We start from the raw sequence: 72,089 nt of genomic DNA on the forward strand, positions 1-72,089 counted from the left end.
AGATATCTGCACGTTCCAACTGTAAGCAAAATAACAATGACTTCGGTTTCGTTCAACACACACACCCTTGCACTAACACAAAATAGAATTCTTACACTGCTAACGTTCTTTTTTTAGCTGTGCCAGCTATGGGGACAAAAACTTCAATACCCAAGTCATTATCCAAAAGACGAAGCAGTATTATCAAAATCGAAACTCCTGCATATGAGAGAATGAAGCCAGTGAAATGCCGATGGGATGGATAAAAATACCGCATCATACCTTTTATCCTCGTTTAGCCCAGTGGAATCCTTTTCTAAAACGGGGGACCTAATGCATATATTCGAGTAGTTTTTATTTTTTTATATGTTGTTAGAACCGGTGCCCACATTTTAAATCCAAGTTAAATAAAAGCAATTTGAACTTTTCTTCAGAGAGAGTTGAAAGTCATCGAAATATTACGAACTTTAGAACGAATATTATTTGAAACGAAACCGGTTGTAATTTAATCATACTTATGGAAAATTTTGTGGAAAACTCAAATAATTTATTTACTCTTAACTGATACGTCAAAATTTATGTTAAAATTTCCCAAAATATGCCCATTATTTTCCAGAAATAGTTGGTGAGCAATCGGAGGTATAGCATACACAGGGTATTCTATTTTAGCCGAAACTTAAATGACAGCATCAAACTATTCCATTTTCATGGAGCAAATAATCAAATTATGAGGTTTTTCGGAGATTGCGAGTACGCGAGTGCTGAATTTTGCTAATGCATAAATTTATCTACTGCCAATTTTTTTTATTCGTCTTTAGGACAGGTGCCAAATAAAAACTCCAATTTCGCGACTCCAAAAGATTTTTGCGACCCCCAAGAAGGAAGGGCTAAAAACTGCGAAATTTTCGCACTACTATTTTATATTAGCTTTTTTCTCCCAAACTATGAGGTTTTTGGGGTAACCAGCCATGACAACTGTGAACAAATTTTCCACGAAGTGAGGCCTAAAACAGCTCTGGCTATGTTTTAGATATATATTAAAAAGTTCTTCAGAAATAAGAAACTTTTTGCACTAAGTTAATTTTTTTCGATATAGCCATGTTTTAAGCCAGTTACTGGCCATAGTAGTAACCCGTCATACAATCTATAATAAATCATGTGGTTTGAACTCCCATTACCTTTAATTGAAGGGCATAGTTATACCTGTGGGCTAAATAATTATCTCGGGGAGGACTAAATACCGAAAACGTGATTTAGATAGAAATTTAGGCGAACGCCATGCATGCGTATGCATGGCGTTCGCCTAAATTTACAAATTTTAAAATTAAAATAAATACGCATGCATGACGTTCTTATGCAATTATATTCCTCGCATTTGAAATCTTATTTCTCGCATTTAAACAAATCAACTGACACATTTAACAATACCAACGACACTTCTGCGAAATGAATATATTTATTCAAAATGAATATTTTATGCATTTTTAAAATGTATGATGCCCTGGCAGTCATCGGTGATTTACATCGACGCCACCCCTGAAGAAGGCTGAGAATAAACGAATCATAATAAGAAAAGAACGAATGGATTTTTTTAACAGTTCAAAAGTAATATCCGATATTAAATAATGATTTTATCGTAAGAAATGCTACGATATTGCCTACTGAGAGATTACCAGGGTACATAATAGGGTGGTTTCCTATTATTTTTTTATTGCCTTAATCGAAAGATTATTACTCCTGGAGTACGTATTTCACGCTTTTAGATTTTTAAATGACAATATCTATTTTTCGCGATTAAATGAAAAGTGAAAATTTTCAAGCGCGCGAAACGCGACGCTCAAGTATGAATGCCGGGAAATATCTCCGTACGTCGTATTTCTGGTTCCCCCTCCGCCCGGTGAGGTGACCTTGAGGCGAGGCTTAGCGCTGATACGTCGCAGGCTGCCAGCGGGTAGCTGAGTACCTTGCTGAATGGTAGCGCTTGGCTTAAAAAAGGTTTATTAATACCTTATCAAACGAAGAAAACTTTCCGACCTTAGCCAGTTTTAGTAGGTGATTATTAAGACATGTTTCCCTGAGCTCTGTGCCTCATGCATGCATTGGTAACCTCAGACGATGTATAACTCCTATCCTCTCGTGTAGAAACTAGGTCCCTGTGACGTCACGTGGAGTGGAATCGCATGGGCGCCAATCTGGCCTTTTTCAAATGAGGATAAAATTTGACCCTTGCCATTCGTCTATACCGGTATTTCAAAAACCAAATAATTTGTGTATTATGAATACACTAATGGTGGGTAACGAATCGCAATCAATGCCTTTCGTTTTCTTTGATGAAGGAAACTACCCTATTGATTCTGCCGGAGGACCGTCGTCTAGTGTTTTTCGAGACGAGAAACTCGTCTCGCCTCGAAAATGAGACGAGACCGTTGGGTAGAATTCGAGACGAGACCATTTTTTGACGAGACCACGTACACGAGACTCTCGAAATACAGATATATGTTCTTAATTAGTAATTTGTATACATTTATCCCTAAAACTATGTCCTTCTGTTAAGACGAAGTAAATTTTGCGCTTACCTTAAGTAACTATTAAATTTTAATTATATTTCAATAACAACTTATCGATAAATTATCTAACTATAAAAAAGAAATTTTGCCGAAAAGACAGTTTCTGAATGCTTGAGCGTGATTTCTTGAACCAAGTAATAGTTAGCATAGCCAAGGATATAGTTAATAACGATGGGAGTGTTAATGACTGACTAATTTTCCTTGTTTCCTGTGATAATCCTTCGAAAATTTAACCAGCAAAAACTGAACTGTTTTCCAAATTGGGAATTTTCAGTGCTTACTTCTACGACAAAAATATCTTGGATTATGGTCGCAGGTGTTTAAAGTATCGCCCAGCGGCACTTGCAGTCCTGCCTATACTTTGCATGCTAGGAGTAAATAAATGATGGCACCATTTCGAATTGCGCAGAGCACATCACCTCGGCGGAAAGACGAATGACAATTGAAATAACTATGCAACTCTTTCTGGGTTATATATCTTCCGAGGTTAGTGAGGATATTTAGCTTAATTTCGCTAAATGCGGATATATATTTACAATAAAAAGGATAACTACAATTGGCTTTCATTTGATTTAAATTCCTTTCATTTGCCTTTATTTTGCTGACCAAAATTTCGTTTAATCAAAAAGTCCATTAATTCATCATATAACCGGCATTTATTCATCAGCCACTCGTTCTAAATCAATTCATTATATTTTCTCCATAAACACCTGCTAGCGGCAAGTAATCTTATTTCAACAGCATTCAGTCCATTCTAAAAGTGGCCAGAAACCTCTCGAATATCTATTTGCAGACTTGCGAAATTCCCGAGAGAAAAAAAAATCAATCGCCCCACCAGGATTCGATCCCGGATCCCTCAATTTGCGATTGAGTTCTTTAGCTTGAACGGCTGAAGTACTCGGCCAGAAATCCAGAGATCAGGGATCCCGAATGACGCCTATGCCGGCTTGCTGGTAGTGGAAGTGAATTAAAGGGACGGAAAATAGGCTGTTTTTGCAAAATTTTCTCATTAAATTCCAATAAACAGAATTGAAAATTTCCAAAAGATGCTGCTGGTCTCCGATTACAATGTCGATATTCTTCATCGCTGTCATCATTTTCCGAGAGCAGATGAAGCCGTGTGACATCTGCGCTCAGATTAACTGGAACGTAAGCTTTTAACGGAGCAATATCGTAAGTAAAATGATAAACTGAGATAGCCCAAAACCGAGTTAATTCATCCGATAAAACGCGATTGCTGTAATATCTCGATTTTTGGAGAATATTATCCGAGCAAATTCAATTATCCTCGTCGGTGAAACAGGCCCCATGTATCGTAAATTGTATAACAGCACAGCGCTGCACTTTGATGTATATCAGCATCAACATTGCCCGTTTTTGTTATGATTTTGTTATGCTTCATCACCCTTCCTGTAGCCTTTCATCCAGTAGTACATGGCACTTCTATTTATATTCAACTTTCGCGATATTTCCGTTGCTATTAAGCCTGCCTTTATTAAGCCGACTACTTCACCGATTAGTTCACTTCTCACCCGGTAACAACGCCATTTCAAATCAAGATAAAAGAATATCCCTCTCGATCCAAAGAAAAACGCGTTCTGGCAAAGTGCTCGACAGTACTTCTAGCAAAGCAAAAACTTCTTCAAATTCAACCGCATTTAAATACGTGGCCCATCGAATCTGCTCGTTGACTGTCTTCTTTACCGCTAGAGAGCTTACCATGACCTGTAGTGATTTATGTCGTTTCGTTGAGACAAGCGAAGGAAAATTCAGAGGAACGCTTCCGATCGCACATGATGTCAAATGCGCCTCTATTCGACAAAGTTCATTGCGAGTCATGCTCTGGGTTGAGGGAGACTCGGTGATTGGTCGCGCACTTGGGACGACGAAGAAAGGAGATGGTTTGCTTTGTTTGAATTTTCCTCACCGACCAAAGAATAACAACCCACTGGGAAGGAAACCCAATTAGCCGCGGATAGAGGAGCGACGCGACGCTGCGTGGGGGTTGGAATATTTTCTTCTCGGACGCGCACTCAATTTTGGCATTTTGTAGCTTAACGGTTGCAGACAGTGGCGCAGCGAGGGGCAGTTTTGGGGGATAAAACTCCCCCAGAGCTCAGAGAAATTTTTAAGTCTAATCCATTTTACTTAATGGATTAGTATTACTTATAGAATAGTGTTAGGATTAAGCAAATATCTCTCATAAAGTGGTAAAACTAGTTACTTTGAACAATTAATCTTAAAATTTTTTGGAAGAGGGCCCCCGCAACTCCCACTTACCCTGGTGGGTATGCAATACCCCCACACCCGTAAGTATTAGTTGCGCCTATGCCTTGATTCCTAGCTGCGCCCCTGATTGCAGGTATGTCAAAATAGGGTAGTTTCCTTCATCAAAGAAAACAAAAGGCATTGATGGCGATTCGTTACCCACCATTAGTGTATTCATAATACACAAATTATTTGGTTTTTGAAATACCGGTTTAGACGAATGGCAAGGGTCAAATTTTAACCTCATTTGAAAAAGGCCAGATTGGCGCCCATGCGATTCCACTCCACGTGACGTCACAGGGACCTAGTTTCTACACGAGAGGATAGGAGTTATGCATCGTCAGAGGCTACCAATGCATGCATGAGGCACAGAGCTCAGGGAAACATGTCTTAATAATCACCTATTAAAACTGGCTAAGGTCGGAAAGTTTTCTTCGCTTGATAAGGTATTAATAAACCTTTTTTAAGCCATGCGCTACCAGACAGGAAGGTACTCAGCTACCTGTTAGCATCCTGCGTCCTATCAGCGCTCAGAGCCTCGATCAAGGTCACCTACCAGGCGGGAGGGGGAACCAGAAATACGTCCAACGGAGAGATTTCCTTACCCGTCGCGTTTTCGCGCGCTTGAAATTTTTCACTTTTCATTTGATCGCGAAAAATAGATATCGTCATTTAAAAATCTAAAAGCGTGAAATACGTACTCCAGGAGTAATAATCTTTCGATTTAGGCAATAAAAAAATAATAGGAAACCACCCTATTCACGAAATTTTTGCCCACTAGTGCAGTAACTCGGAAATATCTATTATACATGACCATAAAATATAATTTTTTCATTTTTGACCCTCTCCTCCTAAATGGCATTTGAGCGAGGGTCAGAGGTTCACCTAGAGGTCTCAAAATTTTCAGGCCTAATTTTCAATCAGTCCCACAACTTTTTTCATTGGGACAAATGGATTTGAAAAAATTTATTTTTCTGATCCACCCTATGGTGTACCCATAGCTTGTTTTGGATCTTTTTTCATCACTTCTTTGGTAACAAATGGAACAACTGCCGTAGTGCCCTTGCATTAAATCATTTTCTAACCTCGTCTTAATATTTACCTTAATATTTTATATTCCTCTTCATATTTGTCCATAGGTGGATTTAGGGGGCATCTGGGCATATTCTAAGCATCTGGGGGGCATGTGCCCCCCTCAAGATACAAGATTTATACAAGAAATTACAAGATACAAGATTACAAGAAATATACAAGATTTGTAATACAAATATTGATAAATTTTATATTTTAATGTAAAAGTTATAAAAATTCACTTATTAATAAATTTGTTATTAAAATTAAGAGTATATTTCTTAGAGTAATTGCTGCATGTATTTTTTAATCCCACATATGAGAAGATCATTTGCCTGTCACACCCTGGTGCCCCACAGAAAAAAATCTTGATCCGCCCTTATATTTGTCTTCTTAATATTTATCATTACAGTCAAGTCATCAGTGATTCCAGAGATGACTGGACGCCTGTCCACTGCCATTGGAAATGAAACTTCTCTTTCAAAATGTCTGATTTTCAGATGTTGCATTTAAAAAGGACCTTGAAAACCATGCCCATTGGCTGAAAAAAAACCTGATGCTGCGTCTAAGTAGCATTCCCCAGTTTGAAAGAAGATTCAATTCTCGTGGTGGCTTTCAGTGTTTAAATCTGCATTCGGATGGGGAGTATAAAAATGTTGAACATCCATATTCAGTGATTGAATTTGAATTCGGTCGGACACCTTCAGAAATATTTTTGAAGTACCATAGCGGAGATTCGGGATATCCACTCTCTACCACACTCTCACAGAGGTGGCCACACCACTTGCAATTCCACCACCACTTGCAGGCCTCAGATGAGTTTATGATGATATATGAATGAGGGATAAGTGACACCCCTTGAGCATCATTTCTGATCCACGAATTTGGTGAATTAGTGTAACCATTTTGTGAGCAAGAAAAATATATGTTATTGATAGCCTCCAATTTTCTAATAAGGTGAACCTGAAGTGTACAGAACTAGTAAGCAAAAGACCCAGTAGGATCATGTTCCAAATTTTTTTTCACTTTTTTTAATATGTCCGAGATATTTGTGAAGTACAAAAGGGGAGATTCAGGATATCGTCTCTCTACCACACTCTCACAGAGGTGGTCACAGAGTTTAAAGTTCCTTGAATTTGAACAGGAGGAACTTTAAATTTTGTTTACACAACTCTCAATTGGAGATGAAATTCCTTTTATGCGATTATCAGTAATTTTGATTGGATGAATATTGTCATAGCAAAAATCCTTCCTCCCTAGCCTAATTTGATATTTTTTAATTATTCCTGTCAACCCCTCAATTGGACCCTTATAGGGTGCATGTATTTCCTTAGTGTTTCTCGTACAGAGAAAACACATCAGTAGGGTACTGAGAGCGATTGCTGCCTCATTTGATGAGGAATTTAAGTATGAAAAATCACAAAAACTTGTGCTTCTGAAAGCTAAGGAGCCCACCCTACTGATCTATCATCATCCATGAAACTTACTGATTTAAACATCGTACCCCCACTTTAATACCTGCTTCTATTTAATCCCATGCTTCCTCCATATTTCCGATACAGAGACATGAAGAGGTATAGCAGACATCACATGGCAACCACCAATGTTTAGACATGACTGTGAAAAGTACACAAGTGAAATGCCATAATAATAGTATGGGAAAGTTTCTGTGGGCTTTTGACTTCATTCCACAAAGCAACCACTGTGAATGCTTGTTCCACATCATTCAGTACTCTCTGGATAATAAGAGGAAAAACACTTATAAAATCTAATACTTCAACAATTTATTTCCCTCATACATAACAAAGACAATGAAAAACTGTGATTATATTTTATTTTAGTAAATTTTAAACTCACAACTTCATGTGCTAAGCACTCAAAAAATCATGTTAAATGCTTTATTTAATGAAGGCAACATGCAAAGACATTTTATGCCCTAAATCAATTTCAAACTATGTTGACTTTATTTTTATTCCAAGAAATATTTATACACAAGGAATTATTAGGTAAAAAATTTCTATTATCCACCAATACTTGAGAATTGCTTTCGGAAGTGAAGACGATAAGCAATGAGTTTTGGCTGTCTCATGATCCATGAATCTGACTGAAACGTCAGCAACACCTTAGGTGTTATATGAAGGCATGTGAATTGTCATACAAACATAAATAGGATACTACACGGCTTTGCTATACCAACGTCTTCAACACAAATATGATGTATACAGAAGCCAAATGAAATGGAATGGATTGGCATCTTTCATTTTCCTATGTCAGGCAATATTTCTCATTAAACCAAGGGAAACTGGAAAAACTATCCTAGTTATCAATTCTATTGTATTTACATCAATAGTTTTTGGTGTTCTACAAAGTGATGTCATCAGACATGGTGTAAGAATAGAAAAAGTCATTAATCAGGGCGGTAAATGCAAGCTTTTCCAATTACCACAGCATCACACATAGTAAAATGCATGAAAACAAAAAAATATTCACAGTGATCATTTCCGTAAGTAAGAGGATTCTTGCAACTGTGCCCTGATGCAAATTCATTAATTTTAAATTATTAAGTAACTCACTCTTTTCTTTTTAATTTTGCACCTCACACCAGTTTTTTTCTTTCCTAACTGATTTCAGGAATATTGAAGATGAATGTGACTAGAATGTTAAACCAGCATCTTTGTAAGTGGTGAAGATCTTCTCAATGGAATTTACATAGGCAGCAGTTCTCAAATCCAGTCCAAGGTTGAATTTCATCGCTGTTTTCATGATGGCCTAGAACAAAAATATATTATTTAATCATTCTGATGTATTAATATGCTGAAAATTTATTGAATCCACAGAAAGCACAAATTACCCTCGCAGAACGTTCCATCGTGTAGTCCAGTCCAGAATGCACTATGTCCTTCTCAGAAGCACCAGATATACGCTTCTGGAAAGCCTCTGAAGGGGTGACGGGAATCCTACCACCAACTCTTCCAAAACGTCTTTCTAATGACTCCTGGACAGATTCTGTGATAAAAAGAAATCAGAATCATCAGAACTTCACAAAACTATAAACAAAGGGGGGGAATATACCAAAATTAGTAAGGCCTAGATATCATTACTCTTTTGAATTTGACATGGTTATAAATGCAAATTTAAATTTTGATAAGGAACTACATACGTAGTTAGAATTACTACCATGGTTAGAGTTTTTTAAATATTTATTTCCATATCACTGAAAACAGCTCATATTGGGCTTTAACATCAGGGCTCATTGAACATTCGTACAATTGCACGTACAACCATGCCCTGGAAAGGGGCATCCTACCCAGGCGGGACTAGCACCTGTGACCTCTCGTTTGGCGGGCGAGGACTTAACCCTCACACCACCAAGTATAAAACGAATATAAAATGTTCATAACTGTCAGTACACAAAAATACACCTTAGGATGCTTTTTGTGCAACAGTTATAATGCAGAATTTAGTATTATTAAATAATGGATCTTTTTATACCTATTATTCCCAGTTGAAGCAGTTGTGCCCCCATTCTAAAGAGAAAGCAACTGATTGTTGAAAAAACAATAGTGTCAAGGCTTGGTCCCATAAGCTAGCCAAATTTACATTGCTGCTTAGTGAGCAGTGGGCTTCAAACGTAAATGTAGATCTACAGTGAGTCACCACTTGGATCTAGAGAAAACCATCTCAAATTTTAATGAGAGATATGTTTAGCTCGAAATGCTTTTGAAAACAGAGAGCAGAATGTGGTGGATTTGGGAGCAGTGCTGAGGAGAAGTGCCATTTCATAGACATTTTGAAAGGTAGAGTCATCTGCCCTGTAATCACTTGCATGGTCACTTCACATTTTACACGATTTTTATTGAATTTAGTTATTTAGAGCATGCAATGCTTTAACCATGGCACATAATAAGGTGACAGTGGCACAAACACAGACTTGATCAAATGCCTGTAAAATGGAAAAGGTTTCTCACCATTGACACAACCTTTCGAGAGAAATGTAATACTTCCACGTAATGTACTACATATATGTATTCAAATGTACCATGCAGGTTGCATTGTCGCTTGATGAGCGATGAGTTATATGGATTATAAGGTTATGGACATGGGCACACCCAGCAAGTGGCAACCAGAAGCATAAGTAAATTTAGTTCAAAACGAAAGTATTTTTTTATTCCCTAGAAAGTATTTGTATAAAACATGTAATAAAAATAAACATACTTTTTCAAGCAAATAATTTTGAAAAGTAACAAAGTGCCCCTATAATTTTATTGAAATTTAAGATTCCTTAATCTTTTCTGAGTTACAACTTGAACGACCACGGCTTGCCCCATCTAGTATTGATCCTGGGTAAGTCCTTGGTTGTGGAGTCTCGAATGCTGCAGTGGACTCCTGCACACAGGTTTTTCAACTGAAGCAATGTAAAACTATAACCGAGGTAACAAATAGCATACAAGACCAGTTGTGCGTCTGACTCACTCATTTATTAAGTTTACTCAAGTATTACTATGCTTTCCCCATGGCAAGATTCACCTTTAAAGTCTTACAAGGAAGCACATTGAAAAAGGCCTGCCTCATCTAAATTGTAAATGCCTTTTGGTACATATCCTCCAGTATGTTGACGTAAAGAATGTTCCTTCCAATGTGCAACAGTGTGGGGATCAACACTGTTAGACTTATCACAAACTGATACTGTAGTGAAACCATTAAGCCAGTTACCATAAAGTTAAGCCAGAATTAATTAAACCAGTAAGCATCATAAGGTTAAGGCTACAATGAACTACCTATTTATCTCAGAGTGCCATACATATCATCTAAATTTAGCTGAAAAATACTGTGAAAAATTTTTAGTATTGAAAGCAGAAATTTTAATAACTGTCCAAAGTCCTGGCATATGTCAGAAACACCGTGTGATAGGATAAAAAATAATACTGCAAAAATTTTTTCTTAAGCTCTTATGCTCAAAATAGGGATGCGTCTCTTAATGCATTCATATGGTGTATCAAGATCTGGCGTATTAACTGGATGCGTTTTCACAAGATTTCATCGGAGTGAGTTGGTTCATGGGATTTCATCAGGGTGGGTTGGTTGGTTTTTTTTCTAGGCGCAAAATGTTCTTTCTTATGGTGAAATGGTTTAATTCATTTTTCAGTTCAGTGAGCAATTTGAGGATTTGGAAGGAAATGTAAAGTCTAAATCACACAATCATATTTTCCATCCCTCTGACTGATTGCTTTGGCAATAGACTTTCCAGATACCAAAACATTGATGGCTTAACACATTATTCTCTCAATCACATGGTCATTCTGATGCCTCCTTTTCGATTGCTTTTTCTGTAATGCTCACTGATTACACCTGTCATTCTATCAAAAGCCAAACATGGCACTACAATCACTGTTACTGGTGGTTTGTTCTGATTGGCTGAAAGACCTTGGTAGCAATGGTTTCAGCGATAGAAAAAGGGCCTCACCGAGTGATGGAATAAGAGATGGTCTTCCCATCCCTAGAGTCATCACAGAAGATGATCACTTCCAGCAGACATTGTCCCCTACAATTTGAGCTATTGCTCACAAGGGATGGAAAAAAATGATTGTGCAATTCAGGCTTAAGTAATGACACAACAGTGTTAAACCCCTGTTACTGAATATTGCACTAATTAACTTTAATTATGTAGCCAAAATGCCATAAATCATCATAACAGTCTGACATTGCAGCAAAATACTGCATATCATACTGTGTCTGCTATTGTAATTCAATTCCTCTGTACAGGAGAAGACAGGGGCGCAGCTAGGAATTAAGGATGGGGGGGGTTTAGGTGCAACTATTACCGGGGTGTGTGAAGGTATGGCATACCCTCCAGGATAAATGGTAGGTGCGAGATTAATAAATTGTGGAATTTTAAGATAAACGGTTAAAATGGTGAGTTTTACAGATTTCTGAGGGATATTTTATTAATACTTACACTATTCTATTAGTAATATCAATCCAATTAAGTACAATGGATTAAACTTAAAAATTTCTCTCAGCTCTGGGGGGGGGGGAGGTTTAACCCCCAAACCCCCCCCCTCACTGCACCACTGGGAGAAGTTACCAAGAAATGAGATCTAGCACAAGCAAAAAATCTAGCTTGATGTGAACGCATTTCAAATGTTTTGACCTAGCATGAATGTGATAAACAAAGATATTCAGAGGAGAGAAGAGACATAATATAAACATGATCATTAATGCTCAAGTACAAATGAAAGACAACTTACCTAACAGGTGGTAGTTGGATTCCCTTTCATACTTAAAAGTAAGACGTCCATAGGATACATGGTTCAGGTTTTTCAGCCACTCAAAAAATGAAACGGTGACACCACCAGCATTTACATAGAGATCAGGGATAACCAGAATATTTTTATCAATCAGAATCTTATCGGCAGCTGGAGTGATTGGTCCATTAGCAGCTTCTGAAATTATCTGAAGAACAAATTATCCTATAGAAAAATATAGATAGTTACATATGCAAAAGTTTATGCAAACCCTTAACCAGTGAAGTGCAATTCTTGTTACACAACCAGTGACATGAGGTCTAGGAGACCGCAATAAATCAAATATTCATAAAATGTTGCAATGTCATTTTTATTGTTTTGTTTAATTTTTCTTTAAATGCTTAACTATTAAAAAACTTATATTTAAATGTTTACAATCCTATTACGAACCAATTTTTCAGTAAAAATTGTTATTTGAAACAGGACCAAAAAACTGATGTCAAAAACACTTGAGCTATAATCACCATATTTATGAATCAATATTTTGCCAGATTTAAAAATAAAGCCTTAAATGTTAAAGTTGGAATGCTAACAAGAATGAAACCATGCAATTTATCCCGCTTGTTCCTTTTCTTGACACATTCTGCGGGTGATCAAAATTACATTTTTTCACAAAAGCGTACACACAGGCATTGGAAAAATAAGAAAGAGGTTTTCCATGTTTTTGTACAGTCAACATATTCTCCGCACCTCAAACCTTTTGACTTTTTCAGCCTCTTCCAATGGTAGATTGAGAATTTACACAATAATTAATCCTATCTGTCTTGGGAGTCTAAGATTTAACATTCTCCTTCTCATATGGAGTCTAACAAGATCTGCAGCTATCTATTCAATGAAGTTAAATCACGTAATATCTCTTATCTTTAGCAGAAAAGAGTCGACAAAGGAAATATTTAATATTCTGAAAAATACTGCCCCAGGCAACCTCCTGGATGTGTATCTACAGCACATTTTGTCTAAAGTACCTATCTACGCCACCTTTAGTTGCTTTGTAAAATGCAATTACCCCTGGTTTCCCTGACTCTATGTCATCACTCACCCTGTAGTGATAAATGAAATTAAGCAAACAGCATAATATAATTTGGGGAATTGGATATTTAAGTCTTGCTGGCCGAGAATCCGTAAAGTGAAGAGCCTATTACGTGCTCTTTGGATGACGCAAAATCATTAGGCCCTTTTATTTTTTATGACTGTACCAACGTACATCAGCCCCTTCATTTAATTTTTCTACCAGTTTAATAGATTTGAACCAAATTATCCGCTTTGATATCCCTGTTGAACCCCATTATTGGCTCAGAGAGACGAAGAACTGACTGGGATGGTTTTGATAGGTTTTTGTCTTTGTCTGACAGACGTATCCCACCTGTGTCCTTTCCAGCGGACAAATACTTGCATGTGTTAAACAGATAAATGTTATCGGCATTAGTCAAATGCAAAATGTTTAAACCATACTTGGAGGTCTTGTTAGGAATATACATTTTGAAACGGCATCTGTAAGGCACCTGAAGGAAATTAACATTTCATCAATGCAAGTTATCATTCCCAACGAATAGCAGCACTAGGATTTTTTTACATAAGAGCAAAATAAGTCAGAAATGGGAGCTACAGAGTCAGTTTTACACGGGGAAAACTCAAATCGAGCTCATTTTCATAATCTATATTCTCATATTCTGGCAGTTTTCAGAGGCCCTGAAGCCATTTTCGGCACCAGTTTTCATACAAATCTATTCCCGTGATGGCATTACAATCGCTATGAGTGTGGGAATTCGTGAGAGGACGAAATATATGTAATATGGCATGTAACAGGTGTTATGCAGGGCCATGACATAGAAAGAAACAGAAAAATATGGCATATCCTAATTTATTTCGAAATGCTCCACCACCTAAAATTTTCTTTCCAATACACTAGCCGAAAGGAATTTAAAAACGCCACCGGAAAAAATTTTTTCTTTGTGGCCCTCTCAAAAATATTTAATAAAAATGTGTGTTCGAAATTTTCAAATCAATGCCATTTCTCCTTGTCTCACAGAAAATTCTTGAAAGCAAATGGACATCTGCTCTGTTAAAACAAAGATTTCAAATGCCGCACACCACATAAAAAAATATGCCTTCCAGTCCGAGATATCTAAAAAAAGAGTGAAAATTGTATTTTCGAGTTATCTGGCCCTGGTGTCCCTCTAGCGGACTGAAGGTGTATGGAGGTGAGTCCTATTTGGTCCCAAATCGTATGCCCTTAGTACGGGAAAAATCCCGGAGGGGGAATTTTCACCCTCTTTTTCAGCTTATGCCCTTTGTCCCCAATTACCCACAATGGTGAAGCACAAGTGCATGAGAATTAGATTCCCGTTACTAAACTATTCTACCTCCAGACCACGTTAAAAATAACTACTTTGAATAATAAAACTCAGCCACAGTATAAATTTGCATTAATTGGGAACTATCAAAATTAATGTAACGAAAATATTTGAGTTAGTTATGGGCTAATTTCAAATTTTTATCACAAAAAACTTGATAACATTTAAGAAAAGATGTTTAAAATTTAATACTGGGTCTATGAAGATGCCAAAATTAAATTTCTTGAAGTTGGCAGAAACAATAGTTTACCTTGGCTTGGATTCGGTCAGCATTGTCCTTAGTGATGACTTTCTCAATGGCAGCAGGCACCAGAATGTCACACGGCTCATAGAGTAAACACTCTCCCGCATATGGCTCAGCTCCTGGGTACCCTACAATCGTTCCATTTTCCTTGTGGTACTCCTCCAGTTCCTGTCGAGACAACAATCCAAACAAGTTAGAAATAAGATCGTTCTCAAACTGCTTTAGCCATCGATTGTGATAGAGATTGAAAAATAAACCCACATAGTAAAAAATATCTACAATAGGTCTACAAAATATCTCATACATCTTTTAACAATATCCAGTAATAACTTGCAGACATCTTGTAGACATATTGTAGATTTCTGAATGTCTGCTTCTCCTATATCTTCATGATATCTTGAGCAGATACTTACTTTTCAGCAAATAATTAAGATCAATATGAATCGAAAAAGAGTAATGAGTTTCTAGCAGTAAAACGAAATGTGTGCCTCTTTTCACCAGTTTTTGAACAGTTCAATAACGCTAACGCCAGGTTTTCATCCACCCTTTATCACAGGCTGATCCTCTTTTCTGAATCCCTTGCCTGTTAAATGTAGGCATTCTTGAAAAGGATAAGACCACACTTGCCCAATTCGTAACTTTTATAGGACTCAGTAAAAAGTATATAAAGCTCTTGCAGCGCATTTAAAACGATTCAGTGAATTACGTAGTTGTTGAAACTAATGGATTCTTAGATGATAGCCATCAGGACAAAATTAACATTGAAGAGCAAATGCACTTAAGTTTCCCAAATAACAAAGAATGAATTTAATTCCACTCCCACTTCATTCAATCTTCATCATCTCCAGGAAACAATTTCCATTACCTAAAATTCCTATTTGCAAAGGTAGGCATATGACACACAGCTGACAAAATGAAACACAGCAGGATAAATCATTACTTGATGAGTATCCAGCTATTCATAATGGCAACAAATATCATACACAACAAAGTAAGATTAGCAATTTAGAGTGGGTTCAAAGTTACAGGAAATATTTGCACTCACACTTGGTGCAATGAAAAGAATGAAAGACTTATCAAGGACCTGATATCCAGTCTAAAAAAAGTATCAATCAAGAAGCAATCAAAGAGTTAAGGAATAAAGATGTATGGAAAGTATATGTTGAAATAATCAATAATGCAAGCTGAAATTCTCCTCCTATGACTGTTGTCTGCAGTAGAAGTGCCAACATCACAATGTTAAAGCCAAAATATAAAGGTAATAGAAGAGCAATAAAATTACACAATACATAAATTTGGAAGAAATCACACTGTTTTCTCTTGAAAGTAATGAAAACTCTATTATAATGACGCTGATGCAAACATAAGCTGTCATATCTGCTTTGTGTAGAACCTTAATGCACATCATCCAACACAGCAAGGGTGAAAAGGATTTAAACTACAGTATATACCTTAGGGTCAATTCCATTCTTATTGTAGATTGAACCATCATACTCCACCACTCCAATGCAAACTGCTCCAGCACGTACGAAGTACCTCATGGTATGAAGACCAACATTACCAAAGCCCTGGAATGAACATTACACAGCATATTAATAATGGCTTGACTGTTGAAGTCTAAGACAAGATACTTACACCTCTACAAAATTAAAAATTAATTTTTGAAGAATAATATAGACATATGTTCTTTGAAACTTAGAACCAGAAAAAAAGGCCTCAATATGCTTCAGCTTAACTTTCACAGGGCAATTAACATCAGCTAAGTCATCCATAAAATGATCCATCAAAACATGAGTGATGGTGGAAGTGCAATCTTACAGCCACTATATTTATAGGGAAAAGTACAAATTTTATTGTTTTGAAACTATAATTACTATTTCAAATAATTTTATACTATACTTTTGTATTACCATTACATTAAATCATGAGCAGTTCCATTACAGAAAATAGTATAAAGGTAAATGAATTTTTATACCTTTATACCATTTACAAAGAGAATTAAACAGTATTGCTGCAATTTTGATTAAATTCCAAAAATGGAAAAAGGTCCACAGAGGAATAACAACTTCTTGTGATAATTCACAGAGAGCAGAATTACTTCTAATACCTCAGATCTATTTTCTTCCATGGAAATGGGGATTAGCCTTTCTTCAGAATAAGACTTAATAATAAGAAAAGATAAAAAATTTGAGAGAGGAGACTAACAATAAATGTATAGCCAACTGTAAACACATGAACATATGACCATTGGTCATTTTCAGGAAGCCAGATTTTCCGAGCAACTAACAATTTCTTCAATGGGTTAGAAATCATCTAATGATCCAATAAAGCTCTTTAAGAATATCCTTATAGACATGAGGATACAAAACACAAAAGAAACACAGATCTTTTGGCAATTTGCAAGTTAACTATAAATACAATTTCATCAAATGGACTCGGTAAGTCGCAATTTATCACTGAAGGATCAGTTTGCATTAGCCAGAAATTGTTCTTTCCTACAGACAAAAAGCTCCCTCTCATTAAAATAAATATTTTGTTGAAATAAACACTGGAACACTCACTTGAATGATGAATGTTTTACCACCCCAGCCTGGAGTGGTCCCAATCATGCTCATGTAGTTGGCTTCCATTAGGAAATTTTCAGTTCCGTGAAAGACACCGCGCCCAGTTGCAGATATCCTTCCATGAATTCCACCCTGGTTGATGGGTTTCCCAGTGACACAGGCATGTGCATTGATGTCCAGATGGCCTTCAATGCACAAAACCTTGGGTGAGCACATCGCAGACCAAATACAACAACAAACCTATTCTGTTGCAGAAATGCAGTGAATGGATCTTTCTCCAGAATCACCAATCATTATGGTTCACAAAAAGATAAACAACATTATTCCATGCTTTGATCTCACTTCCAGTATTTTCACGAGCCTTGGAATTTCAAGAAAGGTTATTCGGTGCATGATGGCTCCTTATTAAAATAGCTAAGGAGTTGATAATTGCAACTGATAGCATAACTCATATTTTGCACAAAAAATGAGATCACAGATCATTGCCATTTATATTTATCACTTTTCAACATATTTTTCATACCTTGAAAGGGAATGATTTGATGTCACTCTAGGTTGATAGAAGTAACTATGTACATATATAAAGTAATTATACAATGAACAATTTTTTATGGCTATTGGATACTTCACAACTTGTAGTGTTTTTTCCGTAGTTGGCATATTTATCCAAAATGCATAGGCATTATCACCCTAGCACTTGGGTAGAAAAACCACATTTCATTAGTTTGCCAAAGAGAATATAATTTCCTGTATGTGTATGTCATGGAAATGGTTTGTAAGAGCCCAAATAGGCTATGAAACATTTAATTAGTTTATATTATACTAAAAAATCTGCCTGAGCAATATAAAAATCTCGGGTCATAATCAATCTTTTTATATTTATATTTTTTCATATATTTTTTAAATACATAACTGCATCTATTTTCCAGCCAAATTAAAAAAATACTACTCTAAGAGACATTCCTTTACTATAAAGAATTTGAAACATTATAGCATTTCCTCGTCATTAAATTGAGAGAATGGCAATGTACACGTGGGCTGCGATTGGTTATGGTCAATTGCACTTTCTCCTCCATAACTCTTCATGAAATTGCTGATAACAAGCAACTGAAATGTATGGTGCCTCACTAAGCAGTTTCATAAGAGAATATAAGGATATAAAGGAAAAGTACTTTGAATCTCATTTCCAGCAGTGCTTCATCATACAAGTTTCAATTACTCCACTTCTACTTTATCCTCACCATCCAAATAAACACAATGCCAACATAAAATTACATACACTTTTCTCAGTATTCATACTAAGCGCCTGGCCATGAGTAATCAAGTGATCTCACATGAATAGATACTTTCATTTAAAAAGCAACAACAACTTATGCTTTTACTCTGTTAATTTCTCAATAAACCAAATTTTTTTGGGAATTTAAATGGTGAATTTACACAAATTTCAGAAATGAACTATAAAAATAGCAAGGAGTGGGCATACCAATGGTCTTGGCATAAGTGTCCGAGATCCATGACATTTCTCGCTCTCCTGTGCCCATGTCAGGGGCAGGCACATCCACACCAGGCCCTTGAAAAGAAAAAAAAACATAGGACTTAGCACGAGCCACTTCATAGAGTACCAACACACATGCCCAGCTCAATACCCACCAATGAAACCTTTCTTGGCCAACTCAAGGGTGAATCTTCTCGTAATCTTCTCCAGTTCATGCTCGCTATACTCCTTGGGGTTGATTTTCACTCCAGCTTTCGCACCACCAAAAGGCACATCAACACAGGCACACTTGAACGTCATCAAGGCGGACAAGGCTTTCACTTCATCCACATTGACATCCATGGAGTAGCGAATACCTGAGAATAGTAGACACCAATTAAGAGACCTTCAATACATCATCCCTCAAATTCTATGATTGGTTGATAATCAATCATGTGTAAGAAACTAGATGAAAATCATATACTATAAAACAAGTTTTTGAACTAAGTACAACACATCATAGCATAGGTAGCTCAGCTGGTTCAATACTTGCCAGCTTTATTTCTTTAAGTTCTCAATACAAAAATGAGGCAACCGATGTCTAGATAGAACATGCAAATGTACAGGCAGACAATGATCAATGGATGCCTCGAACTTTCCATTCATCTAGAACAGTCGAAAGAGCCTTGCACAAAAATTTCTTTTCATATCAATGTGAACACAGCAGTTGAATTCTACACAATATCAATGCTATTTCGAAGACATCCCAGGGTGTACTTTAATAACATCATCAACTTTATCGTCAATGCCTCATTTACTGGCCTAGCCAAAGTATTTAAAATGTCTCCTCAGAAATGCACCACCAATTTTTTCCATCCAAACTTTAAAAAAACATCTGCTTCACTTGTGTTCTCATAGTCATTTTCTCTTATTCTGTTATACTTAAGAATGAAGCTACTTTTCTAACAGTGAACTACTTAATAAGGCAACATTCATGGGCTCTTACAGGCTCACAAGTAGCCCCTCTCAAAGATACAGGTTATGTCGAATGTTGAACCATTTCTCAACATGAATTTCATGTCCTCATTACCACTGATAAAACTGCCATGGATAGCAATTGGGTCAAGGGAGATCGAGTTTGAACTGCATGAAATTATTTTGAGCAAGACAAACTATATCTAGAAGGACTCAACTACGTACATTGTTTAAAGGCCAAGAAAACCTTTAATGCCACAGGTTATTCCCCTAGGATTGAAATTTTCTCGCATTGAATTATCGCAACAAATTTAAAAACAGGGGCAAATTAAAATATTTGCTTGCAGAGAAGAGCATTTCGCCACATTCAAGGATGCGAGAGTGCTGGGGGAGGGGAATCAAGTCAAGTCAACCTTCCAAATTGGGTGTCAGCAGAAAATTGAAACTAGAGAGACACATATATTGCTGAAACATTTTTAAACCAGGTACATTACTTGAACAAATAATAACAAATACTCCACCAGTTAGGGTAAGGTTACAGGGGAGACAAAAACAAATATTCATCACCACCGATAGAATCCATTTCTCCTATAGAAAGCTTCCTACTGGAAAATTTATTTTTTAAATATTTTTAACATGAATATTTTGCTATACTTTTTGATAAATATTTACTCGAAAACATTGGTGTTATATTAATTTGTCAACTTTGAAGAGTGATGCATTTTCAAGAAAGGATTTCCAAAAATATTTCAGTTAACTGAAATAGTTACATTGTTTTCTGATAAATGTAAAATGAACTATTTTTTAAATAGTTTAACATAGGGATGATATTTATTCACGACATTCATCTAATTTCATATGATTTTTATTTATATGCTCGAAATAAAATGGTTATCCGGGAAATTAATATATCTGTTTAAATTGGTTCACATCTAGGAGTAACAGTGGTAAGTAGACAATAATAATTTTTCTAATAATGTACATTTTTCGTTTTCCTTGTAAAAAAAACTTGGCAATCGATAGTTAATACCTAAATATTCAACTAGCAGGAGAATTTTTAAATACTCAACGGATTCACAGTAATAGTACGGACCAATTAACCTAGGAAAACTTTATGTTCACCGCAGTTACAAAAATACGGCGCGTTGTGCGGGTTGCATAAAGTTTATTAAGCCGTGGAGCGACAGTACGCCTTTTGGGGTCAACAGTTATTGATTAATTTACTATCAAAGCGAAGTTTATGAAGGGTAAAAAATACAGCTTTAGTCATGAGCAAATCTAATTAAAAATCGACTAAAGAAAAAAGAACTTCGCTCCTCACCAAACTGCAATGAATCGGTGGTTCTCTATTTCCTTTTTATTACCTAAATCGAAAGATCATTACTCCTCGAGTACGTATTTCACGCTTTTAGATTTTAAAATGACGATATCTATTTTTCGCTATTAAATGAAAAGTGAAAAATTTCAAGCGCGCGAAAACGCGACGGTTAAGTATGAATGCTGTGAAAACCCCGGGTGACGTCATTCTGGTTCCGGCAACCGCTGTGTGAGGCCACCTTGATGCAAGGCTATGAGCGCCGATACGATGCAGGCTGCTAGCAGGTAGCGCTTGGCTTAAAAATAAGGATTACTAATACCCATAAACGAAGGAAACTTTCCGACAATAGGCAATTTTAATAGGATTAAGAGATGTTTCCCTGAGCTCTGTGCCTCATGCATGCATTGGTAATCTCAGGCGATGTAAAACTCCTGACTACTCGTGTAGCATCTAAGTCCCAGTGATGTCACGTGGAGTTGCATCGCATGGCCGCCAAACTGGCCTATTTCAAAAGAGGTTAAAATTGTCCATTAACATTCGTCTTAACTGGGATTTCTAAAACCAAATAATTTTTATATTATGAATACACTAGCGGTGGGTAACGAATCGCAATAAATTCCTTCCGTTTTCTTTGAAGAAGGAAACTACCCTATTGGTGTCGCAGTGAATATGTTAAGAAAATTTTCAATATTCAGTGCGACAGGTTTTTTAAGGTACACCATTTCCAAGAAATACCTGTGCATGACATAGCTTCGATATAGAATGAAGCGCATACGACAATGGCATCAGTGGAGAAAGGCATTTCAGGATTCAGTGCATTTTTCCTTTTAAAACAAGATAAATTTAGTGACCTCGATTTCTTATTTGATGACTATACATAAGCTCCGGTCGGCATTTATCCTGAAAGTATTGACGACAGTATTGATGTCAAAAATGTTGAGGATATGAATGATAATGCTAAGGACCTTACCGACCGTTCTAAACCCACAAGAGGCGTCCGCTGAGACGTCGGAGAATTCAATCCATGAAAAGTAGCCAAGAAATCTCCCATTTTGAATTTATCGGAGCATTATGCTAATCCAGCAGCTGGACCATCAAACGCTTCCCCAACGGCTATCCCAAATCTTCCTCAACGGCTTCTCAGAACTCAAGAAACTCTACCAATGACATTGATACAATTGTGATGCGTGTAAATTGTGAAAATTAAAAATTACGTCAATTCGCCATAAAAACAACAACACGGTAGCGGCCAAAAGAAAACATAAGGTAGCCGTAGACAAATTTCTTTTGAAGAAACATCTTCTGGAGAAGAAGTAGATAGATCAAAGCTACGCGTTGACAACTCCTATTCAGCAAGCACACATCGATGGAAAACTTCAGGGAATAATAGTAATAATAAAATAATTATAATTCCACTATATTGGGTGATATTGGGACTGGAAAGTTCCATCTTCCATCTAACCCTCAAAGGGCAAAGAAAACCGCACTCGATAATTATAACCTTGACACCAATGAAATATCAAACGGACAGAGCACTGAAAGAAAGGGAAGTTAAGAAAGCGCAAGGTAAAGATCAAACAGGAAAACTTATGAAAGATTCGAAGATTGTTCCAAAACTTACAATTTTGAAGAAAAACATCAATCAAAATAAAATTGATAAAATTATGATGCGTGTAAATTGAGAAAATAAAAAATTACGTCAATTTGCCACAAAACCAACAACACGGTAGCGGCCAAAAGAAAACGTAAGGTAGCCGTAGACCAATTTATTCTGAAGGAAAATCTTCTGGAGAATAAGTAGATTAATCAAAGATACGCGTTGACAACGAACTTGATGATGGCATTGATTTATTCTCCAAATATAGCGAAATTTGTCCACTCTGTGGTGAATAGAGTTCAAAGACTAACAATAAGTTGTGGTATCCAGGGGCGCAGCTAGGAATTAAGGCTGTGGGGGTTTAGGTGCAACTAATACCGGGGTGTATGTATGAATGAATACCCACCAGGATGAGCGGTAGGTGCGAGATTAATAAATTGCGGAATTTTAAGATAAACGGTTCAAAATGGAGAGTGTTACGGCTTTCTGAGGGATATTTTATTAATCTTTACACTACTATATTAGTAATATGAATCCAAATAAGTAAAATGGATTGAGCTTAAAAACATTTCTGAGCTCTGGGGGGGGTTTAACCCCAAAAACCCCAACCCTCGCTGCGCCACTGGTGGTGTCGATGTGTTGCGTGGAAAATGGGCTGACGCCGACTGGAGCAATTATGACTCGCCCCAAAGTTACACACGCAGTTTTTGTCCCTCAAACTAAAACAATGATATAATTTGAGATATATTGTAAGATTTCCGTTTACAAGTACGGCTATTGTTGTTCAAACGATGACTTTAAAATATAATAATATAAGACACATACTTGCTACGATAAATCAAGCTCGCATTGTTGCTCTTCAAATTTAGACTCGTCAAATATAATTTAAGACAGTAGCTAACAATAAGACAAGTCATGCATGCAAAGTTATTTCCGTTCTTCATAAAAAGTCTTGTCATGGAGAATTTAAGATATTTGCTGTAATATTTGATATTTTGCTACTTTTTCACTGTAAAAAATTCTGATTTGACACTTTTATCTCTTTTACCAATGTCGGCATTACCCCAAAGAGATATCGGTACAGTCGAGGAGAGGACAGGGGGTCAGGTAAATATCTACATTTAGTATCAGTCGCTTAAAACCTTTTTTTATACTCACAAATCACGTTAATTTCTAGACATTGCACCAACACTGCGTGCATAAAACGCAAATTCATACAGATGTTACTCTACAAAAAATTAACTAATTCTGTAAAAATGTGAAAAATAGAAATGCCTTAGTGTGTCACCATTTCCCCCATCTACCCTACTTTCAGCCAACGCGCATTTCTGTAGGCTATGCAAATGAAGTGGCCACCCACGGCACAGCGATCCGAATTCCAGGGTGAAATACGCCATAATTTGAGCGCTTCGTACACATTTACCACACTCGTGATGATATAATATGCCACTTACAGAACTTTTCAATCGTGTTCCTCGCAAATTAAAATACTCAATTGACAACAATGGGAGTAAATGGATCGCTCCACTCTCAGCTCCGCACATGTTCGAAAAACGAAAAATTGGCGATAGGAGGCAGCAGCAGCGGCATCAGTCGAGCGTCCCCCGGGCGGACTGCTTTGAGTTGGGCGTCGCATTTTTCAACTAACAGCGAGCGCTTCGTTCCCAAAGCTCCGCGATCGGATGCTCATCAACATCCACAGAGCACGGCTACAGTGGCCGATGACTCACGATGACGTCATCTCACTCAAAAGGGCGAGCACGTCCACTTTTCCGACAGCCACGACGCCTCTTTCGGCCGCCCTTGGCACCACGGACGCGAGAATAGCATAAAATTGGCGGTTTCAATTCACGAACGAGGAAAATCCCTCGCCGAAATCTCCGCGAGTGTATGCGTGGCCCTGAAGCATCCAGGTATTTTGAAGACATCGCGTTTCGAGTCAGCTTTGCTAGAACGGACGGCTTCGTTCGAATCGCACTATTCCCTTATGAAAAGAGGAGGGCAGCAGATTTGGGTTGAACAATGAGAAATGTAAATATCAGAAAGCATGATGGCGGCAGATAAAACAACCAGGATTGACAAGAGGCTCCGGTGCAAATAAGGCTGAAGAGGTGGAGGGACCGGCTAAGTAAGCGTAGGAGAGACTAGGGAGGTCTGGGACACATTTTGAAATACAATTTTTTTGAAAATATTAGCAGCCTAAATCATTTTTTGCATTCTTTAGCTGCGTTCACCATTCTAAATTCCATAGAAAATTCCTCAAGAAATTATAATGGGTGAGTACTGTGGAACTTAGAATTTTCTGAACATATTGCATTTGTCCCAATCCTCCCTCATTACGGGAGGAATGGGACGGCTAAGGGTGCGATTCATAGACGGCACTTTAGGCTAAAGTATACTTTAGCCGGGCTAAAGTCTGCTTTTTCCGTTTCATAAACGCCACTTTAGAGGAAAAATGGCCGAATCGTCACTTTACCGTAAAGTGCCCAACCGGAGCTCACTTTAGGGCTAAAGTGTCCTTTACGGACGAATAAATATGGCTGCACTGGCTGTTATTGAAGTTGAAATATGAAGATATTTGGGTTACGGAAATGAATATGAACTAATTTTTTGGCGAGAACACAGCAGCAAACTGGCGCGTTTCAAGAAATAACCAGACAAGTAATATATGTCTTTTCCCGGAATATATATCGAGTCGTTATTGATGCAGATGACCCAATTCTTATATTTTGAATTTTAACTCTATCGGTCGTGTGATAATTACAACACAGTAAGTGGTTGAACAGGTTGGCATAATTTATGCTGATTTTATATACAAGTCAATTGTTAATTTCTTAGGTTATTTATACGTTTATATTCTAGAATTTTTCTTAAAGATACTTGAATATGATAGCAAAATTCTGCATACATTGGCGTCAATAGCCTTCGTAAACAAAGACTTGATTTTCATATCGTTTGGCCAGCCAAATACTAGTTTCTACATCTTGCATTGCATTTTAAGCGTTTTCATTCAATATTTGCTTAATGTACTCTTTCCGTATGCCTCCATATCACGCTTAACATGTTTCTGTGATTGTGAAACTAGAGTTTCTGTTTCGTTTTTCGACTATGCATTTGCATGTTTACAATGATGACATAAGATCTCGTCATGAAAGGCAGCAATAAAAAGTAAAACGTACTTTCCTTCATAGCCATATTATCAGCAGCAAAGCATTGTTTTCTCGAGGATGTAGGATTGGTATGTAATGTTATTTACACAGCATCACAGACTTCACTGACATTTTTTACTGCAAAATTCGTGAATGGATACTCGGGTTAGGTATTCACATATGTCGAGGCATCTTTTAAAGTAGACAAAGAGATATTTATTGATATAAGTCCATTCTCACATTCAACATGTTTCATTGCGTGGCCATTCATTCATTGGTTTTGATGATATAGATATTCTTGACTGTGCATTCTCGTCCATTTCTCTAGAATATATAACCCCTTAGGTCAAAATTCCAAGAATTAAAATATTGGTAAGCACAAAAGAATTCAACAAACACCCATACCTCATTCAAAATATGCGTCCAACTGAGACAACCACTGATCGGTAAATCTTCAAATTAATTGGTAGTTTCAAGTTAACGCGAGAGAATTTCACTATTTCACCCACCTTCAATGAACGTACACCATCAAACTTCGACTAACATGTAGTCCAAACAACCGTATGTAGTTAATCATAGAAAATGATCATAAAATGACGTGAAAATATCAGCATTTGAATATTTACTTCGCTGGAACATCGAAGGGCATTACCAATGCACGAAGCTAATTAAAAGTGAGCTTTTATTCAGCCAACTCAGTCATTAACGTACAAAAAAGCTAGTGGGGAAAAGCTTTCAATGACGCAGTATTCATTTACATTTGCACATAATATGAGAAAACGAGAAAATACAGCTTAATAAATCTTAGCAAAATACAACACGAAAACCCAGTCGCCAGAAACATGTAAACAAGTACGCATTTAATATCGTGTGTCATCTTTTTCTTCACTTTTTCGCAGCGTTCATTGCCAACACTCAAAAATTTCAATGCATGATCGAGACTTTAGGAGCTAAAGTTCCACTTTATAAAGTGAGATCCTTGGGACGACTCTGAAACGAACTTTAGCTAAAGTCTCACTTTACCGTAAAGAGAGACTTTGTAAAGTGAGCAATTTCAGTGTCGTCTATGAATCGCACCCTAAGTGGGAGGAATGGAACACTAATGTAAATAAGAAAAAATGGTAAGAAAAATATATTATTGATTCAAAATATATAAATAGTATATATTTTAGTTATTTCTAATCATATTTATACGATTTATGGTAGTAGTTAATGTAAACAAGGATTTCACTCTTTCAGTCTTTCACTCTTTCAAAATTGGATAATTCATTTTCTGAACAATATCTTATTTCTCTATGATCTAATGTCATCTTGTTGAAAAGAAAAATTTTAAATTGACTGCTATTTTTCGCATGAATTTTACATTATATCCATCATCATACTCATTACTACAACCTTTCCCTGTGTAGTACAAAAAAGGAAAACCATTTCACATATTAGATTACTTTGAAAAATTAGACTAACACTGTCCTTGGAAGCAAATGCTTTCAGTTAATGTCTTAATAACGCAGATTTTGATGAATTCTTTACTCTTTCTACCCTCTCACACTTTTGCCTTAATCGCACGCCATCTTCACAGCTTCCAGAATGGTACAATGTGGCACTGGTACCATATCTGGATTTTTTCACTGGTACCATTCTGGATCACTAATGAGGCATAATTACCTAATTCTAAAAATCAAAATGACTTTTAAATTAAAACTTGAAAAAAATAATAGTATTGGAAGGAGTGGGACACTGTCTCATTCCACCCACATATCTGATGTCCCAGACCTCCCTTACGGGCCATTTAATATTTCTTATGTATTATTAGGCATCAATAAGTAACTTTAATACTGTAAGTTTCGACATGTTGTTAAAATTACCCGCTATAAACCCGAAGGACATGCATTTTCATCGATGCTTCCAGCGAGAGAAAGTCATAATCAAAATAATAGAAATTTAAAGTTAAAGCATCTCACGAAAGTTACAAAAGTTGGTGTGAAAACCAATATCGTCTTCTTAACTCACATACAGAGAAGTGAGCCAGGAGCCATTTTAGGAGGAAATGCAGCTACTACTTCTCATAAATTTGAGAAAATCAAGCGCTAAAAAACTTAAAATAAGAGAGGGAAATTTGAACTGTCCCATACCTCCCACTGTCCTATTCTCTTGTTTCCCCTACGCAATGCATTCTCAATACATAATCGCAAACTTTGCCGTCTACACGAAAAATAATACATTTAGCAAAATTGACTGCCATCAAGAAATATTTTCATTCATTCATATCCAAAGATTCCCACCGATTTTCATGGAAAATGAAGCAATAAAAACTGTGCGCATAAAACTGAGACCGCATTCTAGCACCCACACATCAAACGCCTCCAGTCGTCTCCGCCGTGAAAAACGAGTCGACCCGCAAGGGAAGAGTGAAGAGGAGGTTCCACGGTGACGCATTCCGATGAGCTCATTCCCCCCACGCCGCAATCATTGGCCGTCAAATGGGCTACCCCATGTGCCGCCGCCGCGCGTGCCACTCATCAACACGCCCAGCAAACAAGACACTCGATCCGCACCACAATCACGGTGGAACGGAACAGCACTCGGTGCACAGTGGGATGGAATGGAAAGGACACAGGCCAAAATTAAAAAGATATGACTTTCGAACTGGAGTTTCCCTTTCGACCTTCGAGAGTTTCGACTGGAGCATAACAGCCTTCTGACACGGTCTATGCTACAAGAAACCACAAATGCCATAGCTTTAGGACCATTTTTATAATCGATTTTAAGTTTAAAGGTAAAATTGACAACAATGCACAAAATTTGGCCCAGTTACTTGCTCAAATTAACATCCTGTAACCCCTCCAATTTCACCGCTTTGAGAAAATCGGAGTACCGACTATTTTCATCAAGCGCTTAATCCATGAATTATCAGATCGCCGATCAAGCGATTCTAAGGGCAAAATAACTGTTTTTACTCCTCTTAAACGAGTAGTAATAAAATCTGCCTTTTTCTTCTTAATTCGTCCGCGAACGAATAATAATGCACTTCCGTTGTCACGGACGAAAATTTCTCTCACCGCATAAGGTGCTTTTAGTTGGGGCTTCCATTACCTGAGCGGTAGTACTTCCGATTTGGCAACTATCTGAAGAAGTCCTCGAGTCCAGGCAAATAGACATTCGGAAGTAGAGACAAATTACTCGAGAAAAATTTCAAAGGAAGCTGAAAGAAGATATTTTTCGTAGGTTTCTACTTACATACGACCCACGAATCTTCAGTCGCGAACAATTTCAAAATTATTCAAATTCGGGAAAGCTGGTACAATGGACTGCTTTGAAAGGCAAATTAGAAGTCACCATTGCCAACTGTAGCCTTTCTACACATTCACGCAACGCAAATTTATTGCAGAATTACAGTGTGTAGGAATTCAGGTATTCGACTAATTACAGTGAAAATATTCTATTAATGTACCAGGATTTCACAAGATCCATGGAATTGAGTAGAATAAAATAAAGTTAGTTCATAAACTCGTTCGACAAGTTGTCATTTACGACAGTGGAATAAAATGGTAGTAAGAGCCTTTAGCATAGTACATTGGCGGAAAAAATTAACGCGAAGCTCATTGGCGCCTAAATGTGGCCAGCACAGTAACTGCGAGCAGACATCCGTACTCCAAAATTTTGTTCACGTAAAGGTCTCCTACAAACGGGAATTTTCAAACTATATACCCGTTGTACCGGAGGAATATTATCACATGCATCGCTGTGAGGCAGCGCGGAGAAAAGCCGAAGAATAATTCTTCCTCAGATTTCCCGCTCCATGCTTTCTCCAACGTCTCACCTCAAATGGAGTTCACTTTCGTCGGAATATCTGCAATCACAACCGACATTAAAACCACTTAAGAGCACAATCGTTCCGATGGTGTAGTGGGTAAAGTATCACGCTACGGAACATAGATTCTACCAATCAAATGCTGGAGACGGATGATTGAGTGCTGCACACAAAATTTTTTTCACAATTTTCTGAGCTCTGAAAGAACCTCTTCGCTAAAGGATGACTGTTAGATTCATAAGCACTCATTTATTTCCTGACTCCTACGTCGTATTGCTAATGACGGTTTTGACCACCTTTTCCACGTCATCCAGCCCTTCTTTCAGTACACCTAACCATTCACTGCATGTGTGATGAACCGCGGCCCCTGCTTCCTCGCCCATTTCAAAGGAAGTCTCCTTAAAGTTATTCTAAGCAGAGTGAGAGCACATATTGAAGCCACCTTGAAGCCTCGGAGAAATCGGTTTTCTGTTTTCAACTCACCATTGCAATCCTTTGCTACGATACTCTATTTCCAGTAATATTTTCCCGAATTGCAATAAGTAAAAATACTTCCATTTCAAGGAAACGCAAAACCATAACTTTGTAGTCAAAAGAAAATGTTGATTCGTAAACTGAGCTTCCATAATTTCTTTCACAAGGCACCCTAAGCTATTCATCATTTAGGTCATCAACCGATTGTTCTTTTCACATTTGTGCTCCAATGAAAGGTGTATTTAGGACCTTTAAGAACCTCAGAATTAAAGAAAACTTTCTTTGCTATCACATATGATCCCTGCAAAACCATATTTGAATAGGAAAAGAATTAAATATTAGAGCTTGAACATAACATATCTACCTGAGATTATGATTAAATGTCTAATAATAAATTCTACAACCTGACATTTAATAAGAATAAGAAAAAGTGTTATATATGATTTTGATCAATAGCCAAGTTAGTGAGATAGCTTCACAGATTGCAGAAATTCAATTTGTTGGAAAGTAATTTGGTGGAGATGGACTCCATGTTTGAGAATATAGGGGAGGATTAATTTCATTTCGAGATTTTTTCCAATTTTATCGAAATTTAATTAATATCATTCTTGGATAAATTTTCTCTCACAGAATTAGAATATTTTTCTAAATCAAGTCTGATCTTTGATGTTTATTTTCTTTTTCAAACCTGGCACATATGCTCTACCATGCTATGAAATACCTGTCTTATCCGTTATTTTGCCTAAATGGTGTCCTATAAAGAATTTACATCAGTAATTCAACTCATTTACTTTTCTTTCTTTCTACATAAACTGGTGAAGCAAACTATCTCCAATCCATATTACAATTAAGCACCAATGGCGTGAGTAAATGCCTCAAAAGTAAGCGAAAGAGGAATGTTCTGCTATAAATGACGCAGATGTAAACATTCGGCGGCTTAATTGATAGATTTTTTGCCAAGACAATGACAAGATTCGACAAACCACTATTCACGGGCCGGTCAAGACACTTGATCGCTCCTCTTCATTGGATATAGAACATTAGAAATGCGGGCAAAAAACATAAATAGTCACAAAAAAAGGTCATTCATTGAATTGCATGAATAGATTCCCTACACTAATAGGTAAAGGTAATGTGCTATTCATTTTTTATTTACAAGAATTTGGTTCGTTACCATAAACTGGCCACTCGAGAACCGGCATCAACGGCCCTGATAACGATGAATAAGCCATTCATCGAAACATTGGCAAGGATTTTGATGCAGGATAGGATGGAACCGAGAACTGTTTATGTCAGCCATTCGCCGGGAGAAAGTTAGATCTTTCAAATATTTGGACCTCAAAAAGACCAAAATCTACATGAGGCTATTAAGTGCGATAAATTGGTATGCAATTTAACATAATCGTGTTATTACCGCATTTTTGACGCGAAAATTATCACGCAGAAATAACTCTACTGTTACATATCATTTCAATCTGATACTGGGAACTAAAATAACGGCAGAAAACGCCAACGGTGAACTATTTATTGGACCTCGAAATAACGCTAGTCCCTTAATAATAAGAGAACATTTCACATACTCTCGCTAGGCGTTGTTAGGCGCTTCAGTCAGAAAATGCAAGTGCAATCCCAATATTCTGTGCGCCGAATCATTTGCTCAATGTTTCGGATAAAATACACACGCGGACGCCCAAAAATTCAAAATTGAAAAGTCAGGGTTGCGGTGGCTCTGCTTTCACTCAGTTTCTCCAAACTTGGAGGAATTTGTCCTTGAAATGGGGGAGGAAGCTGAGTCCGTGATACATCGCACATGAGGTTAATGGTTAGGAACACCAAAGCGGGGCTGGATGACGCGAAAAAGGTGGTCAAAATTCTCTGTACAGTCAACTGTCCAAATGATTATGCAAGGTAAAAGCTAACTTTCAACAAAGAAATAAGCGCTGATGAATTCAATAGTCATGCGATATACTCTGCACCTCGTACTAGGTTCTGCTAAGTTTTTTAGATTAGAAAAATGTCCACATTGTGTGTACAACACCCTATTATCCGTCACCAAGATTTTATCTGTGGATTCCATGGCCCAACTTTACCCACTACACCAGCGGAACCTGTGTGGTATCTAGCAGTTTCAACGTCCAAAATTTCGGCTGTGTTCACATATGTCCCAACGAGAGTGAACTCTATTCTAGTTAAGACGTTGGCGACAAATGGTTGGGAAAAACTATTGGTTCGTCTTAAACACGCTGTCTCACTGCGACGCATATAATTGAAATTTTCGGTACAACTGGTACGTATTTTGAAAATTCCCAATCGTATGAGAAGATTACAAGGACAAAATGTAGGACGCGTGAGTGTCTTCAAATAGTTCCTGGGCTGGCCGCAATCACGCACCAAATAACTTTACGTACATTCTTTCCATCACTGTACATATGTTGGTAGCGTAACAGTGTGTGTCTCTTATGGTGACCATAAATCACAGCCGTCGCACTCCAACTAAAGGATGCGTGGAATTCTGTGATTAAAAGAGGTGAAACACTACTAATTCACAGATATTGATCGCTCACTCACGACCATGGATTTGATGCTGTCCACCATAATAAGGAGGAAAAAAACACGATAAAAGCGCCGATATCACTGCCGTTAGACTATGATAATACAGCGGTGTTTCCTAAGTCATTATCAGTGGGAAGTGTTGACTGAAACATTAATCAAGACCATTTTATTTAGCATACCAATACCGTACTCGTTGAATTCTTAACAGCGTAGTTACCAGGAGACACAGGAGTGCATCAACAGTATAGGGAGTAATTAGGAGTAGGCGAAGGCTCAAAAATGCCACCCTTACAAGACACATATGGCTTCCTCGAAGAAGTATAAAATAAAGACCGTGCACATCATTCGGACACGTGCTGATTTTTCACTCAAGCGAAATCCTCAGAAGACTACGGCTTATCGCTTCCGTACCGTGAAGAGGACTCTTTCACTCCATTCACAAGCCATTATTACCCCGCGATTTCAGTGATAAGTTTTATAGCATAATCTCATATGCTTCGTATCACATATCTTTAACATACGTCATATTTGGCCTACATCTCAAATGTGATAAATTAGCCAACGACCCTGAGTCCTATTGATACCATTTCTCTAAACTACTCCGACATAGAGTTAATTATGTTGAGTATTACCGGAGACCCAGAGAACTCTGCTTGAACCAAATAGTTCATCAGAAAAATATGAAAATTCAGAGAATAAAATGAATCGCACGATTCACATGAATTCTGCCCTCCAAAAGAATAATGTGAACCTAATACATCCTGTGAATCGAAAGAATCCTGCTAACCAAATAAATCCTGGGAACAAAAAATATGCTGATTATCAAAAGAATCGAACGAACGAATAGGAATACCGGGGATAAAATGAATAATACGAACACAAAGAATACGGAGTATCAAAATAATCCTGCAAACGGAAATAATACTGCGGATTAAAAGAATATTGAGATTCAAATTAATCCTGCGATCCAAAAATCCAGATCTCCAATAAATCCTGCGAATCAAATGAATCCATAAAATCAAATAAATCCTTAAAATCAAATGAATCCTGAAAATGAAATGCATCCTTTGAATCAAATGAATCATGATCGAATGAAATGAATCCTGAAAATGAAGTCAATCCTGATAATAAAATGATTCCAGAGAATGAAATGAATTATGAGAATCAAATTAATCATGAAATATGAAATGAATGCTGATAGTGAAATGAATCCTGAAAATGAAATGAATCACACGAATCGTTGGAATCCTAAAATCAAATGAATACTGTGAATCAAATTGATCCTGAGAATAAAATGATTCCTGTATATCAAATGTATCTTAAAAATCAAATGAATCCTGACAACGAAATTCTCCCGATAACCAATTTAATCCTTAGAATAAAAAGAAATACACGAATCAAGTTAATTATTAGAATACAATGAAACTGCCACCGCAATAAATACTGAAAAACAAATGAACCCTGAAAATAATCCTCAGAATGAAATTAATCCCGAGAATAAAATGAATCTTGCGTTCAAAAGGAATTCTGCGAGTCAAAAGAATCCTGATAAAACAAATGAATCCTACGAATCAAAAGCAATCCACGAATCAAGTGAATCTTTAGAATCAAAATAATCCTGCGAATCAAATACAAGCTTAAAAAAATGAATCCTGAGCATCAAATGGATCCTGAAAATCAAATGAATCCTGGATAAACAAAAGGAATCGTGAGAATCAGATAAATCCTGAGAGTCAAATGAATCCTGAAAATCAAATGAATCCAGAAAATCAAATAAATCCTGGGAATCAAATGAATCGTGAGAATCAAATGAATCGTGAGAATCAAATGAATCCTGAAAATGAACGGAATCCTGATAATCAAACGAAACCTGAAAATCAAATGAATTATGACAATCAAATGAATCCAAAGAATCAAATGAATACTGAGAACAAAATAAATCCTGACTATCAAATGAATCCTGATAACCAAATTAATCCTGAGAATCAAATAAACCCTGACAAATAAATGAATCCTGAGGATCACTGGTTGATTCTTTTGTCTTTGTAGTGAAATCCAATTCCTTTTAGGAATCCAAGCGTTGTGTTACAATCCGCAATGTCAAATGCGTTTCTGAGTCCACGAACGCAACGAACGTTGAGTTGCTGTTCTTCATCCTCTTTCTTATGAACAGCCTAAGAGCCAATATTGGTTCCCTTGTGCCTCTTCTTTTTCTGCATCCAAATTGGTCCTCATCCAAACACTCTCCCGCTCTTCGTTCTATTCTTCTATAGATGATCCCTGTCGGTCCCCGGTCGAGAAGGCTCGCCCCTTCCAAACTTTTCGACACCCGTCGAGATTCCCGGGTCCCCGCAAAAAATTAAACAATTTCTATTTTAGTCCTGTATTTCAGAAACTGAAAATAATTTAACGGAAAGATGATTTTAACGAATGGCATATCTTTCCAAAACCCAATATAGTTGCAATTAAAGATCGACATTGAAAGTTTAAGTACATATTTGTTATTATTTTAATAACCAAAATTGATAGGTATCCATGAAGCTTAGTTACCATACACAAGTAAACATTGAAAAAAGGGAAATATCAAAATCCTATAGAATTATAGAAAAAATTTTTTTTTGCTATTTTAAAACTGAACTGAACTGCAAAACTGAACGGCAAAATTTGGATGCTAATTTGACGACCCACATTCTAAGGTTCCAATTAAATATTAAATATAGAGGTCAGGAAAATGAAATTTAAAAAAATCCAAATCTCTTGTTAGGAACGTAGCATAATGCAAAAACATAAAAAATGGATGCAGAGGGTAAATAAATACGTAAAATATATTTGCAGTGTGAATAAATCCGTAAAAGTCGTAAGAGATACCTCAGCAAACTCTATTATGGATTGATTGCGATATTGATATCGGTCGTATCCTTCCCTATTCTCTTTTCTACACATTCTTCAAAAGCCAGTTGATGCTGAAGAATGAAATTATTTCTGAGAATCAAAAGAATGACTTAAATCAAAAGAATCCCGCGAAAAAAACGAATATCACGAACTAAAGAAGTATCATGGTCATCTTATATAAACGACCATGATAAAAAGGTACCTACTATGATCCTGTTACGTTAAGGACCATGATAAGTACTATGAACTATATGATCAAACAGACCACATATTTTTGCGAATCAAAATAAATCAACAACCACCTATAAAACTTGACGCTTGGATTCCAAAGTTTTTGTTCAGATTTTGTTGAAATTAGTAGCACGATAAATGATAAAGCAGAACCATAAATAATCAGCATTAGACTTCTTTTGCTAACTCCAACGAAAAATTCGACCAGGAATTCTAGGAAGTGTGTTTTAAACAACATCTTAAATTGATACGTAAAGTTGTATTTGATATTAATGAAGCTTTTTGTTCGATTTTGATTAACATTTGAGATGACAATTAATAGTACAATACGGGAAAAGTATAGTTTTGTTGTCGGAAAATATATAAATTTGCCTGAATCCAAAGGACTGGACTAGTTGGCTTCTTTCTTAGTGAATGTGAATATTTTGATCGCAATGGCAAGTTTCTTTTACTGCTGCCAATAAAAATACCGAATAAAACAAGTAAAAATTTGAGTTTTTTATTTTTTAACATTTAGTTATCCTCTCGAATAGTTCTATTTTTCCAATAGGATAAGGCAGCGGAAATGCGAACTTTGTCATGCGAAAGTTTTTTTACCACCTATATTTTTATCGTGATACCTATTCCTGCGATCTTCCGTCATTTGACATTATCATAGGTAGAAAAAAATTCGGGAAACTTTGAGAGAAACGCATGAGATCTGCGTGAACAAAACCAATGCAAGTCTCATCACCTACATACATCCCAATTTTTTTGCCTCTAAACCTCTAACGAATTTCTGACAATATTAAACAGATCAGCCACTTAAAATCACTTGAAACGTGCCGTATTACACTGAAAAGCGCTAACCTTAAAACTGCCAGCCCTACAATATCTCTTCTCACTATAGAACCGTAAACCCTATAGGGGAAAATGAAGGAATTTTTATTATATAAAAATCTTGAACCTAACACTAGATGTATAAAATTAAGTTCAAGATTTATTCTTAATTCCACCTCATTGCAATCATTGTTGATACAATAGTGGTTCAACTACTTAAAGAAAGTCTTATACCGACGGGTGATTCTCAAGAATCAACGTCTCGCAACTCATCTGATTCACTGTGAATCAACGATTCTTCGTGAACCACGATTCTTTGAGAATCATTTAGAACGAGGAGCATGAACCCATTCAGTCGATATAAATTCTTCATTTTGAACAATTCATTTATGAACGGCACAGCTCTAGTTCTTTGTGTTCAGCTCGCTCATTTAGAAACTTTTAAAGATTGATTCAACGGCACGAACCAAATTACGGGCCTCGAACCACTGCAGTGAATCGTAAGGCCCGGCTCGAAAAGAGCGGCGCCAAGCGACGATTGGGCGTGCGCCGATTACAGAGTTGGCCACGCTCTCCCGACACCGTCACACGCGTGCACCGCCATCGCCCGCCCTTGCCATCATCATCACGGCACACACAAAGAGTTGCATTCAAATGAGGCATTGCCACCGCCGCTCCCCCGTGACTCCTCTTGAAATCTCTTCCACGGGCATTGCCCCCGTCCAAATTTGAAATCATCTCAAATTTGAACATTTTCCCCTACTGTCAGTATTTGGGGACATATATGCCGGGGAAACTCGCAAGAAGGTCACGGCTAACACTTTCCACTGGCTGCAGATCTCTCACTTAACGCTCAATTCTGACGTCGCTCAGCCTCTCAAACGGAGGAGAGACGAGATTAACAAGGCAGTTAGCAGATTGAACGAGAAAAAACCACGGCCGTCAAACATTTGAAGTAAGTCGGACGGTGGCTGGAGGGCGGACGCGATCGCACACGACGCCATTCGCTGGGAGCGCTAACATCCGCGCTCATCTGATTACCGGAGGTGGGATAATTCCGCTCACCACGCTACCTCCTCACCGCGACACTCGCCAAGGAGATTGCGAGTGATTGTCGCTCAGCCGTTAATCGCCAATCTTAAACAGTCTCGTCAACATACGGAAGGGACGAAGCCCACCCACTGCACACCGTGGCTTTCGAAGACACCGTATACACGGGAACACGGCCACCATGCGTCCCTGCGTGTCGCAGCAGGGAGTTACGGGTCGCGCGGCAACCTACTAAAGGTGCACGCATAAAGAGGCCAACGCAGCCACCTCTTTGTCAATATATCCCTTGAAATATTTTTCGCAACAATTTCAGGCTAGTCACAAACACTACAGGTACTTCCATCATCTAAGGGGTTTGGTAATAATTGATCAGTTGTTTGGGCGAATAAAATTATTTTGGGGGCAGCACGCGGTCCGCATATTGAAATACACGAATGATTCAACGTAAAAAATATTTTTGGAACACTTGTTTCAATCACATATTCAGAGATTTTACTGATATTCTGCCGAATTATTAGATACAATTAAATGACAATTTGCAAATAAATTACATTTGATGAAATATATTTGACACACTCATCGCAGTGACATATATTCATCGATCAGCAATATAAAGTTTTCTATTATCATAAACTGAAATCAAACCATTATCAAAAATTAATGAAACCATCGCAGGCTTCTTTAATTAATTAAAAAGACACTACGTTATTTCTGTAAGAGACAAAAAACGCCAATTATTTACTGCCGCTAGTGTCCTAATAGTGCACATCGCGTAGAATAACAACTCGACAAGGCGACGCCTAACAAGTCGACACTGCAACGCCTAACTAGTCGACACCACGGAGTCGATCCAGTCAACACCAGGACGGCCAGTGCCCCCCAAATAAAATCTCTCTCCCTCCCTAAAAGTAAACTGAGAACTAGGATTCACGATGCTCATTATATCTTACTTTTGTACTTCATTTTAGGAAACTGAATTTTTGATCGTAGCAAAGCAATGCGCGGCGAAGACATCGTTTACGAGTTCGCCATGAAACACGGGATCCGCCGTGGAATTTTTACCATTGACGCACGTCTCTATCGGACATACATACATGCACGAGGAGCCAACATCCCCTAAGGTTCAAAGAATTCGGGCAATGGAAGTGGAAGATAATTCACGATGAAAATGAAATATACCCCAATCTCTCGTAATTTTAAAATAAGAATAGGCGACAGTTGGCGCTCCGTTTTCATGCGTTGGTGATGCCATCAGAGTTGATGGAATCGTTCAGGGAGAGCCTTTGGCAATTGAGTGTCAACAACAAGGACCCACGCGAGCCTCATGCACATGACCGAGTAGAAACTGTGACACACGTGACCTCATCAACTCATCCATACGAATTTCTGGAATAGACAAAGTAAACAATGGATGGAAAAACGGAAAACGTGGTTCACTTTAATTTTAATGCTTTCACGACGGATAGTAGCAATAAATTGGTAAATGAGGCCATAGCATGCCTAGATCACCAATTTATTGGACCATGCCCTATGCATATAATGCCAGCGCCTATGCAAAAGCTCCAAGAGAACAGTAGGCAGTGAGTCATACGATATCAGACGGTCGTAGACAAGGGGCATGAATGCCATAGGCGAGCCAATTATTCACGGAGCCCGAAGCACTCCGAAGGAATCGACTTGAGGTGGCCAAGAGAGACCGAAACAGCCACAAGTGATATCGCACCCGCCGCGGCCACACCACCCACGGTATGATATGAGGGAAATTTGAAAAACCATCTCCAGTACATATATACTCAAAAATAAAAAATATATATTACTCCTAATGCACAGTAAAATTACTTGCGATACCCTATTTCAGGACTTATTACTACCGCTCAACAGGTCTTATTTCTCTAGGAATTAATCATTGAAACTCACGATGTAATCTACAAATGTTATCAGTATATAGACACCAAACTTGCCAACATTTGATTTGGCCACGATTTGAAAATTTTACCTCAGTATTTTCTCAGACTTAACTTTTTTGTACTCGGGATAGAGGAATACATTAACAAAATTATTGCCTTCATACATTTACGAAAAGTTTAAGTGGATAGCCTTAATTTAAAACGGCAAATTAGTCGAGAAAAAATAATACTACCGAACAAGAGTGACTAATGCGTCCAATTATAGAAGTTTCAAGAATTCAGCCCTCAATCGAGCCCAGATGGTATGGTTAAACAAATCTTTTGCGATATGGGTGAGTTAATATAAAAGTAACACACTCATCATCTGATCACTTACAGAACAGTTTGCCTTCCATGTTCAGATACACAATTTAAGGGCATGTACATTAAAAATACATAAACTATTTTCCGATTTCATCTACCAATTCATGAGCATTTTAGGATATCCAATTTTTAATTCAAGATTCGAATTTAGTCTCTCGGGAGAACTCGAATTTAGTTCTAATCGCTCTTCTTCGTGCTCATTTCGACTAATCCGTCCATTATCGATGAGATCCTAGCAGTGAAGTCCGCCCCTGAAACGGTACTAAAAACTTAGGCCGTTGGCACACATCTACCTTAGAAATCGGTAATAACTATAAAAACCACCGAAATTAGTTGATAACCTCGCTGATGATTTATTTCTTCATTTTCTGGAAGCCAAAAATGTTTGTTTTTAACATAAGCCATGCAGCACACGAAGGCTGATAGCAGCCAAAAGAAGTTTCGGGACAAAGGGGAAGAAGGTTGGGAATGACCATAAGCGCCTGCGCAATCGACCAAAATGCAGCACTTGCATTCATGGAGAGAGCAAAGCTCAATGCCTGGCCCTCGTCAGGCCAAGATCGGAACGGACGAAACCAAATGACTCGCACTCCCACCACTCTCCTTTCCACTAGCATCCAGCTGCACCTAGGCGCATCACGCATCCTAGGCGCACACCCTAGGCACACGCCCTAGGCACGCTCCCCTCCATCCCGCCGCCAACTCATCTCTTCAAACATAGGAGACAGACGTGCTCACGACGAACACCCGCGTCGAACATTTGCCAGCGCACCTAATTTAACATTTCTTGGCATTTCATCAAATGATCTTCTTTTTTTAATTGCAATACAGACACACCTGGAAAACTGGCGGTACATTATACTTCGATATTTTCCAGAATATAGTGTTAGTTTTAAATGAGAATCGTCGTATCACGCGGCGTAGATTCGAAAAATGATTTTGTTGAAAAATCGAACTTTTGACCCCGAAGTGAACCCAAAAAGTAGAGGCACAGAGGCAGTTGGCAACATTCCATCAGATACACAATTTAGCGTTTCGACAATACTTCGTAGGGTTTCACACGATTTTAGAGGGGGTCGATTCTAGGACTGTTTGTCCTATCACGTGGTCTCGAAAATGAGACGAGACCACTTTTAGACGAGACCAATTCCACGAGACTCTCGAAATACAGATATATATAGGTCCTTAATTGGTATTTAGTATAGCTTTATCCCTAAAACTATGTCCTTATGTTAACACGAGATCAATTTCACGATTTTCCTAAGTATTAAACTTGAAATATAATTCAATTAATACTGACAGATATATTATCCAATCATTAAAAAAGAATATTAAAATAAATTTCTGAATGCATGAGTGTGACTTCTGGACTCAAATAAGGGAGAGTTATTGGCTGACCACTTTCCCTCGTTTACTGCGACAAAAATTACCTTGGAAAATTTATCCAGCAAAAGAAGGACTATTTTCCAGAGTGGGAATTTTGAGTGCTTACTTCTATGGCAAAAATATCTTGGATTATATTCGCGTATGTGTAAAGCATCGCCCAGCAACACTTGCAATCCTGCTTATAGTTCGCATACTAGGGGAAAATGAGGGCGCCATTTCGAATTAGGCGGAGCACACCACTGCAGAAAGACGAATGATAATTGAAATAACTATGTACCTCTTCCTGCGTGATATATCTTCCAACGTTAGCATTATTGTGAGGATATTTACCATAATGTTACTAAATTGTGTCGAGGATGTTACGATAAAAAGGACAACTAAAATTGACATTCCTTTGACTTTAACTTCTTTCATTAGCCTTTATTTTTCTAACAAAAAATCCATTTTACCAAAATGTCCCTTAATGGATTATCTGACCGGCATTTCTTCATCAGCCACTCATTCTACCTCCATTCATCACATTTTCTCTTGAAAACCCTGTTAGCGGCCGGTAATCTTAATTCAGCAGCATGCAGCCCATTCTAAAAGGGGCCAGACCCCACTCGAAAAATCTATTTATAGACTCGTTTGAAATTCCTGAGAGGAAAAATCATTCGCCCCGACCGGGATTCGAACCCGGATACCCCGATTCGCGGCCGAATTCTTTAACTTAAATGGCAAAGGCACTCGGCTGGAAATCCAGAGATCTTGGTTGAGTCCCGGTCTAGGCGAATGATCTTTCCCCCCAGGAATTTCGCACATTTGTGGATTTCGGGTATTTCAGTTCTATGCGATAGTATAAGTGACCTGAAACGCCTCAAACTCACTGGATTAGAATGGACACTGCTGGAAAATGTTCATGAAGTTTTAAAAACTTTAAAGTTCTGATGAATAAATTAGATGGAGGAAATTAGGTCACTCTTCCATTCCATCGGAAATAGGGCACGTCCTTTTTTCTCTTCTCGGTACCTTTCTCCTATTGCACCGGAATGACCTTTGTTCGACTGCTTTATGAAGACTGTGCACATGAAGGGACCCCAAACATAAAAACTTGTGGACCGTCCTTTACTCGCCCAGCAGAGCCTTTGCTCTAAGCTTATTCTCAGCGTTTTGCATTTGATGCTTTAGGTGCTGGACGCTTCGGCGTCAATGCGGGACTTCAACAATTATGTCTGCTAAGAGAAGGAATTTTTCTGAGAGAGAAACAACATACTGTTCTTCCCCAAATTATGTTCTCACTTACTTTCTAATTTACTGAATGGAAACGGAAAAGACTCGGATAACCATTTAATAAGTGGGTTTCAAAACTTAAATCATTTAATTGTTAAAAGAAAGAAAAACTGAAGATGGAGAAAAATAGGAGCGAAGTGGTCTAAAGAAATGAAACGGATTCACACTGAAACTTTAAAGGAAAGTCATTTGACAAAGAAGAAATGGAAACGGGGCGTAGTACTGAGATTGACGAAACGAAGGGAATACAAAGAAAGAATCATAGATGCCACGCTCCCGGGCTAAAGGCCAATCCATCGACTGAGCGGTATAAAGAAGGGCTGTATGGAAAACTGGGCAAGATGGGGCAGGCGGGCGCCGATTCGAGAGCGTGATCAAGGGCCGCTTGGCGCCACCACAAGCCCAAAGATGCGCGAACCGGAAGAAGTTCCTCGAAGACACGAGCCCTCAAAACAGGAGGGGACACACTGCGACGAAGAATTCCGAAGGCATGCACAAGTCTCGTGACAAAGGTGAGCTTCCGGAGGTTCATGGGCGGTATGGTGGGAGGAGGCACCATCACTTCAGCAGAGCAATGCCAACACACGCAACTACGTCACTTGTGATTCTACGCATATTGGTGGACGTGCTGAGCCAAAGCCAGATGAGATAAGACTCGTAAAACGCTGAGCGTCACACTGAGAAACCATTAACATTTAATGTGGCCAAAAACAAACTCCCTCCGAATAGCATCCTTGGACAGAGCCATTATTTCAGAGTTCAACGGTTGAACTATCGAGACCAGGGCAAGTGAAATTTTACTGTTATTACTCCGGAGATATTCCCGGAAAATTTTCCAATGACGCAGAATTTAAAATTCAAGGACGAAAGAACTTGTTGAAACAGGAAGGGCATGATCGTAGTCGCTGGCCGTCAATGGAGCCGCACGGTATGCTCCTGTTGGTGGCCACTCGTAGTAACATTTCCCTGGCGCAGACAGAAGGAGGGACAACGCTGAGATAGTGGAGCCAATACAATGAGATCCCTATATCCATGCAATGAGATAAGGGAGTCAAAAAGTAGCAATGCCTAAGCTACAACACAGGAAGAAGCGGAACACTGGTAAACCTCGTTCAAAATGCTGCTCTTAATATCTAACCAATTAAAGTAATGCTGGTTAAACATGAAAGCAGGTATATAATGACAATTACGAATGAAGTTCTAAAGCATTATTTTACTATTTATTAAAGCAAAGGCTTTTTTAAATATATTTTTCGGCAGCCCATCAACCGCCGCTCGCCAAATAAGTGTGCCTTGCAGATCTGCCGCCACCACACGCTCCCCTACCTCCAATCATCCGTCCAAGGATTCATTGATGAAATTCTATGAGGGCCAAACATCGGTTGGCACGCATATCTCGCTACTTTTGAGTCAGAACCAAGGCGAGAGATTAAGTGTTACGAATGATAATTATTACATATCTTATGTGTTCGAGAAAAAAAAAATTTTTTTGTTTCCAAAGTGATCTAGAACGCAAAACCTTTCCCATCACTCTGTGAAAAATTTATGGAAAGTAAAAAATCTGAGTTATTCGCTCCTGACCTGAACATGAATTAATATCAATGCAAGTGAATGAATGGCAATAACGGTGTGTAACACCACGGCGTTGTTTTTTACAGCTTTTTAGGCTGATAAAGTGAGACTATTTTTTCAGTGAAATAATTTCTTCGTAGTCACGGAAGGTGAAGGTATTAGCATTAGGTAATAAGAAACAATACATCTGATTTTGAGTATCGTTTCGGCGGATGTATATAGCCCCACGGATTATTTGAAATGAATACCTCAGAGCAAGAAGAATACTAAATATAGAGTACACACATACTCATGACACCGTCAAACGTAAAACTACACACGTTTTAACTCGGCAAAAAGCGTCTTCATTTCATATGATCGCTTTATTCTGCGCCCAATGAGTCCAGCCCTGTCTCATGCATCCGAAAACTGGTCATAAAATTGCATTCTAAGAAGGTGACACGGTTGTCGCCACGAACAATTTTGCCGCATTCATGACAGTGGCACTACTTGACGGAGACGACCCGTACCTACTATTGGTAGCAGTGAAATACTTCCTCTTTGTCAACGAAGCCTTGATTTGGCTGCTCTGTGGCCTAAGTAAGTTTCTCCACGAAGCAGCAGTAAGTTGACACTTCACAGCCCAAGAAAGAAAAGTTTCCCGGTCATTTTAGAAGTTATTAGGAGACTCAAAGTTACGGAACGGGATCTTACGGACTCGAATGGTTATCGCACAGTAAATATACCCTTGTAAAGCTAGCCCGCACCTAGGAATTTGAAACTAGGGCACAACAGGAGAATAACTACGCAAGAGTAGTAATCTCTTAAATTCAATTAACCTTCACGCGTATATCGTGAGGCGTGATTTAGGGACTCGACCGCGACGCCTCATCTCGACGATTTCTTTGGGAAATTCATTCACACGGCACGATGAACGACACGAGCGTCCGGGAGAGGGAGTGCTAATGGAGACGGCACCCACCACGGCCACCCCCTCTGATCACGCGGAAATGTCCACTCCACCGCACCGCGGATTTGACGGAAATTACACCTTCTGGCGTGAAAACGCGTTGCAACGGGTAACTAGTACGTTTAGCAAAGTAAAGAGGACATTTTATTTGCTGCTTTTTTATTTTAGACACTTTCCCACCAAATATTAAAGAGCGCAGAGAAGCAAGAGGACGGAGCAAGATGCATGTTGAGCGCGAGATCGAAAGCCGCTGATTGGCCGAGGGCACCCGTTGGGGCAGCGGCGGTGTGTTGGCCTTCGAATCGACCACGTCCAAATTTTACCCGAATGTAATGCTATGCACCGAATGGAATAGCAGCTGCCGCTTTCCACTTCTTCAGCGGTAGTGATTGCATGATAGGATGCACTTAGGGGAACAATTGGCACAAGCAAGCGTCAAGGGACCAGTGTTACCTTTGCAGTGCAAGAGAAGGCGAAGATGAAATACAGGCGCACGACAGATGCACAGTAAATCTTCTATGAATAAGCGACACATGGAAAGAGTGCCAACTGTCAATAAACACTACATTCAACACGTTTTTCTTCATTTCTGTAAGTTTTCACCACTACTTTTCAGTTTTAAACGACTTTTTTATTTAATCGTTCATTTCTAATATTTTCTAATTTGGAAATACTTTTTCCTTTAATTTTTCCCTAAATTTCTCTTTTCTGTTTTAACAATAATTTTCCTTCAAATTGCGCGTTCTTACATTCCTTAAATATATATTGGGCAATCTGCCCTCTGACCCGATGCCCTCACCCAACAGTGCTCGAGTCTGACGAAACCACTAGCATCCTTCCCGAGCAATTTTGTCCATGCTCATGCTGCAAATGACCCATTGCTTAACAACCCTCTCCCTCCATCACAATCCTCGCCCCCTATAAGTTGTCTGGGCCGCAACGAGGAGTTTTGTCAGGGGGGGCAGAGATCGCCTGCCCCGGATCCCCATCTCTCCCTCCCCCACCACTTACACATAATACATCCGTAAACTATTTTTTCGACATGCCATAGTTTAAATTACACATCGTATGTTTCAAATTGAGAATACTTATTGATATTATTGCGTAATAATTTATAAATTAATAACTATCGTCAAATAATTTTATTAGAAATATCAAATAACTTCTTCAATAAACTTTTCGAATTGCGCCGCCCTCTCAAAGAAGTTATAAGCGTGAGAATTCCCTCGCCCCTTCTCTGGGCTCTCTTCGTGAATCGCTTCTGTTGGATCAGGAAATGCAGCGGGGTTCTCATTCAATGTTCCGAGTGAGTCGCGGAAACCATTCTCGATAGAAGGGTTTCCCAATATCGCAGGCGGGGGGCTTGAGGGGCGCCCGTGCCCTGGCCCACCTCCAGCGACCACAATAGAGCGGCTTCACTCGGCACGGCTCCCAAAGATCGCCACTCTTCCGTGCCTTCCATTCGCAACAAAACTGTCGCAAGGCGGAGGCTATACACAATGCCTCAGGGGAATTTTTCTGCTATGAACCTGCTTAGAGCTCTTTTGGAACTGTTTTGAAACATCAAAATTTGCTATGGAACTGCTCATTCCTCATGAATGAAATGAAATGAAATGAAACTCATTTCCAATCCTTCGTGCAAGTAAGTGAAAATATGAAGAAATACTCATCACTCGTACTGTAACTGCAGTGTACGAAGACAGTTCGTGTTTACCTGCTTTCTACTCGATTGTAATTCTTTGTGAACGACTAAAAGCGATCTCTAGATGTCATCACTGTTATGGAGCTGGCTTCGCTCAGAGCCACCGAGAGTCGAGGACTAGGCAAGCGAGCCTATTACTAGTAGGACGATCCGTGGAGGCGACTGCACGAATGTGATAGCGGGTGCTGTAGCCCCTCGAGGGCCCACGCTCGCATTTGCTGCTGTTTTTCACTCAACGTCGCCGAAGGTGATTTTGTGGGTCATTCTACGATACAGTGGATTTTACTTAAGTTCTGCGGAAGGGTAAAGGTAGTGCAATATGGCTCATTGCTGCAATGTTCCTCATTGTCGAGGAAATTGTGAGACGGGGCTCAAGGCGTGTTCTCAATATTCGGAGCGAGACAGAAATTCGTGCTAAATGGATTCCAGCTATAATTACAGAAGATTTTAAGCCAACAAAGAACAGCTAAGCATATATCTATACAGGCAATTTTTAAAGTGAATTCATAAGAAATATCCGATTTATTGTTGCTGCCTCCTTTACGTATCGATGCAATTTGGTCATATTCAGGAGAGCTTAAGGGAAAATTTCCAGGCGTAGATTCGTTATTTGAAGAAGACGGTAGACTTGCCTCCGCAAATAATGACAATGCTAACACATTAAATTCCCACTATGAATGTTTATACACTACAGGTGATACTGCACGTAATTTAGACATCCCATTCACCAAGGAAACGACAAAACAAATCACTATTCAACGCGTATGGATAGCTAAACAGCTACAATCCAAGAAAAAAAAGTAATTTGGAAGGAATACCCGCGCGCGTCCTCAAGGAGTCATCGCCAAAGGTAGCACCGGTCTTTCGTCTGTTCCTTTCTATCAGTCACCGATATAATACTCTAAAAGTGATTGTCTTCGTCCTTCGACACGATACTTCATATTTGACTATTATACAAATGATAGTTATTTGGGCTAAACGAAACAGTAGTAAACTGGATTCGCGACTTTCTGTGTGATCGTACATAAAAAGTAGTTCTTGACGGAATTAGCTCCTTTGCAGTAAAGTCACATCAGGTGTCCAACAAAGAAGCATAATTGGCCTCATTTTATTCTTATACATATAAATGACCTATTCTGTCGATGCAGCAGTAAAACACTTTAATTTTCTGTCGATTGTCATCTATTGTCAGATTATCGATCACCCTGACTTAGAATTTCTATCATCGGATTTAAACAACGTTCATTTGTGGATCCAAGAGTGGGTACTCGAATTTAATCTGAGCTGATGCACGGCGGTACATTTCTTGCGAGGGTCGTCCAAATCTCCCCACGTATACGCTGTGGGTGGTGTTAACATGTCAAGGTGACAGAAGAAGGTTAGAATCTGAAAGTTAAGATAACTTCGAACTTATCGTGGGGAACAAAAAGAAGAAATATTTGTGGCAGAGTCCAATCCTCGAAGATAGGCACAAGAGTCAAGGGGGAGTAAGGTGGTAGTGCCACCGAAAATTTAGTCGTGTGGGTGTTTTTTTGTGTCTTTTATAGCCTTTTATACTGTGTCCTTCCAAACCTGGGTTATATTTGCTACACATATGAATATACATAGGATATACAGGGTGTTTCAAAAAGGACTTTACAACTGTATTATGGCAACAATTTTTAATACCACAGATTGATGAGGATGACCGAGAACGAAATGTTTTCTTTATGCAAGATGGCGCACCACCACACTATCTGACTGACGTCCGGGATTTTCTAAATGACCGCTTCCCAGGTCAATGGATTGGCCGTGATGCGCCAATTGCATGCCCCCCCCCCCCCCCCCCCGTTCCCCAGACCTGACACCACTCGATTTTTTCTTCTGGGGTTTCATAAAAGATATGGTGTACGTACCTCCTTTGCCGGCCACTCTAGCTGAACTTAGAGCAAGAATTTACGCTGCTGCTGAGCAAGTTACACCTGAAATGCTAGTGAGAGTCTGGGAAGAAATCGACTACCGATGGGATGTCTGCAGAATAACCAACGGAAGCCAGATAGAGCATCTTTATTTTCAGGTAAAAAAAAACTTGAAGTTTTTTCCTTTAAATAACACCAAAACCAGCTCTGTACCTTGTTTAATAAAATTTATATGAATTTTCAAAGTTGTAAAGTCCTTTTTGAAACACCCTGTATATAAGGTGGGATACAGTCATAGGGAAGTCTAGGGAGTTCGAACCCCCATAACACCGAAGTTTGCCCTCAGTGTAAATAGAGGAGCTGAAAAACTATTGCATTGAAAAATAATAGCAATTTAGAAAAGTCAAGACATCTCAATATTTAATGTGCGATGCATTGGCTGAATTGTAAGTCTAACGGCCATTACAGATAAACTCCGTCGATCAATGTTTCAGGAAGGCATTCTCCGCACGCGGCCCTGCTGACCAACTTGGCTTTCGGCAGGGGCGAGCGCTTGGCTTGCACCTCGCCATGAGATCACCATCACGATTGACTGTGGGCGCGGGGGCGACGGCCTCGGATCGCAGGCGTTCTTCGGTGGCGGGAAAAGCGACGCTACTCACCCTCTCAACGTGAGAGGGTGGGCCATCATCAGATAATTTACGAGGGGAAAACTTAATGGCTACGACCATACAAATACAGATCCGCGACACACATTAAGAAAGTCATGAGTTGTTAATAACTAATACATACAATCGAAAGAATCAAAACCAGAAAATTTCAGAATTTCTGCTGTTTTCTTTCGAACATGATTTGACCCAACACTGGCCCAGGACGTCAGAAAAATACAATTAAGCAGGATTTTTCGGAGATTTTCATTGGTATGGTTTGTTTTTCTTCGGAACCTTAATAATGATATTTTTCGCATTTAATCTTACTTTAAAAAATATTATACGCTCATAATGGCATTTTGTAGTCATTTACAACATCATGCTCCATTGGAGTTGGATTGCATGAAATATCTATAGAACAGGAATTCTAATTCTGTTTACTCTAATCCTTTTCCTTCTACCCTGGGATATCATATCCATCAAAGCACACGGAAAGTTTCACGCAAATACGTCGATTTAAAAAACTCTGCCAACACCGAAGGAGCGGCAGAAAATATAAGTAAATGTAATTTTCCACGAATTTCTCAAAGTATGACCTTCTCTGCGGGTGGTTGGAGGTGAGGGAGGAGAGCAGTAAAAGTGAGCATATTGTCGATTGCGACTGGCTGAAAGCGCCGAGGAGAAGTGCACGAGGCAAATGCAGTGAGAGCCAGACAGCGGCGCGGGGAGGAAAATAAGGGGAGGGGGGAGGAGAGGAGGGGAAGGCAAGAGGGGGAGGCCGTCGACTACACAATCCCTAGCCAAGGGGTCGCCGCCGCCCACACACCGAACGTGAGTGTGCTTCATTCAAACATTAAAACTTAATCACTTTTCATTCCACTGGTACATAATTAATCGAAGTCCACATTGATGCATGGCGCGTCACTCATCCTTACCGAGATGTACAAAAATTTCTTACTGGGCGATCGAAAACGTGACAATGGCCACTTCCGATGCGTGTTGGCGCTAATAGACACTGAAATGAGAGATTTGTCCGTGGAAGAAGTATTTGCACCTTTTTTTACACAAGCTGAATGGTTTTCATACGTCTCGTAACTTTTGCACAGTGGATAATAAAATATGAACTTTCAATTACAGTTTCATAGCATTTATTTATTTTTTCTAAACACGAAATTCGGCGATTAAAGGGTGGTCGTTTACGTTGCATCACCGCAACTATCAGCCATTAAAAACAGTCGCTTAAAATTTTGCAGCCACGTCAGTACGATAACGGCCTAAACTCTTTCTCAGTGGCTTTGCCCGCGCACTCAAGGGAGTTCGGCTGGAAATTGCTTGCCTGAAGAATAAGCGATCGGCATCGTCTACACAACATTAGAACATTCTGTTTACTTTTATCCTTTTCCTTCTTCTCTGGGATATCATCTTAACATTGACGCAGCGACAAACCACCACGTGATCTTCATCACATTGACGACACGATACCCTGAGATCACTTGCGGTGAAGGGATTAACACAAATAATTCGGAAACTGGCCAGGAAAAAAATGAGAAATACAACGTTTTAGCCCATATAAGACGGAGAAGCACGGGGAATGACGCTTGGGCAGGTCTGAAAACGGCCGATGAGCCCTTTTCACGAATTCTTCCCAGTTCCCACGAAATTTGAGACCACACTCCGTCCTTAACTATTCCCTGCAAGGCAAGAAGAGGCACACCCGCCCAAAACATCTACCCACACAATGCAAGGACAAGCGACAGAGCGCAGGGCTGACTGACGGCGCACACGCTTCCTTCCTGGGAGCACATCCGTGATGAAGAGTGGAAAATAATTACCAGACAAGGAGACGCAAGCACACCATCCATTCCTGACTTTAAAACCACCGACTATTGGACGCAATAGTCACATATCCAGAGTTCAGTACGTAAAATTTGCCATCATCTAGCAGTCAAGCTCACAAAATGGAGGATTTTCATGATTTTTGAAAATCTTGCCATTACTTATAGGACCATTAGCAACGCACAAATCTCCACAGTTAATTCCCTCCAATTCCTTAAAATACCAAAACAATAAAACCATACGTTTGATAGAAGGGTAAAAGTCAGCAACACGGCTAGCGCTGATGGTTGATTCTTATGATATCATCATTTGTCGAGAAAGAGCGCATGGAGCCATAAATAGAAATGGAAATGCATTAGGCGACATCAATGGCAAAGAGAGCTTTGTCTAATACCAGTGAACATGCCATGTTAACAGTACAATTACATGAAATAAATTGACCCTGTCGCAGGGAATTAACAGCTTAACATCAAGCTTGAGTATCTTATATCATTATTTATTAAATAAAGCTTATTGTTCTCCGCATAAGATCTGAAGTTACAAGAGAGAGCCCTTCAATGGCTAATCTGTAAGGCGTCGTAAGGAGCATTCGGTGAAGCTCACCACCCAGCAAAATCACTCGCTGCCACCATTACTAGCAAATCAACATAAATAAAACCAGTCCTTCAATTAAAAAATCAATACAAAATTAGGCGGCTAAGTAGAACATTAGGAGGAAAATCAAAAAGCACTCGATTTTTGTGAAACCCCAGAATTAAATCGAACGGCATTGTAGAGTTATTGCCAGTGCTTTAAAACGTAGTCTAATGATCCACGATATAACTAACTTGATAATTCAATTACAATCAGACAAATGTTCTTCCAAGTAAGATCTAAGACAACAATAATGGTTTCCAATGTAAACAAAAATATTGAAATGTTGCAAATATCGAATAAACACGTTTGTAATGTCGCGGACACCACGAACCATAAGTGATGCTTATCCATCAGGTTTCAAAAAAGGTCAAGATTTATATTCCTGATTGAATATCACCGAAGCGAGATAGGCGATTGCCAACTAGTCATAATCTGCCCTTACATGCAACGCGGATATTCTTCGGACGCCGTTATAGATTCAGAATATCAGAGAGCAATCCGAGACTACAACTACAACCACCTTAAGCGGCGAATACTGAAGTAAAACCAACGGGACCCCAAGCACGAAGGAGAGAGACCGCGGCGAAGACAATGCCGAATATACAGCGGCAAACACTGACAAAGCATAGACATTTTGCCAGATTCACAGCAGCTCGCCAGGATTAGGGCGAGGCAGGGAGCCAAGCAGTGTTGATGACGAGAGCACCGCCAGCCCGCGACATTTCCGCCATCTTTGGAATCCAAGAATACGACACGCCACTCCGGGAGCGAACTCGAGGACGGGACAACAATTCCCCAGAACAGACACCAAGAAAGAGACGCTCACGAGGAACCACAGCACATTCTCATACACATACATACATTGTGCTAACTATGGCGAGTGGTTGAAAAGAGATTTGATATTTTACACAGTATACCACACTAATTACTTTCATATAAATAACTACGACAAGTTTCGCCGAAATGGGACCACCATGGGAAAGAAAAGCATAGACTGGAATGGTTTCACGAAGTACCGGATTCCATGATTATTTTATACATGCACACGTTTATGACACAATAAAAATATACATTTCCAGGATAACGAATTTAAAACGCGATAACTTAAGGAGACACTGAAACCTTAAGTTCGCACGAACGTGAGCCTCCGGAAGTGTTTTACGTTTCAGTGCCAAGAAAAAAAAATGTACATCATTTTTCACTGGGGTCGTTATTAAAATTCTTTAGGACGTAAGAGGAGAAAAAAACATAAAATTACGCTTCCACTCGGAGGTTTCCAAAGCCTCAGAGATAACAGGTAAGCGACTACTTCCGCTAACATATCGGTGATCCCGTAATGTGCGTTAAATCACTCAAATTTGATCAGCTGGAAAGGAAGAGCGCAAAAGTATTTAATGCAAGATTTGCAGGTGAAGAATAATAAGGCATTCATGTACACTTTCGCTCGACCAAATTATTTTCGAGCTCCTGTACATGATCCCAAGATGATATTTTATTGGAAATATGGTTTTTAAAGAAATTTCTCAGGGGGACTGTGCATTGCTCCCCACTTTTAACTTTGTTTCAGGTCAAAATTATCAAATAGGTAGGCTGGATTCCCTCCAATAGGCGGGTTGAAGTTTCATGTAATCGAAGTGAAAAGAAGTCAAATACTGCAATCGCATGGACGGTAACTACTAAAAGTTAAATAAAGCATCATTCGATGAAATTCGTAATCCAAAGTTTACTTGAAAAATACCCCGCAAAAATGCACATCTCCCGCGGTGGTAAACGACTGAAGAAAGATTTTTCTTGCCCGTGCATATTGAGAAAAATGCTGGAATAATGAAACAAAGGCGAAAGACTGACTCATCAACAGAAGCATGGATATTCATTGATTCCACCCTGGTTCAGTAAAAACTAAATCGATAAAAAATCCCTTAGCGCTGCTTACTAATCGGCACGACGGGAGAAGTGAAAGCTGTCCAGTCTCCGCCAATTACGGCAACGTCCCGATGGATGACTTGGCCAGAAAAACACACCAATTTACAAATTGGCCCGGCCAAGAAGCCGGGTACCAATGGTATACGCAGGGAGAGCACTAGAACAGAGGGATGTTCCCTCAGACGGCGGGGCATAGACGGAGCGTGGGAATATTCACGCATGTGTCACAGTCCAATGACTGCACCCGCAAGTGGCTGCCAGCCGTTGGGTGCAAAGGAAAAGGTTACCAATACATTGAGATCTTGAAAGCGATATGCGCAGAAGATAAACTTAAGACATGAGCATGTTTTCACAACAGGGCTAAGTGGAATGACAGAGAAGACCCAAAAAATTATACAATGGCAAGAAACTTTTCATAGGAAGACATACGTACTTTTCACTCGAACCCGTGCACGGCTTAAATGGTTCAGCGCGCGTCAACCGGTGATCATCACACTATTGCATCATACTAATTGATTAGGGCCGTTTTACAAGGTGCACATAATTGCGCAAGTTAAAACTGCACGAATTTCTCATTTTTGCGTGCAATTGCGCGAATGACATTAGAACAGGGGCTATTTTGCCACCTCACGTCCATGCATTCGCGCAATTCACCGCTTTACGCGACCCTATTTTCTTTCCGCTTCTTACACACGTCACATTGTGCAATTACGTGCCCGGTGTAAAACGGCCTTTACACCAGTCTCTCAACCGATAACTTCGACACGAATCAGGAGTTCCACGGCAGCATGCCGAAAAAAACAAACAAATTCTCGTGACAACAGTGTGGCGCGAGAGACAGGTGACGCCCAGCCATCTAACTCGGGGATATATATTGAAGCGACTGATTTACTTACATTAAGATTCATACACCAATAAATATCTTCAAACGCCCGATAGCACTGTCGACGGCGGAACTATCGCACGGAAAGTGGCTGAATTTTGAGTGAGCAAAAACGTCCCCATGAATCAAGGTAATTTTGCCATGCCTCAACAGAGAAGTGCATTAGCTGGACATTGCTTCGATAAAAAAATACGGAAGTGCAAGATACACATTTTGAAAATACTCATTTCATGGGGGAATCGCATAAAAATTTGATAGCATTTCATAAAAAGCCAACTAATCTGGTCACGTCTGTGAAAAGCCAACCAAAACAACACCACAAGCTGCTTCATCTTCAAAAAATAGCTCAGACTAGGAATCTGAATGGAACTATCCGTAATTCAGTCTCTACATGTTTGGAAGGTTTTCTTTTCTATGCTAATTAAGCCGCGGTTAAAACGATCATATCGATAACTAAAATGACATCTTTCAATTTTCTAATTGCATTGAATTAGTTCCATACATGGCCCACTCCTACCCAAGGCGGAAGAGACCGACAAAGAGGCACTTGCCCCCCTTCCACTATGACACCTTCCTCGCTCAGCTGGCTACACCCAATGACCTCGCTTGCCTAGCTACTCCCCGGCCCGACCCCGGAAATTACGGCAATCATCTATGGACTAACTCGATGGTGATCACCGATATTTTTGATTAACAAACAAACACCAAAGGAGACAATTAGCTATAAAAAATTATTCGAAATCGACCGCTCACATACCGATCTAATTTCCTTCCAGGAATGACAGCAAAGAATTTAACTGGTAGCGCAGCTGACCGGAAATCAGGAGATCCGCGCGCTAATCACGGGTAAAAAGGACATTTTTGAAGAAAATTCCTTCCTCCGCTGTTAACAAATTAGCACTTTTGCGAGTGACTGCGTAAAAGTGATTATTTCTTAACGTCAAACAAAATCATAACTTTATAAGAGTAAATAAAAAATACTTCGGTTCCATCCCCACGTATGCATAAAGGTTTGGTTACACGATGAATTAACCCATAGGCAGATTTAGGGGGGGCAAGGGGGCAGACTCTTAAAAAATAGACTAGATTTTTAATACAAATATAATTGAGTTTTATATTTCAATATAAAAGTTATTAATATTTACATACATTTACATTTTATAACGTATACATTAAAATTAAGATTATATTTCGTACAGTAATAGTTGCATGTAGTTTTTAATCCCAAATTTGAGAAGACCGCTTGCCTATCAGACCCTTGCGCCCCCACATAAAGAAATCCTGGGTCTAACATTGCAATAACCCGTACGAGTTGATGTGTAAATGTTTGAACACGAAAATTAACCGTGTAACCACCCAATTTGTGCGAATGCTTGAACAGAAAATAGATCCTGTCCTACTTTGGTTCATGCATTCGTACACGTTCCGTTCCAACAGAATCATTCAAGCAATCCGACATTATTCCGTGCGTGTTAATGTATCGTGTAACCAGGACTTAAGGAAGAACGACACATGCCTCAGAGATGACCTTAATGGCTAGTAAAGAACGCCACCTGGGTAAGTGTAGTTAACATGTTAGCGTGGACAGAAAAAAATTACTTATAAAATTCAAGACTCTCGAGTTGTCCAGAGGAATTACAAAAACCAACTTTTTCGACAATTGGCAGAGCGACTCTCCCATCGCTACGCATCGAATCTGAGGAAGCGAAAAAAATGTGGCATTTCTATGCAAGCATAGATAAGAGCATCAGGCGCCATTCTGACACGGAATAGGTAAGCGGGAGGAGCGTGGCTACATCGGAAGATAACAATCCGTAAGTATGTCACACTGTTCAACGGTGAACGTAAGGAAGCGATTCCCAGATCTAATTTCAAAGATAGTGCCTATCGCACAGTGCATCGCAAAACGTCCCCTTCCCAACATATAATATCCAAGTATTATCACAAAAGAGAAAACGATGACTGGCCGATAGCGAATCAATTCTAAATAAGAGACCAGCGGCAAGAACTCCAAATTGCCGCATTTCAATTGGATATGACTACATCATCACAAATCCGTCGCGCACATTTACAATTTGAGAAACTTTCATTCATGAAATCCAGAAACGCCATCACGAACATTGCTATGACATCATAGGGCGTTGCCATTTCACGAACGACGCGCTTCCACGACAAAGATTTTTTTATAAAACGTACCAAATTGCAGGCAAGGACGGAAATAAAAACTAATTTTTTGCTAACTCAACGTACATTTCGTCAATAATATGCCCCTGGATAGAGGAAGTGTCAATCTAATTAAGAAAATTAATATACAGTCATTTTTAGCTCCACAGCATCATGAAGGAACACAGACCAGAACGAATATTCTGAGAAATCTAAAGAGAAAGCATTCTCGTCTAGCGTCTCTAAAAATCTAGAGAGAGAATTCGTCGAGGGTTTTAGTAAATATTAAGGGATATACCAACCCAGCAACTTTATCGATGAACACACATTATCGAATTACGGCAAAACACATCTTTCGTTGATTGACCGGGCGAATGAAACAAATTAACTACGATGGTTACGGTATAGCAGGGCCGAATCAAGCGGGGGGTCGAGGGGCCCTGGGCCACTCACCAGCCCGGGGCCACCCACCTAGCATGAGTCTTCCCCCAATATAGAGGTAAATCTAAAAAAAAAAGTAAAAACAGAAAAAAACATCGTGTATATCGAAGTGAAGCTGGGTTGTTTTTTGTTAACATGTAGTCGTCAATTGACATTAATAAATGGAAATTTGTGTAAGTTGCATTTCCTGTTATTACTTTACAAATTGCAACATTTTGAAAGAGAGGGCCTCCCACCAAAATGGGCCACCCACATCCTAAATCCGGCCCTGCAGTACAGCATGAGTAAATGCTTTTAATGAGGCAATACCATTTACCACCACATGAACCGAAACCCTGCTATGAGAGACTCTCATTACATTCTTTCCTAGGATGAATACATCATCTATTGTTCGTGCAGTCAGCATGAGACACCGCTGTCACTGAACCTTGTAAGTCTCTACGGCAGGAGTAAATTAATCTATATAGAAAGATATCGAATACTATATTAAATGCAGGTCGTGAATGCGGTATAAATTTAACCTGCCGCCTGAACGGCCGTATTTCGTGAAACATAAATAAACTACTTCAAACTACACAAAATTGAAACAAATCGTGCGGAATGATAGATCAAGTATAGAGAACAGCTAGAGTAGAGGACAATTAATTATGCATCATATGAAAATTATAACATAAGTGAACCTAAATCAACATCTCTTCAGATGATTAGAAAATGCATCACCAACACTGAAAGCTTTCTATTCAACAATATATTAGTACATGTTCATTCTTGCCTTTTATTATCCACTGATAGCGGGAAGATGCTATACAACATCAGAAATATGCCATATAACTGGCGCCTTACAGAGTTAGTCTAGGGACTTGATGCATATATACACAATTATCAACATTTCAATCTAGAGACTTGATGGATATATAAAAAAATACCAACATGTCGGGAAAACAGCTGATGTCGAAATGAGATGCCAACAATTGGGGCCATTGAGAGCGAGAAATTGAAGACAGCAAGCGAAATATGCATAGCTCTCACAGTCAAAGTAATACCATTACATGAATGAACGGTAAGATATAATTACCGTTCTTAATTTGGAAATAACATGTAAACAGAGAACGCAAGCAGGGACGACATTTAACCCAGTAAGTATTATTAGAATAATAAATATAGAGCGGAAAGCAGGTAAAAGGCTAACGCTACCCTACATTCGAAGAGCAACAAAAAGTCTCTCAGACTACAGCAAGCATAAATACAGAAATAGAAAATTCATTCACTGATCACATTTTAGTTCTTGATCGGCCAGACAGAAAATGAAACCCTAAAACCTTAATTACGCCAGGAGCGGATTGATACATGAGAAATTCTTACCTCCTTTGCACGGTGTTCTATGAGAGCTGTGCTGCGCTCTGTAACCGGTTACCATTTCGTATGCACCTGAGTCTCTTCTCAATGGAAAATTAGTTTCGAAAACGTGATGGCACGGCTGCATCAACTTGAGAATTCCATGGACCTTGTTCTTCCGTTCGTCTTGAGACATTTTATGAACTTTCATGTCCTCAACCAACTTATCTTCCACAATAATACATGCCCTGTGGAAAAAGTACTCCACCATGTCGAAAAACTTCGGATTCGAGGCAGTAGGGATATCTTTCAACCGCTCGGGAATTTGATGATCGGCGTAAGATCTAGAGCTAACATCTTGGACAGCTATGGGACAGACATTCAGAAAGGTACTCGCTTCCGTTTGAGTAGGAAGGTTTTTCAAATTTCGAACGAGGTTCACGTTAAAGCGATACATTTCGTTGTTTTATCTTTAAGCCTACCGCTCAAGAACTTGCTAACAGAGTCCTAGCCCTCCCACTCCACCGTAGAACTGTTCTTGATCAGGCGTCCAAGAAACCGTGATGAGAAATGATGTTGCTGATGAAATGACTGCCGAAATTATAGGAACGCTCCATGCCAATGGGTGTCACTGGAACGGTATTGGTTTACCGTGATCCGCCATCTTGATTCCAAATGCGAAGAGGAGGGAAATGAAAACCGTTCAAACTAGAAATTTAAGCTGTTAGAGGATAGTAAAGGGAATGTTTACTCAAATACATGATTTTCAGCATACAGTTAAGGTATGATGAAAAGAAATAACTCTAAATATGAGTATCTATGTACTATAAAACCTAATTTCCGAAAACTCTTACAAATTTTTGGGGTGAACGAGACGAGATAGGAGAAAAAGTCATAGAATTGACCCACTCTAAAATCACTTTAAATGCTATGAAAAGTTGTCGAAACACAAAATTTTCTATTTTAGATGTTAGCGCTTCCAACTTCCAATTTTTGGATGCGTTTGGGAATAAATAGACGAGATCATACAAAAAGTCGTATAATCCAATTATCAAGCTGAAATTTTCAGGATAAGTCATAACCCGATGAAAATGCAATATTATACTGCATTATATCTTCATTTTATTCAGAATTTGAAATTAAATATGGCAATTAGTTCAAAAAATAACCACGAAAATACGATCTCAGTGATCACTAAAAGGAAGAAGAGAAAATCATATCAATAAATTTGCTGTCACAGACAACAGAAGCAGAAGGGAAATTGTGAAAGGAACACTGAAAAAGGTGGAGAAGAAGTTAAAACGAAAAGAGGAGAAAGATAAGTCAGGAAATTAACAATGTAATATTTGAAATTTCAAATCCTTCATGCTTTGTTTACATATGAACAATTCCACAAAGCCAAATTGTTGCTTTAATCACTTTAAACTCGATAAACTCAAAACAACGTTTATTAAGGAAATAAAAAATAAATTTATTATGTGCCTGACGGAGTCTTTAAATCATTTTTTTCATACACCACGAAAAATGCTGGGCGCATGTTCCACTGTGACACACAACTTATAGGTGACGTTAATAAATATATAAGTATCTGTAATTCATTGTATATCGTAGTTTCATTTTGCTATGATGCTAAGTATATATTGAGTTTTATAGTGTTGGAGTGGAACATGCACCCAACGTTTTTCGTTGTACCTTTATGACGCGAATAATTTAGAGACTCTGTCAGGCTGATTGAAAATTTATTTTATTCTTTTTAGTACCTTAGAAAAACATTTTTTGTAGGAGTATATTTTTATGGAGAAATCTATCTACATACGCTAGTTTTTCCAGTGAAAGTGTAACTACTGCTCATTTATTATCTAGCCATTTGAGAAAAACGATCTTTAAGGAAAAAACGGTGGACAAAAATTGTCAGAGCTGGCAGAGTGACCGTAAAAGGCCACAGGCTGTTTCTGAGAGTTCAGTGCCCCCAAGCGAGTATAAATTTATAGGAGCCTGAACAAGAAAATTCTCTTATGTCCTGGATGCCTTATAATTTCATCTTCCTTGCAAATTTCCCTTGTAGCATCTCTATTCCAAGTATGCAGGCAAATTTCTCTTCACAGAATAAAAGTAAGGAAAGCACCAGAAAACGGCTAAAATAAGAATTCGTCTTTTGCAAATAATGTAAGAATATATTCAAAATACATTCGATAACATCGCCTCTAATATGACCACCAGATTTTATTTCAACGTAAGTAATTCTGATGTGAGTAACCTGAGTAATTCGTGTTCAGTTGTGCAGGCATTAATAGCAATGATCACTAGGGAGAGTCATATAATAGGAGAATCACATTTTTTTTATTCTTTAAAAATATCTTCACACTTTTATGCTTAAAAAACTATGCCTGCCGAAATATTTGTTGAATGATTGATTGCCGCTCTTAATGCTGATAATCTGTAACCACGGAAACTACACGGCAACCAAGTTTCAGGGTACAATAGAAGTCATAAGATGCCTCTGTTACTCGTTAGAATTAATTATTAGCTACAAGGTCGAAATATCGATTTTAAATGGAAGAGTTGGCCATATTAGTAAACACAGACAAAAATCTATTTTATGCAGTTGAATATCCGGACACCTTCAGAAAAAACAGGTCATTTATAATACATAATAATATTTTGGGTAAGGGGACGTGGTGACCTAATGGATAGTGACTTAAGGTATTGATCGAATGATCCTGGGTTCCAAACCCGGGAAAAATCTTCCTACTAAAAAATCCTTTCTACCCGGAATTATTGAACCTCACAAGCCTGCGGCGGGCGAGCGCTACCCACCGCTGACCAAAAAACTTTTAGATTTAAATCCTGAGTGAGTGATACATTTCATGATAATTAACGAATAAAATTGAAGATAAAGTCGAATTAATTCTGATTTATTAAATCCTTATACAAATTCGCAGTTATTGGAATGTTTCCTGTTTAAGTTTTAAAATTCAGGAGGGAACCATTAGTTAGTAAATATAATTTAATCTGAAGTATAGTTTCCCTCTTCCTAATATAGCCGATTCAAGGTGATCTAGCAAAAAAAAGGAAACCCTTTTACGCTCTTTTTTTCCTTGTACGCACTAGTTTCTTGAAAATTACCAGAAATTCACTTACATGAATTAAATGGAATCAAAATGTTTCCTGCATGGCGATTGGAAAGAAAAGAATATAATAGTAAAATAACGCTGGCTCGAAGGATAATATTCCTTTCACGAAACATATCCGACGTAACGTGATCAAGTGATTAGAATTGACGGAGGAGACTCGATTACGCCCATGGCCATGTTCGCTTCAGTGATGTCATGGCAAAATTAAAAGTGCCGGAACGTACTTTCCTTAACTTTCTTTAGAAGTGAAATAATGCACTGTTTTTTTACAAGTCATTTACATTTTATTACTAAATATTTTGTTTTGGTTATGAATGTATAAATGTTGAGGTAGCAAAATTGATACTGAAAATAGTTATTTTTCTATCATGTCTTTTGTAAACCAGTGCCTGAACGGCGTTCCTACGCGTTCCGGCACCATGACACCAGTGGTTTACTTCTTCATCGTTGTCATCGTGTGCAGGGCCAGCCAGGGGGCACGGCAGTTAAAAAGAGGAGCTGCCGAGGGGTCAGGTGTCTTCGGGGTCTCTGCGGGGAACTCTTATGAAGATTTCACGGGGGAGTGGGGAGAGGCAACATTGCCCCCAAGTATCTCATCCCAGCATATCTGCACTTAAATTTGGTGGACTGCATGCAGTGCTTATGGAGTTATTATGACCAGGCCATCAAAATTACAGACGTGCGATTATATCAACAATATTTGAAATTTCTTGGGGATAGATGCGGGGATTTCAAACGAAAAACTTTGATATTTAATGAAAACATATGTAACACCAATCCTGTCTGCCGCTAGTTTTCCTATCCTGAATTGAACTTTTGCTGAAAATTAATCAAGAATTAGTCATTACGGTAAATTTACTTGGCTATTTATCGAGGCAGGAATGAGAACCCGAGGATGTTCTTAGAAGGTGCGACACACACCGGAGCCGGAATCCAGTAATTCAACTGATACCTCCGTGCACCCAGGGAGGGGAGTGGAATGGGAAAGAAAAAGGATTGAGGCGCCCGACGACGCGACGCCTCTAGAGTAGGGATAGGAGTGGTAGGGTAGGATAGGGAATACCCTCGCCGCTATGAAAACGACCAGGGCCCACTACTAGCGAAAACATACTTTATTGTGGCAAGGATTTTGGAAGATTTTACTATAAATAAGTAAAATCCAAAGATCGAATCGTTGTAATTCATCGAGGCAGTCGAGCCGCTCCACGAACGAGAGGAGCAGCATTTGCTTCGTTCCCGGCGGCCCCTGCTCCCTTTCCCAACCATTAACGCCTCTCACCACTAACGCCCACCCATATATCCTCATACCAAGTTCCTTGTTCTCTAGATCTATGCATTCCTCCGGCGTATTACCCAACTATAGCATTGTTGTTGTAAATTGCTCTACGAAATGAAGTTTTTACGCATAATACTTAAAATATTTTCATGCTATAACGAACTTCGAGACTGTTTTAACTGAAATGAAATTTAGATATCAGTTATAGAACCATTTAAACTCATTTAGCATCTTTATTTTTTCCACAGATTGACAGGGATCTCTTAAGGGGGGTATGTAAAAAAAATAAGCTTTAAAATGCATTTAATAAGCATTTCATTCCGACATACGTAAGGTAAATAATCCAGTTTTTATCGGCCGTCGTTACTGTATGATCGAAGATGCATTTTTGACCGTTGATATAATTTCGAATGGATTTTCCCGCTCTCCAGGATTACGCCAAAGATATTAAGTAGGAAGCAATGAAACCTGTATCACTATTCTTGGTCATTATGCTTGCGGAGCATTTTAGTCTGCACATAATGCTGGTTTTTGCGATCAATGTATCCCACTTGGTAACTTACTTAGTGTACTTCCATCAGTGATGCATGTAAAACATTGCATGAAAATTCTCTTCTCCATAGGATAAGAGAGGAAAGGGAAAATGCATTTTCCCTAGTTATATATCCAATATTTATGGATAGTCCATTAAGTACAGTGCATGGGCGTACCCAACGAGGGGCAGGGGGAGGGGGCAGCTGCCCCCCCCCTAGAAGCAAAAATCGCAAAAGTCTTTAAGCAAAATCAGTACTGAATTGAAGTGAAAGTATTCAACAAATTTTCTTTAAACCCACGAAAAATGATATGCATTAATATAACATATGTAACTAAAATAAAACTATTTTTCAAGGAAATAATCTCATAAACCAATAAAGCGCTGTTATAATTTTATTAAATTGTTGGTTTCATTCACCTTTTCCATGCTAAAATGTCACAACTTGGCTTGCCCCTCCCTAGACCATGGCTTGCCCCCCTTGTTATTATCCTGGGTACGCCCTTGGTACAGAGAGAAAAACATGTTTGGAAAAGTGAATGAAAGCGGCGTCGAATGACTTCGTTCATGAATGAGGAAGGAGCTTGAGGGAGCACTGTAGGGCGGCAAAAAAATAGCCAGTCCTCAAATGCATCAGAATTCTATGATGAGTGGACCATTTTTGCGTAATAGGGTGGTTTCCTATTATTTTTTTATTGCCTTAATCGAAAGATTATTACTCCTGGAGTACGTATTTCACGCTTTTAGATTTTTAAATGATAATATCTATTTTTCGCGATTGAATGAAAAGTGAAAATTTTCAAGCGCGCGAAAACGCGACGCGTTAGTAGGAATGATGGGAAATCTCTCCGTACTGCCTTGTCTACACTACACACTTAACTTAAGTGACTTCACTTAAATATAATCTTAAATATGGTGCGGTAGCTACACTTGAGCTTTAAGTCGACTTCAGCACCGTGATTGCCTATATCGGGAAACAGTTATGTTGACAGATGAAGGTCTAGGAGAGCAATTAGTGATTCTTTGATCCAAAGCGACTGTTATTTGAAATAAACTTCCAAACTCCGTGAATTAACCATTTTGGATTCACAAGGTTAAAAGGAAAGACCGATTTCAGTTCCTGAGGGAACGCTATATGGCGAGAGGTGATGGAGCCAGAGGAATTTAGAATTACTGAGCGTGACTTCGTGGAATGACATATTCATAACGTAAACAAAAACACTTATTGCTAGTCAAATTCCACTGCTTTATTAAAACCATTGATGTTAAATTTCAACCATTAATTCCTCCCACGTCAAATTAAATCGCCACATCTTATCTCCCTCGGCATCCCTAGGACTAACATTAAAGCCCTATGCAATAGTTTCAATAACAGTGGGTGGGAAGTTACTGAGTGCATTCGGTTACGATATTTTCGATTATGACACCATGGAAAATAAACTGTTTTACCGGATCCTCTGCCGTCGTCTCATTGTCAGTCTTAAAATTCCTTAAAACGTTTCTAAGTTTTATAAATCGAGTTTCACCGTGAGCAACAGGCATAGCAATTAGTTTTCACGGAAATAAAACCAACAATAAGATGAGAAACACTACAAAATAAATTCGTCGAATTAATATCCCCAACACTAGAAATTAACTAACGTAATAGAACGCTCAATAACCACATCATACAATACAGCACAACTTAGAACATAATCAACGGGATGATGTGAGATGGGTATTTATGTGCCATTTACAACACATGAAGAGCTTCAACCGTGCGGAAACAGTTGCCTACGCAATTTAAGTTGGGTTCTAAGATGACTTAAGTGGAGGTGTACTTAAATGAAGCTGGTGACACCTACACTACCAACTTAAATACAGAGCCAACTTAAGTAGTCACTTAAGTTACTAGTGTAGACCCGGCATACGTCGTATTTCTGGTTCCCCCTCCGCCCGGTAAGGTGACCTTGAGGCGAGGCTTAGCGCTGATACGTCGCAGGCTGCCAGCGGGTAGCCTAGTGCCCTGCCGCCTGGTAGCGCTTGGCTTAAATAAGGATTATTAATACCTTATCAAACGAGGAAAACTTTCCGACCTTAGCCAGTTTTAATAAGTGATTATTAAGACATGTTTCCCTGATTGTGAGCTCTGCGCCTCATGCATGCTTTGGTAACCTCAGACGACGTATAACTCCTATCTTCTCCTATAGAAACTAGGTCCCTGTGACGTCACGTGGAGTGGCATCGCATGGGCGCCAATCTGGCCCTTTTCAAATGAGGATAAAAATGGACCATTGCCATTCGTCTACACCGGCATTTATAAAACGAAATAATTTGTATATTATGAATACACTAATGGTGGGTAACGAATCGCAATTATTGCCTTTTGTTTTCTTTGATGAAGGAAACTACCCTATTCTCAATCGATTCGGCCATTAGAAGGCACGCAGTGTTCGCCCTTTCCAGCCTCTAGGCAACACGCTCGGAAGAATGTTCTTTCCATTCTCGAATAATCTGGGACATTCATATTTTTCACCGCTTCGCTAAATCCTCTGAGAAAGTTATTCGCAACATTTCACACGCATATTTCGAAAATTGGTTCCTTCGCGTCGGACATAATATTTCAATTGAGCCTCGCTTTGGTCGCCGAAATCAGCGTTTTTTTTCGATTCTGCCTCGACAATGGCGATGAAATGGCGATCAAGGTAGGATAAGCACTTATAAGTTTTGGTTGGTGGGACACAGGGGCGCACCAAGGAATTAAGGTGTGTGTGTGTGTGTGGGGGTATGGAATACCCACCAGGATAAGCTGTAGGTGCGAGATAAATAAATTGCGGAATTTTAAGATAAATGGTTCAAAATGGTGAGTTTTACGGCATTCTTAGGGATATTTTATTGACCCTTGCACTATTCTATTAGTAATATCAATCCAATTAAGTAAAATACATTAAACTGAAAAATTTCTCTGAGCTCTGGGGGGGTTTTATCCCCCAACCCCCCCCCCCCCTTGATGCACCCTTGGTGGGACATATGAAGAAGAGAAACGGGATATTTTGAAAATATGCTACTTGGCACATGAAAGTCCCTCTCATTTTCTTGTGACTATACATAACTACGCCCACTAAACTTATGCATAATTTTTTAAATAATTTTCCATAATATTATTTCTACGACAAGGAACTTCTTGCTTTCAGTAGCTCTCTTTGCTATTGGAACAAAAGCGAGCGAGCCCATTTGCAAAATGAGCGAGTGTTGTCACTGGCGCTGTAATGAATGAGACTTAAACGATGTGGGCATTTATGATGGCGCTGAACCAACTGCACTCCATTGAGTGCTCTCTGGCTGAGTACTAGAAATAGGACCCAAATTCACCTTTTCTTGCTAACTATAAAATTACCTAAAATTGCGTATATATCCTATAAAGACAGGACCAAGATATTACTGAAGTTCTCGACTACACAAGGTTTTGTCAGAATTTGGTCAGCTACATTTTGAAAAGACTGAAAACCGAGCAGTATGGGTGCGTTGAGATTGGTCGCCGTGTACGCACATGGAGTAGCTGAACATGTTCAGCGAAATCTTGACTTTTGGTCTCCCGACATCAAAGTACATCATATTTCGATTGAAATTAGCGCCAATGACAGCGAGAGCGCAGAAAATAGGACGGGAACAAGTAACACCGATTAATATGTGAAAAAATAAGTTCCAAACTTTTCGAAATATTGTTGGAAATAGCTGCATCGCATACGAGTTGTCTCCCTGTGCACACGAGTTCACTGTTTCCGCTTCTCTTTTTCTATACTCGCCTCCCTCTTGAGCGGAATGCGTGAATGAGACAATGGGACACAATCACGGGCATATCTTCAATTTTACTGTAAGTGCGTGGGAGTTTATCAGCAATCGGCGAGTACTCTGTTCGATTTCGATGTTGTACCTACATATCCGTAATTACGCACTCTAGGATTAAAAAATATTCACAGCGGCGAGCAGCAGTGACGTTAGTACGAGGGAGTATGAGGGGATAGATCCCCCTCCCAAAGCCTCAGACAAATAAAGAAACTATTTAAAACTGTTGTCTAGTTTTGACATGCGTAATAACTGCATCTACTTAGTTAAATTTTAAGCGCCAAAATGATGTAAAATGTATTTCCAGTCATGCCGTTTTAAACAATATTCTCGGAACCCCTGTTGCCTGGAGGGGGCGGGTCGCCACTACAGGCCATCCCATCCCCCCCAAAGCATATGCCCAGTTACGCCACTGGAGAGCAGTAATGGGCGTGCTCCAGCAGCATGTGCTTGAGTGAGTTGATGGAAAGCATGACGTGAGGATAATTACTTTTTTATTTTTTAAAAACTTAGCAAGCAATGAGAGGAGAGAAATTTACTATAGCTCACTGATAATTATGCCTCTCAATATTTTTATGAACGCATTGAAATAACATACGCAGCTGCAAAAATTGATTATGTCTTTGGGGAGCAAGATCAATCGAAGGTTGGGTGGAGTAAATCCAAATAAAACTAATGCATGTAGCGTAGAAAGTCCTCCTTCTCCATTATCCATTCAAGGGGGAGGTGTTTTCTTCATTTCCTTTATCGGTGGGTCGTAAAATAATACGTGAGAATACTTGGGAGCTGCGGTAAGCTGGATAACCTTAAGGTGAAAATGAAAAGATCGAATCTCGCAGGTAGTTCAAGCGTGAGTTCAGGTGTCATCATCACACATTTTCGAACACAAACGTTTGGAGCATTCATTTTCAATTATGGAATTTGCCCTTCATGTTATACACACATTTTTTGTTAGCCATTCAACCTCACCTTTGCCCGGCATAAAGAAAATAATTTCACTATTTTAAATTACTAAGTTTCTTCAGGTAATAATTGAGTATTCACGTACATTACCTCCGCGCCGGCAAACAGGTAAATGGCACATTGTTGAAAAATGAGATGGTTTTTCACTCGTCAAAAAAATTGAAAATGCACTTTTCTATTGGAAAGGAGTACGCGCTTAGAGTTTTGTAATTCCAATAATCTTATTAGTAAGTAAATGGGCACCAAAATGGCCCCACCGGTTTGCAGATGGTGGGTCAACCTATAGATGTTGAGGTTAGCTACGAAATAAGCGAGTTTACTCATAGAATAGGCAGTCGTGGACAAAAAGCGACGGCATTCCGAGGTGGTATTGGCCCATCACTGGGTAGGATAGGCCATATAATAGATACATTGAGCCTGTGAAGATGCCGTGACTTGGCGACGCGAGGCCGCCAGCAATTATGCCTCCCATCACCTTGGGGAGAGGGCAGCAGCTCCTCTTCATGGGAATGAAGGTGGATACCAAGGTGGTCAGGACAGCGAGACCCAGTTCACTGCAGGCGAGGTAACATTTACTTTAGAAGCTTAGGTGCTGCGATGAGGAAAGCAAGGGGAAACCACCACATCAATATTAATGGAATTCGTTCAGGCAAAACATTCCGGAGGGAAATATTAGTTAAAAACTAGCTTTGCCTAGCCTTCAAAAATACCGGAATTTTAGATACTGTAAGTAATTTAACGAAAATATTATTTAAAGAAATGATACAAATTTCAAAAACAAAAATATTTTTGATAAAAAAGCAGACATCGACAATTTAAGCAACATTTATTATTATTTTATCAATCAAAATTGATAGGTAACTATGAACTGTATCAGCTTAGTTACCATCAATAAAAAAATCCAATTCAGTGCAATTTAAAAAATGTCAAAATTCTAGTCTCTTCTTTTTGATTAATTTACATCTATTTTTTTACTATCGCAACAAAATTTGCCAAAACTTTTTATGCATCACAGTTATGTACGCACTCATATCCATTCATATCCCTGATGAAAGTGTTTAAAATCGTGAAAATAAAGATGCATTACAAATTCTTCAAAACCTATACAGCAAGACGCTGAATCAACATTCATTGATAATGTTGCAGACTCCTTCGAGAAATCTAAAAGGAAATTGTATGCTGGTTTGAAAACCTCAAATTTGGAGTCGGAGGAGGAAGCCCCCATTAGAAAGAAGCGAAAGTCAGAGAGGTTCCAATATTCAGGAAGAATCCCCAGAAGACACCCTACCATCACTTCCAGTTCCACCAGCGGTTAGTGGAAAATGAATTAATAAATTCTTGTAATACCGATACCTATTATATTCGAATCATTTATCCTCAATTTTCCCAGTGGGTCCAATTTGAATACGAATGTCTAGAAAATATCTTCTCAAGATATGCTGTAGATATCAGAAGAGTGGACATTCAGATATCTACAAAATGTCTTGAAGATATTACAAAATATTTTCTAGATATTAGATGAAGATGTTTGAGATATTTTGAACACATTTAGTAGATATTTTGTGCTATGTGGGAAGATGTCCACGAAGATATGACGGACAGTAGCGCAGCGAGTGGGGGGGAGGTTTGGGGGATAAACCCCCCCCCCCCGCCCCAGAGCTCAGATAAATTTTAAAGTTTAATCCATTTTACTTAATTTGATTGATTTTATTAATAGAATAGTGTAAGGATCAATAAAATATCCCTCAGAAAGCCGTAAAACTCAGCATTTCGAACCATTTATCTTTAAAATTCCGCAATTTATTAATCTCGCACCTACCGCTTATCCAGGTGGGTATACCATACCCCACACACACCGGTGTTAGTTGCACCTAAACCCCCCAGCGTTAATTCCTAGCTGCGCCCCTGATGACGAAAGTAATCAAACAGGTAAGGGGTGAAGAAAACCTTAATGTTTTACGTTTTTGGAATGCTGTTTCGGCAAAAGTCAGGATGGGAGAATAACCATAAAATATCGATTGGGAGATCCAAAAGAAAGAGGAAAAAGACTTTTAGAATTATGCACAGAACCAGTGGCGTAGCCAGAGGGGGGGTCCGGGCCTTCCCCCCCCCCCCCCCCCCCCCAAAATATAAAAACACAATTATGTTCTTTCATAAAAGAAAACAAAACATTTAAAAATCATGAATTTACAAAATACTTCTTTAAAAAATTAAGTTTTTCCGATTATGAAATGTGTTAAAATTAGTTAAAAACCCATTGCTTACATTAGTAGGTACCCAATAATTTTCCCCCCTGGTTTTGGACCCCCCAAACAAAATTCCTGGCTACGCCAATGCACAGAACATAAATTAGTGGTTGGAAACACACTGTTTAAGAATCACATGCGCAGGAGATATACCTGAAAAATGCCAGGAGACAAAAGAGCATTTCAACTGGACCATATTTTAGTGAAGAAGAGGTATAGGAACCAGATGAAGGACTGCACAAGCTACCCACAGGCATCACAGTGACATTACCAACAGTGATCATAATCTGTTGATGATAAAATGCCATCTGATATTAAAGAAATCATGGCAATTAGAGAAACTAAAGGAGCCAAAAAATCAACATGCCATCCAAGAAGTAGTGGAAAGTTAAATGGGATAAAGTCAGACTGAGAAATCAGTGGAGAATAGCTGGAAAATATCAAAAAAGGCATTTAGAATGCTGCTAGAGAAGTCCTGGGGAGAAGAAAATTTGTTAAGAGAAAGCCATGGATCACAAATGAAGTCAGATCTCATTGGAGAATGGAGAAAGTATGAGAATGCAAAAAATGAGGAAGGACAGGCTTGTTACAAGAGAATATGGAATGAGATGTGTTGCAAAGCAGGGAAAACTAGAGAAGCATGGATGATGAACCTAAGCGAGGATGTGCAAAATAATGTTGTACAAGAGAAAGTGGAAGTGGCCTATCAACTAGTGAGGAACCATTTCAAGGAATGGAGTACTAGATGTAATACCATATGAGAAAATTATGGAAATATGTCTTTTGATTGAAATCTAATACAAAGTCGAGAGATGGAAAGAATGCCTGGAGGAGTGTTATAACGGAATGAAACTCAACTAAAAATATCAAAGAGGGAAGTGAAGTAGAAAAGGGGGATGACATAGGGGCTGCGACCTTATGATCAGAATTTGACCCTGCCATAAGAGACATGCAAAATAATAAGGCACCAGGAATAGATGATATTCCAGCGGAGTTTATTTCAGACTCAGGAGAGAAGACTTTGACTTAGCATCACTAAACCAAATTCACTCAACAGGAGATGTACCAGGTGACTTTGAGAAGACATCATCATTCCTATTACCAAAAAGAAGAGAGCAGAGAAGTGCATATATTTTCGGACCATAAGCCTGATGACATATGCATTGAAGATACTGATGACAATCATCTACAGGAGAATAAAACGAAGATTCCTGGAACGAATTCCTGGATGAAGACCAATTTAGACCTAGGAAAAGCAAGAGCACAAGAGAAGCAATTTTGGCACTTCAGCTGCTCATAGCAAAGACAATGGAAAAGAACAAACCAACTTGTATAGCATTTGGCGACTTGGAGAAGGCATTTGATAATGTGGAATGGAATTCAATGCCTTGAATTCTGAAAGAAATCGGAGTGATCTACAATGATCATAGAATTAATTGTGCACAGCTTTTGTGAAAACCTAATAGCAGTGATAAAATTTGAAACCAACTGTGCAGAAGCAAGAA

At 38.8% G+C, this 72,089-nt stretch overlaps 1 protein-coding gene across 1 annotated transcript; it reads right to left on the reverse strand.

Moving 5' to 3' along the window:
• Positions 1 to 7,647: 7,647 nt before the first annotated feature.
• Positions 7,648 to 59,196, reverse strand: LOC124170587 (glutamate dehydrogenase, mitochondrial). The gene is made up of 9 exons (XM_046549387.1): positions 58,636 to 59,196; positions 19,003 to 19,203; positions 18,836 to 18,922; positions 17,350 to 17,537; positions 16,240 to 16,356; positions 14,795 to 14,956; positions 12,134 to 12,338; positions 8,737 to 8,891; positions 7,648 to 8,654 (listed from the first exon to the last, which is right to left on the reverse strand). Exons 1-9 carry the CDS (start codon positions 59,063 to 59,065, stop codon positions 8,538 to 8,540), a joined length of 1,662 nt encoding a protein of 553 aa, XP_046405343.1. The 5' UTR covers positions 59,066 to 59,196; the 3' UTR covers positions 7,648 to 8,537.
• Positions 59,197 to 72,089: the final 12,893 nt, after the last annotated feature.

This window comes from Ischnura elegans, chromosome X, assembly GCF_921293095.1.
Source record: "Ischnura elegans chromosome X, ioIscEleg1.1, whole genome shotgun sequence".
Taxonomy (NCBI): Eukaryota; Metazoa; Arthropoda; class Insecta; order Odonata; family Coenagrionidae; genus Ischnura; species Ischnura elegans.

Coding starts and splice junctions, on each gene's coding strand:
- LOC124170587 (XM_046549387.1), bottom strand. CDS start 59,065: ATGTATCGCTTTAACGTGAACCTCGTTCGAAATTTGAAAAACCTTCCT. Junction 12,339..14,794: donor CTGACCGAATCCAAGCCAAG/GTAAACTATTGT, acceptor TTTGTTCTTCAG/ATAATTTCAGAAGCTGCTAA. Junction 8,655..8,736: donor CGATGGAACGTTCTGCGAGG/GTAATTTGTGCT, acceptor TTTTTGTTCTAG/GCCATCATGAAAACAGCGAT.